Below are 72089 nucleotides of genomic sequence, written 5' to 3' on the forward strand. Positions count from 1 at the left end.
AGACCTCAGGGGTTGTGGTATATCCCAAGGAAGGTGAAAACCCGGGGAATTTGATCAATATTGGGTTTGTTCAAAACCTTTTAAAATAGGCTCAAACCACTTATACTTTGACTGTGTGATGTTTCTTAGACTCTAAAAATCATGTAGAATTCCTATGTGTCACAGTTTCATTAGTCTTTTAAAATACTGCATCACATAGCTGGCTCATCCCATAATTGTGGGAGGAAGGAATATCAAATGGGGATGGGGAAAGGAAGCCAAGAACATGGAAGAAAACTCCATAAGTCAGAGTGCTAAGTGCCTTTTAAAATGGTTGGTTATGAATGTAGCTTATGATTTACTAGAGGCCTGATGCACAAAATTTGTGCATGGGTCCCTAGGCCTGGCCAGTGATCAGGGCTGATCTGTGGGGTGACCAGCAGGGCAATCGGGGTGCCTCCACTGTCACCTGCCTTGGCCAGCCTAGCGCCGCACACTTGCTGCCACCCCTCGCCTCCCCCCACCCCCCGCCACCTCCAGTCATTTCCCTCTGCGAGAGGCAATAGGGGGTCCTGCGTGCTGGGGGCAGCTCCTGCATTGAGTGTCTGCCCCCTGGTGGTCAGTGTGCATCATAGCAACCAGTTGTTCCACTAGTCGTTCTGCCATTCAGTCAATTTGCATATTAGGTTTTTATTATATAGGATGGTTTTTAAGACTTTTAGATGCTGTCACTCTTACTACTCTCAAAGCAATTTTAAAACATCAACATGATGGAATGTTTTATTTCAGGTCAGTAAATAGTTCTGTTCACTTGTTTTGGTGGAGTGGAGATTGATACAAAAAAAGAAGGAATGTTTTGATTTGATAGAGTGGTATATGGTACTATGACCTTGGACCCTGCCTTATTCTATGATGATTGGTTGGCTGAAAAGTTCTAGGCATTACCAAAAACTGGGAAAGTTAATCAATTTCTAAAGAGGAAGTATTGGAATCTGGCCATCCAAAGACTGACAGCTGTGAACTTAACAACACCTTAATTAAAAAAAAATAAACAAACAGAAACAAAAAAAAACTTCATTATAAAATAGAACAAAACAAACAAACAAAACCTTGAGACTATATACAAACTCGAGACTGTATTTCATAGGCTTGGAGTGAAATGTAATGCAATGAACATTTAAGCCCCACAAGGAAGTAGACATAAATCATCTCTCTTTAACCTTTAAAGGCACCAGGAGTAAAAGAAAATTGTAGTTCAAGGTGTAAAATAGACGGCATCCTGTGTCCTAGGTCAGAGTAGTAAACATACTCTGAAGATGTAGCTTGTCTCACACTGTGAAACTGGTTTTATTGCAAAATCGAAAGAGGCTCACAAGGTAAGTCACCCAGCAGATCCCTGAGTCACTGGAGAGAAGAGACAGTGGGCAATTTGCAGAAGTAGGTGGCTCTATTCCGAAACAGTCACCCAATGTAACAGGACTTGTCAGTAAATATAGCTACTTCCTAGTTATCGTTTCTGTTTTTACTAAGAAATATAAATAAACTCCCTTGCCTCAGATATGATAAAGTATCTCAAAAATTAGAAAACATAACTCATAGCATTTCAATGACTATGAGACTGTGAGCATGATATATAGTGTCCCCTGTGTTTTCATTAAAGCAGCATGATAACTAATTCTTCAAGTACATAAAGGATGACACAGAAATAGAACACACCATGGAATTAAGTGTTGCATAAGTGCTAAACAATTAAATGACCTATTTTAAATTTAAACTTACAGTGCCACCAATTATATATATTTTAAATTTTAAGGGTTGGCTGACCCCATTTCCTCCTCCATTACCATAAATGTCTTATTTACTAGAAATTCAAAATTCATTTCAAATTTGACAAGATATTTTATGTCTTGAGAATAAAGATCCTATATTAATACAAAATATAATAATTATGATTGCAATTTAACCTCTGAATGATGAGCTTAATTTTAAGTGAACAAATGATATAAGAATTCACATGCCAGAGAGTTACAGAAAGAGAGACAATAGGACTCCAATGTATAAAACTCAGAAACACAAATATTCTGATTAGCCAAAGTACTTATTGGATGAGATAGCAATTAAAGATATAAAATGAAAAAATAAGTCTTTGTGTTATTTAAAGAAGTAATAACCTTATGCAATCAAGAAGTTGATACAGCCCTGGCTGGTTTGGCTCAGTGGATAGAGCATCGGCCTGTGGACTGAAGGGTCCCGGGTTCAATTCCAGTCAAGGGCACATGGCTGGATTGTGGGCTCCATTCCCAGTAAGGGGCGTGCAGGTGGCAACCGATCAATGTTTCTCTCTCATCATTGATGTTTCCCTCTCCCACTCCTTCTCCCTTCCTCTCTGAAATCAATAAAAATATATTTAAAAAAAAGAAGTTGATACAAGCCCAGCCAGTGTGGCTCAGTAGTTGAGCATTGACCTATGAACCAGGAGGTCACCGTTTGATTCCCGGTCAGGGCATATGCCTGGGTTGTAGGCTTGATCCCCAGTGTGGGTTGTGCAGGAGGCAGTCGATCAATGATTCTCTCTCACATTGATGTTTCTATCTCTCTCCCTCTCCTTTCTTCTCTTAAATCAATAAAAACAAAAGAAATTGATACAGGTTGTAGAAGAAAATAGAAAACTTTAATAAGGTATCTAAACTGTCTCATTTTTTTTTTTACATTAAAGACTACTGGTCTATATGCTAATGACTCTCAAAATCTTTATTTCTAGAACAACTTTTACTTTAAAATTCCAGAACCATATAACAAACTTCCTGCTGGATATCTCCACTTAGTTGTGTTACAGATGTGTCCCTAAACATAACTGATGCAGACCGGAACAGATAATCTCTCATCAGCCCTCTCCTAGTCCTACTTCTCTTCCAGTGTTCTGCATTTTGGTGCAAGGTGTGGACCCCAGGAAAAAAGAGTCATTTGATGTGAACCCTGACAAGGAGTTTACCTGCTGAAATGGACTCTCATGGTAAACCAAAGGCCCAAACTTTATGACTAATAAGAGGCTAGCAGCCATTTGCTGACAATGACTCCTCACATGCTCTGTATACAGGGATGAACCTCGGGCTGAACTCTCGGCTTCCCCAACTATGCCCACTTACTTACCCTGTAGTTAACCACTGCGGTGAAGCCCTGGTTTCATCTTTCAACCCATGGACCAAGATCTACCCTATCCACTCAGAACTATGCATATTATACCATCGTTTGCAACTATGCTGACCATCAGAACTGTACAATTTAGACCTACCAAAACTGTACAATTTAGAAATCTCACTAATATAAAATGGACTAAAATGGGAACTGTAGATGGAAAAATTCTCTATAAAAGTTGACCTCTCTTTTGTTGGTGGGACACAATTTATGCTGTTACCTGAATTTGTGTCTCCCTGGCTGTAGCTCTTTTTGCTCAAATATATACTTTTTTTCTTTATTACAGTCTAAAATTAATTTTGGTTGACAAAGCTATCAAAAATCCACCAAATATCCTACATGTGTGTTATCCCCCATTTGCCATTTCCCACATATCTTATATCCAATTGAGAATTCCTGCTATTTGTAGCTTCTAAACATCTCTGGAGTATTACCTCAGTCAGGGTCCAGTAACAAAAACCATACTAGGTAATTTTTTTTGTACTAGTTATTTTCACAAAGAATTTAATTTAAGGAATTGGTTAAGTGGCTACTGAAGGGCTGAATAGACAAAGAGGGAAAACCAAGGGAATACAGAGAATTGCTGGAGCAGCTGCCACCTCTGGGACTGGGGAACACAGAGCAGAGGTTGGGGTTATCAGAATCTAAGAGCTTGAGGAAGGACCCTGAAATTCTTGGGACCCAGGCCTTGAAGGGGGCCACTGTCTGTTTGCTGCTACTTCAGGAGGTCAACGGAGGGTTTGCATCAAGTTGCATTGTGGGAAGGAGACAGCTGCTGACAGTGCCTGCCTCTGAAGGATGTGATTAGGCTGGTTCCCGTAGTGTGGGAAAACAAAAACAAAAGCAAACCAATTGCTGCTTCTGGAGTCTAAGCTTATGCTGATAGGATCAGCACACATGTGGAAATGAGTAGGTTTCTTTCTCAGGCCTCAGCCTTGAGGTCTCCCTTGAGTGCTTCCTAATGGGAGAACCTAACAAGAGGCCAGTGGGGGGGGGTGAGGGGAGATCTAGCTTACAGACGACTGGTGTAGCATCACAGAACAAAATGTAGAAGTGTGTGTTTAAACCGGAAAGATAATAGCTGTCAAGTGATAAAAATAAAACTACTTAGTAATGAATTTGATGTCCTTTATTCAACGGAAAGCAATCCATGAGTTGGGGAGTACAATATTTCACAAGCAGTGGAGAGCTCTTCCCGAGGGGTAAGTTTGGGCAAGAGGGAGATTTGTAGTGTGTTAAAAGAGGAACCAAGGAAGCAGGTGTGGGCAGTGTAAGCCCTGAAAGTTCTTCTTTTTCTTTTTCTCTTTCTCTTTCTTTTTCTTTTTCTTCTTTTTCTTTTTCGGAACGCAAGTACCTGACTTAAGCTTTGATTGCCGAGGCTTCACTTCAAAGGGACGTTTACTTCAGAGAAGGCCATCTGGAATAACCACATCATCAGCCACATAAGGAGCCAGCCTGCCTCACCTCACTGAGGCTCCGATGTTTAAGGATCTTGTCTGAGTTCAATAACTGATGATTTGGGCAACTTGTTTTTTTTCTCTTCCTGCACTTAAAATTCCCACTGTTATGTTTTAAATTCACCAATAAAGAGTAAGCCTGCGAAACCTTAGGCCCCACACTCAACCCCTGTCTTTTGTTACAGAGCCCCGCCAAGAACCTAGAAGGATAGATGGAAAGATTTTTTTTCCTCCTCTGCAAACATATTTCATTCTAACACTATGAGTTTATCAAGTTCTCTTCCTTCACCTTTAATTGTACTGTTGGCCTAGGGCAGTGATGGCGAACCTATGACATGCATGTCAGAGGTGACCCGCGAACTCATTTTTTGGTTGATTTTTCTTTGTTAAATGGCGATTAAATATATAAAATAAATACCAAAAATATAAATCTTTGTTTTAGTATGGTTGCAAATATCAAAAAATTTCTATATGTGACATGGCACCAAAGTTAAGTTAGGGTTTTTCAAAATGCTGACATGCCGAGCTCAAAAGGTTCGCCATCACTGGCCTAGAGTCTAGGGCTAGGCCCTAACCTAGACTGTGGTTTCTCTACTGCAGCATTATTTTGGGCAGAATAACTCTGCTTCGAGAGGCTGTTCGCACCCTGCAGGATGTTTTGCAGAATCTTTGGCTTCTACTTTCTAGATGCAAGTAGCATGCCGCCGCTCTGGTTGTGGCAGTCAGAAATGTCTCCAGACATTGCCAAATATTTTTAATTTCAGTTAAAGAAGACATACTTTTTTACTATAAGTATATCCCATGCAATATTTCAGAAATTTCTCTAAAATTCAAATTTAACTGAACATCTTGTATTTTTATTTGCTGAATCTGGCAGCCCTATCTGGGGGTAAAATCTTCTCTGGGTAAGGACTCACTGGCCTAGAGTTAAATATAAGGGTTTTACCAATTGCCATGACTCAATTGTGTTTTGATTGGTTTGTTTTAAGAGTCAACTCTACATTGAAAGAGTTCACCTTTCATAATCATAATGAACATTGTGCTTTTAGAAACACATTGTAGGGGAGAAAAGATAACTTTTCCTATGCCCTTCGAGGTTCTTGATTGAGGTTCCCCATCCCATAATAAAAGAAAGATTAACAAGAGAAAAACAAACAGAAGTTGAATAACATGTATAACTCATGTATACATGGGAGATACCCAGGAAAACTGAGTAAAACTCCCTGAAGTGGCCAAAGTCACCACTTAAAATACCATTTTGAGCTAAAGAAAAAAAAAAGATGCTGGGGAGGGGCAGTTATGGAAGTTACCAGGAAAAGTACAGCAAATAAGGATCAAGTTTGTTATGCAGGGTCTATGGCTTCTCCACTGATAATGTTATTGGAGAATTTCATGGATTGCCTCGCTCTGTGGCTAGTGGGAGTGGGGTTCTTGGGGTGCCACTGAAATAAGCATTTCCTGGAGGCGCCCACCTGAAGATGAGATGTGGTGGAAAGCTTTATTTCAGTGGAATTACATCCATCCCTGGGTTTCTAAAGTCCCATTTCCCTTAAACCTGTCCTGGAAAAGGAACAGCTAGGGATTCAGCAGACCTAGAAGCAAAGCCAGCATCCAGAGTTTCTCTTCCATGGCAGAGTTGAGTTCAGTACAGCATCAGATTAGTTCCAGTTCATTAGTCCATTGTGTGTGGGGCCCAGTGCAGAGTGTAAGAGCTCCACAAGCCAGGAGTCAGGGGCAAGCAGCAAGAGAGGGAGAGGGGGAACTCCTTTGTTCAGGAGCTGATGTGTCTCAAATCTTCCCATGCTCGCAGTCACCATGCCTACTCTGATCCATGACCTGTTCCCAGGTGTGACCGAGAGACAAGCACTCTCCCTAAGTCACCCAGACCTCATTGAGCATACATTTATCTGACCCTCCCCTTGTTCCTTTCCAGTTAATGAATAACTGGGTTAAATACAACCATATCATAAGAGTTTCCAGAGATTTCGAGTCACCCTTCTCCTCCTGGTACGGACAGGAGACACCTTTACAAATGGAGATTTATTTTATAAATTTAAATATCCTTTCCAGCAGGTTAAATTTCACTCTATTTTCAGAGACTCTCTTGTGTGTCTACAATTTCTCAAAAATAACCAATTCAACGTAATCTTTATACCAAAAAGGCCGTTTTAGAATGGCATATTTTGCTAACCTTCAAGACGCAGCGAAGAGAGAGATGTCGAATCCAATTAGGTGATTGTGGTCCTGATAGGAAATTAAAGAAACCTGAGTTCCATCAGAAAGAGCTTGGAGAAGGAAGCTAGCAGCAACCTTAGCAGAGAGGTTGTGAGAGCAAAGAGTTCCGCCACACACGCTAGTTAAAGGAGGTTACAAAAGAAAATAAAAGGGGTTATGAAAGATTTGCATAAGCAAGTGATGGGCCTGATGGAAATACCAATGTTTCAGTCTATGGAAAAGACACTTAAATGTTTTAAGAAACTAAAGAAATTCAAAGAAAAGCAAGCCAATGAGGAAGTCAACTGCAATCTTAGAGGATATTGCAGACTTCTGTCTCCATCAGACTACCGAACTCTTAAACTCCTACCAGGTGGCCCCTAGTCCAAGTCCATAGTAAAGTAGGTAATTCTTTTATAACAATAATAGAAATGATTCACATGTGATCAGTGGAGGAGGAAGAATTTCCCTGAATAGGCTCAGGACTTGAATCCTGGTCCTTGATCTTGGCCACTAAAGAACCTTAACTAATTGGATCAACCACATCAATTTTCTTGGAATGACTGAACTGTTTCTTTCATGGATGTGTGTGGGTATTTTAAATCCCGGAAAGTTTAACACTTTGTGATGACTGAGAAGTTCAGAGAAAATGTGTGAGTATCTGATATTAATACAGAAAATGTTTACAATGTTTAAGGGATTTGGCATGTTACCATGTTTGACCAAGTGACCTGGTAATTCCATTTAAAATGTGTAATAGAGTAATTGATTTTAGACTTACAATTTTTAAATTAAATATTATAAAATAATTTGGCTAAATTTGTAAACAGCATTAAAATGTTTAAGACAACTTAATATTTATTATGTTAGTATAATTTACTAGATTTATAAGACCATTTAGTTAGTTGGGAAAATATTCCCTGTTAGGCTTAGAATTGAAGTGCTTAAAAACAAAACTTAAGTATAGTAATGCTATAAATGTCATTTAAACCTTTTGTAATAATTTAACTAGGATGTTAATGGATTGATTCTTCAAAGAGTTTAGTATTTTCCATTTGAGTTGAAACTTGACTCAAAGATCTCCTTGAAAGTGATTATGGACACATTTATGTATAGAAAATAATATATTTTTATAAAAATATAAAATAATAGTAATTCATGTATATCAAGTAAATAAAATATTATGTGTACAATAGCTTATAAATTGACCTTAATTTATTATTTTAAGTAGCCTATATTAATCAACATCAAGAAAAAATAAACTTCTCTGTACTTAAAGAGAGCAAATAAACCATAGCCAGAGTTTTGAAGATGATTTTTCATGAAAGTCAAGGCCTATGGCAGACATATGGTTCTAACCAACGAGTTTGCTGCTTTCTAGCCTTTCGCAATCGCCTCTGAAAACCAGATTTCAATGAGGAAATGTCCTAAACACAGTACCCCGTTTTGAACTCCGTGTCCTTCCTGCCAATGTGAGAAGCTTCCTTTCCTCCTCAATTTTGCTTCTTTCTTCCCACTTGCTACCCCTGGCAGAGCAGATGTGACTCAGAAACCGGTTTCTCAGGCTTGTAACTTTAGATGATGCACAGCGTGGGTCATTACCGGGTAACCAATGCCTTTATTTCATTGGGTTGGGCCCTCTAGAAGGTGGTGTTGCTGTCTGTGTCGCTGGAAATGCACTCACAGGTGTGGAAAGAAAGGGTTTGCCACTGACCTGGACTTCTGGGACCTTTCTCTCTGCCGGGAAGCATTTTGATGTTAATCAGGAAAACCTACGGAAGATTCGAGAAGCTGTGGGGGTGAAGTAAGTCTGTGAGAGACCAGCATGGGGATCCTATACTCTGAGGTAATCTTTCTGAAAATAAGACTCCAAAGGTGTTAAAAACTGCTCATGTTTTTCGAATGTAACTTCCTGTCCCTGTTAATCTGTCTCCTTTTCTTCTGTTGAACTTTCTGTGAGCGCATCAAGTCAAAACAAAGTCCTGTGTGTTCATCTTTCTGATATTTTTAATATTTTAGGGCAAATCGTTCTTGCCATTCTAAAATGGAATACAACACACATTTCGCGAATCCACATGTCTGCAGGGTAATTTGGACCTTGCAAAGTGGAGTTTGAGTTGTCCTATTGTGACGTCAAACATCCCGAGGAAAAGTGAAAATTGTACCTAACTGGATTTTCTAAACATACAAAAGATAGACTGGTTCTCTTATGGAAATGCATATACAGAGTACCGCCTTTCAGCTTGGTATTTGAAAGGAAATTCACCTCTAGTAATTGTTAATGAAGACTCTCTGTATAGAAGAGAAATAAAAAACAATACATTTTCAAATATACTTTTTTAGTTTTTTTCACAACTGATGGATACAAAAAATGCTTTTTCCTGTATTGAAAGTAGCCTATTAGAATCAAATTAATTTTTAACTACGTTTCAAAGGAGTGCAAGTGAGTAATGCTTCAACAAGTACAAGAGATGCGACGGCATTATTATTCACTATTTGCTCCCTAACACATCAACCGGTTAGTCTGCATTTCATTACAGGTGCTCAGCAGAACCTCATTGGGTGGTTCTTCTAGTACTAAAGGCAGTTTCTCCCCATTTGCAGTTACTTCTAATGCCAGGGGTGTGTGTGTGTGTGTGTGTGTGTGTGTGTGTGTGTGTGTGTGTTTACTTTTTTATAGTCAAGGTGTTCTTTGATTAGTTTATAATTCTAGGTAATGTCTTGCCCAGTGACTTTGGTCTGGTGAAAATGACAACACTTGAAACACTCAGGTAACTCTCATGCTTTAGATTGTCTAAATGTCAGCGAGAGAAAATTGTTTAAAATGCAGATTCAAGTGCCTCCTCCCCACAGAGTGTGTCTCCCTGTCTGTGGTAGTGTCAGAAACCTACTTTTAGAAGAGCATCCAGGTGGTACAAGTGATCAGTTTACTACCACAGTGATCTAGGCTAGTGCTTTTCAAATTTTAATGTGCACCGATCACCTCAAGATTTCGTTTTGAATGCACATTCTTATTCTGCCGCTCTGGGTGAGGCCAGTGGGACCTAAGATTATACATATCAGCTCACTGATGCTTTTGTTGGTCCACATACCACACTGTGCATAGCCAGTGCATAGTTAACTGTAGTCTAGGCCCTGGAAATAATTACATTTAAAAAAAGAACTCTGCTTGAGCAGTGCAGTTGTTTGTTGATTGTGTGTTGATTTGGCAAGTGGTTGAGTCATGCAAGGCAAGGCAGGGCAAGACATGTTGAATCACTTGTAAATATCAATGAGAATATGCCCAGAAGTGGAATACATGCTTCACTTTTCAGATCTATTGAGGACAAAGCAACTTGGAATTTACTATGATATTTTGAAACAAATACAACAACCACACACACACACACACACACACACACACACAGAGTGAGAGAGAGGGAAAACCCTAATTTACCTAGATGACCATAGGTAACTAATCAAAGCTCATAATTAATATTGAACCAAAAACAGTCTAAGGTAGAACTAAAATAAATGTTGCCATGCATCTCAGTTTGACAAGTGGAAGTGGATTTTAGGCTCTCCCATTTAATGTACACTGTCTACTTTAAAAACACAAAACACATGCCAACTCAGTCATTTCTAGGAAAAAATTGTTTACCTTTTTGGAAAATAATTTTTCAATTTTCAGGATTCCCCTTAATATCAACAACTCTTCCTCCTCCTCCTCCTCCTCCTCCTCCTCCTCTTCCTCCTCCTCCTCCTTCTCCCTTTTCCTGTTTTTAGGTAAAAGTAGCTATAAATGAGGGTAGGTAAAGGCACTTGCAAAACTATTTAGAGTAGCAGGTTTCAGAGTAAATGTCTAATCTCCCAGCATGACAGCTGTGGCAGGATGCTGTTCAGGGAATGGCTATGTTTGGATGTGTTTGCTCTGCTGTCTTGTTACTCTCCAGCAGCCCTGAACCCAAGAGATATTCCACTAGTGTGAAAGGTGCTCTCACTGAATTCCCACAGAGACTTTTCATTTAACTGATGGGTTTAGACATTCCTCATTTTCAGTTGACAGATTTCACGGTATCCCAGAGCAATGGATTTGAGAGCTCCACTGATTCTGCCAAAGATTCAGAAAATCCTCAGTATCCCAAGATACCAACTTCTCGATATCTGGATTAACATCATGCTGTTAAATGTCCAGAATTAGAATCTGACTTCGGTGATGGATGAAAAATGCTGAAGGGAAATGGGTTCTTTTAGATTGGAAAAAAACGTAGGTTGCTTGTTCCAGTTGCATTTGGGAGTTACATGTGAATGGAAAAAGGAAAATGAACAAGCTTAGCCTCTCCTTCTGGTATTCTGATCCAGAAGGTCTGGGGTGAATCCTCTGTGACACTCTCCCATCCATAATTTTAAGAAGGTTGCAAAGCTCTGGAGTAATCTCTCAAATATTTAAACATTACCTACTCATGTGCATGTGCCAGTCCCTCATTCACCCTGTACCAGTCACCCTGCATTTCCTATAAAGAATGTGAGCCATTAAATAAGAACAGGGCAAGAAACGTCCAGTCCTGCCCCATTCCCTGGTTCTGTACTGTCCTGACACATCTACTTTTATTTAAATTTGTAAAATTTAACTTTCCACTTGGAATGTGAGAAGCTCTTTGAGATTGGACACACAGGCTTATCATTTTTTTTAAAGCTGTAGGGGAGGAAAAATGCTTTTTTGCTTTACTCATCTTAGGTGCATTGGCTGGGGCCCTAAAATAGACTGACAGCAGAAAAACAAACAGGAGTTTATGAACACCTGCATCATGCATTCATACGAGATGAGTAACTCAACGTGTGGTTAGAACTTGGGCTCATATAGCATCTTAACAAAATAATAAATTTTTAGTGGCAAGACAAAGGAAACAGGCTGAGTTTCTGGGAGTGGCGAATTATGGGAAGGCAAATATTTAGGGAAGCTAATGGAAGATAAGGGCTACTTGGTAAATTTTATTATGTAGATGGCGCCTTCTCTGGGCTAACGAGAGTTACTTTTGTCTTCTTAAAGAGGGAAGGGGGAACACCTTCACAAATTTATGTCCTGCTTTTAGCTAAATGGGGGTAGAGTGGAGAGCTTTCCTTATGCCAGCTTCTTCTCAATTGCCTTTAGTTAAAAATAGTCTTTATGCTGAGAGTTGTATTTTGAATTGAATATTCTGCTACCCTTCAGAACCTTGAATTGCTAATAGTGATGATCTATATATATATGTATATCATAAATATGTTATATATTGATATATATACATGATGATAATATTTTTTAAATTGAAGTATAATTGACTTAGATTAATTTAAGGAATACAATGTAATGATTCAATAGTTGTATATATTGCAGAATCATCACCACAATAAGTCCAGTTAACATCCATCACCATACATAGTTACAATTTTTTTTCTTATGACAAGAACTTTCAAGATCCATCCTCCTATCATCTTTCAAATATACAATTCAGTGTTTTTTGTTTGTTTGTTTTTAAAAATATATATTTTATTGATTTTTTACAGAGAGGAAGGGAGAGAGATAGAGAGTTAGAAACATCGATGAGAGAGAAACATCGATCAGCTGCCTCCTGCACATCTCCTACTGGGCATGTGCCCACAACCCAGGTACATGCCCTTGACCGGAATCGAACCTGGGACCTTTCAGTCCGCAGGCCGACGCTCTATCCACTGAGCCAAACCAGTTTCGGCCAGTGTTTTTAACTATAGGCACCATGCTGTACATTACATACCAAGGACTTATGCATTTTATAACTAGAAACTTGTACCTTTGACCTCAGATAACCACCAATCTGTTCTCCATATTCATGTGCTCTAGTTCTTTGTTTTGTTTTCATATTCCATATATATGTGAGATCACACAGGATTTATCTTTTCCTGTCTGACTTATTGCACTTAGCATAATGCCCTCAATGTCCAGCCATGTTGTCATAAATGGCAAGATTCCCTTCTTATTATGGTTGACTATTATTCCAGTGTGTGTGTGTGTGTGTGTGTGTGTGTGTGTGTGTGTATGTACCAAATTTTTTTATCCATTCATCCACCAATTGGCATTTATACTGTTTCCAATGTATTTAAGAAAGAAGGAGAGCCAGGCCTGCCTGGCTCAGTGGTTTAGCATCGACCTATGAACCTGGAGGTCATGGTTCGATTCCCTGCCAGGAAACATGCCTGGGTTGTGGGCTTGATCCCCAGTGTGGGGCCTGCAGGAAGCAGCCAATCAGTAATTCTCTCTCATCATTGATGTTGCTGTCTCTCTCTCCCTTTCCCTTCCTCTTTGAAATCAATAAAAATATATTTAAAAAAAGACAGAGAGAATGAGGGAGCATCCCAGAGTTGGGCCTAACATCTGCAATACAGGATATGCTTGGAGCTCAGTGAGAGAACGTGGCTTAGAATAACCAACCCCAGCTGTGTAAGCTGGACTTTTAAACAGGGTTGATTCATTTAAACCCTTATCACACATATTTATGTTGATATTATTTACAATATGTTGGTAAGTTTACAAACATGTAATGAGGACGTTATATACCTGGCATTTCTAAACACTTCCTATGTATTAACACAGTTCATACAACAACCATATAAGTTGGTCACTATTATTGTCCTTATTTTACAAATAAAAAAAATGAGGCAAAGATAGTTTAAGTAGCTTGCCCAGAGTTATGCAGCTAAAAAGTACTTACTGGCTGGACATCAGGGGCTGGGATATAAGAACTATGTTTGTATATTCAGGAGAATTCTGCTTACATCACTGATGAGCACACTAAGTTCTTTTTCTACTTGTTATCTCAAGAGGGGTGTCATACTCCCAAAAGGAGTTGTTCTTAACCACTCTGCCATTCTTCTGGTATTCCTCTCTACTAGGATATATTACTGTTCTTTTCCCTTAGTGAAAAGAATGGGGTAAACTAAATCCAAGTTCCAATGAAGTATATTCTACTCTTACTCTGCATATGTGCTGCTAAGTGTTGAAAATCATATCATAATAATGTATCCTTTTAAACTTTGAGAAGGTCTAATGATATGGTTATTATGATCAGAGGGATATACAACACCCAACATGCATATGAATACGTGAAACACACATAACATACATGTATATGCTCATGCACACATACACCCTTAATATTAATCTTTAGGAATGGGTCTATTTTTTCAGATGCTACTATAAGAAAAAGAAACATAGTTCAAAGAAGGGAGGTATTGTTTTGAAATATACAGTGTCTAGAGAGTGCAATTTAAGTTGACCAGGGCTTATTGGGGGAGCTGGTAGAGTTGAGGAGAACTCAGGGAAGACAGATAGAGATGTGACTAATGGGAAGGCTATTGAATTGGAAATCACGAAAACCTAGAATTTAGTTCTAACTGTGCCAGGAAGTCTGTGGGACTTTGGGGAAATCATTTAACCTCTCTAAGTTATAGTTCCAATAGTTCTAATATGAGAGCTGGCTGAGATCCTGTTCTAATAGTTCTAACACAAGAGAGCTGAGTGAGATAATGTTCAACATGATGTTCATTCTATGTTTTAGGAAAAGGGAAGGCAAACTAATTGGAAAAAGGATTGCCTCCCTTCACAGTCTCACCAGCTCTTTTTCTATCTACATCTAGCAAATTTTTGGCATTCTATATTCAAAAAGAGCACCCAGGGACTTCCACCCCAATTGGTGTTTTAAGTCTTCCCTTGTATATTATAAGTGATTTTACAAATTATAATGTGGTAGTAAGTCACATTTCAAAAAGGAAATAGCTTTAATGTATAAAAGACCTATACCACAGGCTCAGCCCACTGTAGCTTCTTAATGTGTTTCTACAACCTGATGCTTCAAACAATTTTTTATTTTTATGCATCTCATGAAAACACTTTCATTATGATTGTCCTAAATATCCCTCATCATGCTAAAGAGCCTTTTCCACCTTTGTCACAATTTTCTCTCCTAAATTATTAACCCATTCATCTATGTAAACATAATTGCTACTTACAGAGTTGTCTTTGTTTATTTATTTACTAGTAGCTCTGCGCAAGAATTCGTGCACCGTGCGTGAGTAGCTCACTGCTGCTTGCCTCAGCTGGCCACCCCGCCCACTGCTGCTGCTAGCTTTTTGCTGCTCCTAGCTCACTGCCCCGCCCTCCTATAGCTCTCTGCCGCTTGTGGATTGGTCGTGATGTTACGGCATCCTGGCTAATTTGCATATTCCACTATTATTATATTAGATGATAAGTACATATTAGTATAAAGAATGAAGATGAAACCTCAGCCTTTCTGGCAAAAATATGACCAAATGTAAAGTTCTCTCTACTCCAAATCTCTGTTCTTCTTCTCTGGCTTTGGCCTTAGATCCAGAGTTGTCATTCTGTTTAGTAAGGCACATGCATCCATTTTTGTTCTTTAGACCATCACCTCTTCACTCTCTTCCAGCAATTATCTACTCTTTCATAACCACCCCTGCCCATCATCACTGGGTCCTTGTGTTTTAATAATTATTAGTGTGGCTAACATTAATTGAGGGTTTATTGTGAGTCGGATCTGAGTGAAGTACTTCATCTACACAATCACCTTTAAAACTTTCTGAGCCTTTCTGGCAAAAATATGACCAAATGTAAAGTTCTCTCTACTCCAAATCTCTGTTCTTCTTCTCTGGCTTTGGCCTTAGATCCAGAGTTGTCATTCTGTTTAGTAAGGCACATGCATCCATTTTTGTTCTTTAGACCATCACCTCTTCACTCTCTTCCAGCAATTATCTACTCTTTCATAACCACCCCTGCCCATCATCACTGGGTCCTTGTGTTTTAATAATTATTAGTGTGGCTAACATTAATTGAGGGTTTATTGTGAGTCGGATCTGAGTGAAGTACTTCATCTACACAATCACCTTTAAAACTTTCTGTAACCTGATAAAGAAGATATAACTATTAAATGCAGAAGGGAACTGAACATAGGAAGTTTAAGTAAGTTGTCCAAATACCTGTTACATGGTCAAATTGAGATTGGAACTCAGAAATTTGCTTCTAGAGCCTGTACTTATAACCAGTAGACAACACCACTTTGCCTACAAATGTGCAGAATGATGGCCATATTCTGCTACTCCTGACCACTTGCAAGTTCCCTCTTAGCTTTCACTGCCAAATTTACCACAAATTCCTCTCCAATCACATCTTCTAATTCTTCATAGACCATGTATGCAGGCCTTTGTATTCTGTCTTCTGCCTTCTCACTCAATAAAAATTGATCTCTGAATGGTCATTAATGGTCAAATCCAGCAATCTTTTCTTATACTTCATTCTCTTGACTTTTTCTTCCTTCTTGAAACATTTTCATCTGGGCCATATATTTTTCTGCTTTCTTCTGCAACCTCTCTAACCACCACTTCTTTACCTCTTGGCAAATATTGCTAATTCTAGGTCAGTTTGGAGAAAGAATCTGGATCTATAACCAAGAAGTCTTGGACACCAGCAGGCCAGGGCAGAAGAAGACTGATAAGTCTTCTGGGACTGTAGGCTGTAGCTTAATTTTGGGTGCAAATGCAACCAAAAAAGTCTCAAACACAAAGTCTTATAGCCAGATGACATTCTGAAGGCTGTTTTTAAATTGCTGAGGTAATTAGAGCCAGAATGCATGAATTCTGGAGTCATTCCCTTGATTTGCTTACTGTCATTGTCAACTATGGGCTGTGTGACTGCAGCAGGAAAGACAAACTACCTCAGTTTCACCTGTACAATATGGGTATAACAATAATACTTAGCCTATAGAGTTGTTGTGAGGGTTAAATGAAATAAACGAGGTGCTCAATAACCTCCTGCACTCCCCCTACTGGGGATCGAGCCCACAACCCAAGCATGTGTCCTTGACCAGAAATGAACCCGGGCCAGCACTCTAACCACTGAACAAAACCCGCTAAGGCAAAAGCTCATTATAATTTATTCATTTACTTATTTACTCATCAAATATATATTGAATGCCCACTTTTTGTTAGGCATATGCTGGGTGCTGAGGATACAAAGTTGTACAAATACAGACACAATACCTCTCTTGTGGAGTTTACAGTCTTGGAGAGATAGCTGTTAATAACACACGTCGTTATTTACTTGGGTCAAGGATACGGATAGAGAGTGGTGGAGATGAAGTTGGAAAGACAGGACTTGTGAGATTTGAAGAGTCGAGTGTGCCAGCTTGGGGTCAGCATCCTAATCTGGTTGGTTACCACTGAAGGCTTCCAGCAGGGAAGTGATAAGAAACTGCTGTTTTTGAAGGATGGGTTAGAGCTGAATGTGTGAGGCTAAGAAGTAAGGCCAATTAATGACCATGTTTGCAATAGACCTGGTGAGAATTATGATCTGAACTAGTGCTTGGGCAGTGAGGATGGGCGGGAGGGTTCCAATTGTGTTTAAAGATAGAATTATCATGGTAAGTTTCTAAATTCTCACTGGTTTCCTCTACAGCCCGAGTTCCTCCAAGTTTTAAGAACTTTAGAGGCCAACAGAATTCATACTATTCCTTCAACCCAAAGGGACAGCCCCCCCTTCTCTTTCCCATTCCTAGCTTGCCAACCAGCACTTTTTAAATTTTATTTTATTTTTAAAAATTTCTTTATTGATTAAGTTATTACATATGTGTCCTTATCCCCAGATTACACCCCCTCCCACTCATGCCCTCACCCCCCTGTTGTCTGTGTCCACTGGTTAGGCCTATATGCTTGCATATAAGTCCTTTGGTTTATTTCTCCCCCTTACCCCACCCTCTCCTACCTTCCCTCTGAGGTTTTATGGTCTGACAGATGCTTCTCTGTCTCTGGATCAACCAGCACTTTTCTACTGGGTTTTCTGTCTTTTGTCAGTGCTTTTATGACACTGAACTGCCCCCTAGCGGAGACTGAGAATTTATAACAGCATAGAATCTTTTCAGCGGTTTTACAATCCATGCAACAAATCACTTGTATGTCTAACTAAGCCAGGCATATACTTTACTTTTCAAAAACAGAAACTCTGTGTCTAGGATACAAGGAGCCTAGGAAATATTGAAAGATAAGAATAGGTTAATATTTTAAGTAATATCTCTCACATGGGATTGAGAAAGCACTCAGAGACATCCAGCGACTGAGGAAAACCATCCGCCTTCTCCTTTTCCTGCTTTAGTTAAGTCTCAGTATGGATTTTGAGGAGCCCAAGTAGAGGAGGCTTTACCTGATGCCCTGTGGGAATGTGTACCCAGTATTGTCAAGTCTTTCCATTTTGGGGGCTACAGAAGTTTTTACATTTCTATGTGTCATGCAATTTAGGAAATCTTATGAAGTTCTTTAGAGACTCAACGTTTGTTCTAGATTTAACACTGGGCATAACTGAGACCAAAAATCTCATCGACAAAGCAATATATTATGATTTGGAAACACTTGAATTTTAAGTTACGAGGTAGTGATTTTTTCCCTTATTTTTGTGGTTTAATTATACTTACATTTCAAAATCTGCTTTTGTTTATCTCTCCTCAGCCTATCTGCCAGGCAGCCTATCAGAACGACTTTGGTCAAGTGTGGCGGTGGGTGAGGGAGGACAGCAAGTACATCAACGTTCAAGATGGCTTCAATGGAGACACTCCCCTGATCTGCGCCTGCAGGCGAGGGCACCTGAGAATCGTTTCCTTCCTTTTAAGGAGAAATGCTGATGTGAACCTCACAAACCAGGTGAGGCCATGACACAGCAGTGGAAAGTAGTTGACCATGATACTTACTCTTAGCATGGATGGGAGCAGTGAATGTCATTTTCTGATGCTTATAGCTCCTGACACCAACAATTTCTTTTTTACCTTACTTTAGAGCAGTGGCTCCCAATGTAGGGCACATGCCCCACAGGGGGGCAATTTGATTTTTAAGGGGGGCAGTTCTAGAATGAGTTGTTAACAGTGATTTTTTTGCATTTCTTATGATTTGAGGAGCCTCATGTGCAGTATATAAATATATGTTGTGACATATTTATGCATTTTAGTTCTCTATTATGTTTTGAAACTTTATTTTCTATTTTTTCATATCACTTCATATTGTTATTATTATTATCATTTTAACAATTTCTTAGTGATTTCTGCCTCAGTACTTCAACTGTCCTCTCGTTCTTTAATTTTTCTCTTTCATGGATGCCCTGTTCTTTGGAAGCTTGTTTAAACCAAGTTAATGGTCTTTTAGGCTTCCTCCATGGGAATAGGAGTTCACTTTTTGAATAATAAGAATTATATGTCACAGAGAGGACATCAGGATTTCAGAGATGTTTAGGTGGGGCATGGCCAAAGAAACGTTGGGAACCACTGCTTTAGAGAGACTGACACATACTGAGGATATTTTATTAGGCTAGAAAGCAAAATAAAATTCAACCATCAGGCATATTTTGTGGTTAATTATGTCCTTAGAACTTCTGAAAAGGAAGAGAATCGCTCACTCACATGTCTGGCTAGAGCTTCCTTTCTTTTCTCTCTCCTCCCCATGTTTTTCCTTGCCCCTCCTTCTATCCCAGCTCCACCTCCTCACTATTAAAGCGGTAATGGGAAAAATTTCTAGGGGGGGGGCCAGGGGGGGATATTGATCTGTTGGTCAATATTTCATTAGTTTTGTTGGGTTTTTACCTTCTATGTCAATGTACTGATCTCCAGAAGATCCTATAGTTTGCATACAGAACAGAAGAATGCTAGTGAAAAATTTGCCAAAGACAAATAAGCTCATGAGCCAGAGGTTACTGGGAGCCACATAGAAAGGCATGGAAGATGCAATATTAGCTGACGTGGAGTCTTCAGTGAAGGAAGAGTAGAATGTGTGTCTATAGCTGTATCCTTTGAGAGCCTCTGGAGCTATCAGTGTCTGCATTATAGTAAAGGCAGCCTTTAACGTCCACTGAGTAAACATAAAAAGTCATTGTTTGTAGTAATTATGAATGCCCTATATCCACTCATGTATATTCAATGAGGGAAAACAGCCTGTAGGGCCCCACTTGCCCCTTCTAAGTCACTTTAAAGATCAGCCATTTGGAGTAATAATGCATTATCAGAAAAAGAAATCATTACTGGACTTGCTTGTTTGTGCTTACTATTTTTTTTGTTTTGTTTGTTTGGTTTGGCTTCAAAGTCATGCCTGTGCTAAATCTAACCGATCTGCAGCTTAGTAGAGTATGACATGATCTCCCAGCTGAAGAACCAGGTGTGTGGAGTGGTGAGAGGGGGTGGTGAAGACAGATGTCAATGAGTCACATCCTCTCTCAGGAGATTTACTATTAGGAAGCTGAGGGAGGGAGAGGTTTGCCAACTCAGGGACAGGGCTGAGGAGGCACCTTTATTTCCATTTCACACAGAACCTGAGCCAGCTTCAGGGATCCTCTTGTTTATAAATATTATGGAAAGGACTTTAGTGGATACCTTCAATTAGTAGAGATTTTATCAGAGTAAGTGTTTGGTTTGCATTTTCTATTTTTAAAATACTTTCATGAGTTTTAAGTGTTTAATCTTTTTCATTTCTCCCAAATGCTAATTTTTGTACATTAACAATTTGAACCAGTGCTTTCTCGTTTCTTGATCTATATGAGTTATTTTCAAAAGTACCAAATAAAAGCCTTAAAAAATTACAAAAAGCTCGGCTGGTAATTTAGATTCATATGCTTAATAGAGACATCGATTCTATGGAAAGCAAATTAAAGTGTAAAGATAGATACAGATACAGATACAGATACAGATACAGATACAGACATAGATGTATTATGGCCTGTGAAATGGACCCAGATTAGAAATGAAAATCAAGTGTTGGTCAGGAAGAAAGTTTAAATCATTATCATTTTACTGGAGCACAATGTAATAGCACAATATGAAAAGCACTAATACCTTTTATGCCAGGAATCACATTTTTAGAAACTTATACTAAAGATAAATTTAGAAATGTTGACAAATCTTTGTGAATGAGGATGTTCAAGTAGTCTTATTTTTATAAAAATCAAAAGTTAAAGACTCAAATGCCCAAGGGTAGGGTTTAGCTAAATAAATCAGAGTAGTTCTATTCAATTAAAAGCCAAACAGCCTTTACAGTCATGTTTGAAAACATTAAATGGCACGGGAAGATGCACATATTCTAAATGTTAATTGAAAAAAAAGCACATAAAATGTTGCAGATGCTGTATGAACCTACATTTTAAAAAATCCACCTGTATGCATTTTAAAAGATGGGAAGGAAATACAGCAGACTGTCAACAATTAACTCTGGGCTGTTTGGTAATGGGTGATTTTAATTCATTCTATTATTATCTTCCTGCCTCGTTTACAAAACTTTTACAGAGGACATACATACTTTTATATTAGGAAAACAAAAAGTCTTATTTAAAAACAGTGCCTCCCCCAAGTGGAAGTTAACCTCTCTTTTTCTCTCTGGCTTTCCCTCTCTTCTCATTGATTGGGTTGATTTTCAATCACAACCGCCTGTTCTGCATTGTACTGATGTGGCCATGTTTCTATCTCCCTTGGTTGATTATGAGGCCTGAGGCTGTACATTCCTCACAATCCCTAGAAACTTAGGTTTATCACCTGATAATATTTATGTACTTGAAGAATTAAATCGAGCTATTTCCATTCTTCTAGCACTGCCTGTATGCATGTAGAAACAGAAAAATTGCCATGTGGTTAAGATTTGTTCATTAACAAACCACAAAATGAATCACTATATGTTTACTATTGGTGATTAGGATTTCCATATTGAATTTAGTCTTATGTTTATATCTGAATGTATTTTCTCCAAAAAACTAAAATGAGTATGAAAATCCATATTTTGCTGATTTATAAAATGTACATTTCACCTGTTCTCTTTCTATGGCCCTCCCCCAGCTTCTTCTTTAGACTGTGCTCTGTCCAATGTTTTAATCAATGGAAACCTCGGTTTATTCATCAGATATACTCAACAGAAAGAAGATGGCCTAGATACCATAAGAACGAAAAGCACAAACTAATTTTTGATAGGGTAATCTGAAAACAGGAAATTTGAAGTGAAATATTTATTCATGAAGAGGTTTTTTTCTTAATTTTTAGAAAGAGAGAACCTGCTTGCATTATGCCGTGAAGAAAAAATTCACCTTCTTTGATTATCTACTCATTATCCTCCTAATGCCTGTCCTGCTCATTGGATATTTCCTCATGGTGAGTACACTTGTGAGAGCAAAGGGTCCATGAGTAGGAGATCAGTAGCATGACCATCAAGGTTTGCTGGGCCAGTGAGAGGTAAAGGAATAGTAACAGAATAAGCTCTTGGCTTGTATTCTATAAGTGACATTTCCAACGTACATACGATGCTGTGATTAAAGAATAAAGCAAGAGGGAAGGTAGCCAAATCAATCAATCAATAGTACATGGGCACATAAGGGGTATTGGGATTAAAATGAAGCCTATTAATTGAAATAATCCAGACATAAGACAAAGAAAAAGTTTGTAAACAAACTTCTTGTACTTGCCATTTGTCACAGGTCTCCAAGACAAAGCAGAATGAGACTCTTGTCCGAATGCTCCTTGATGCTGGCGTGGACATTAATGCTGCAGACTGTGTAAGTTCGTACTTTTAGTCACTGTGAAATAATATCCAAAGTGGTATTTGTAGGTATGTACTTGTCATATATAAAGTTGCTCGCTTTATTTTCCTTGACACTTTTGCATTTCTTTTTTCACTGCCAATTAGGTGATCTTGAGGTTGTTTATATACGGCCACTAAACTCGCGGGAATAACATCTTTATTGAATACAGAACATTAAAAAAAAAACTGCTCCACCATTTGTGAGGAGTTAAGGAAGATGAAGGCTCTGATAACAAAATTCTTCCTTGGTAGTTAAGGGGCTGGAGTCAGAATGCCTTCGGGTAAACCCAGGCTTGCCACTTTTTACCTGTGTGCATTTTGGCAAGTTATAAACTTCCTCGTCTTTCTGTTTCCTACTCTGTAACGTGAGCATATTGATAAGTTACAGGGCTGATTCATGTAAAGCACTTAGCGGAGTGCCTGACACATGGCACGTGCTCAATGAACGTTAGCAGCTGCTACTGAAGCCAAGATCCCAATCAGGAAAGAGAGTCCCCACCTGTGAATTAAAGACAACTAAGGGCAAGGGTCAAGGAAACATCCAAATGTTGGTAAGAGCAGTGATAACAACAGGAGCAGCCTCAGCTAACTTCCCCCTAATATAAGGTTTTGCTTTCACCTTCTACAACTGCAACCTTGAACTCATCTTTCTCCCTTACATGATCAGAAGTGTTTCAAAAATTTATTTGTAAGGAGTTTTATTTGCTTATATTGATTAAATGACATTTTTTATTTCTAGTTCTTTACTGAAAAAGTAGGCCAGTCAAAAGTGGATTTAAAAATAACCAATATTCTGTTTATGATCCCTAATTTCTGTTGTACACATCTATATATACTACCATTCTATGTTCTGTGATAGATAAAATGTCCCTATCCCTGTTTCTATTAATCATTTACATAATTTTAGTTTGGGTTATATTGGTATCATGTTTAAATGGAGGTAGTTCTCATTCTCGCTCTTTCTGTTTCTCTCTCTCTCTCTCTCTCTCTCTCTCTCTCTCTGTGTGTGTGTGTGTGAGAGAGAGAGAGAAAGTTGATGAAATGTATGCTTTTCCTTTTATTTCAAATATAATTTTTTTATTAATTTGGATGGACTACTACTGTGAATCATCATTTTCTTAGATAACTTTGAAATATATTAAGATGTCATTGAAATTAAGTAAAAGGTAATTAAAAATGTTTAAAATTTTGCTCGTGAACAAAATTTCTCTAAGGTATTTTTCTAGTTATCTATGCCTGTCTCTAATCTCTAGATAATTACATTCCCTGTGCATGCTCATACATATATGCACATACATGCACATATTTTACCACCATTAAAAAAAGCTACCTGTATATTAAGATCCAAGTTCCAACTCCAAGTAATGCAGTGTATGTCTTTTAGACTTTCTTTATTTCACATGGAAAAATTCAGAGCCAGGTCTTGCATTCTTCATGCCATCACTTAATAAAAAAATAAGATCACAGTATTATTTCCTATGATCTTAGAGGAGTTTCTAGGGAAAAGATACAAAGTGAATCCTGATAATCTTGATAGTCAAGGATATTATTTCTTCACTTACCAAAACCATGGTTGTTTGGATTTGAAAGGCAAAAATTTTAACACAAACGTCCCAGCTATACATTTCTTTTAATCTGTAGTTAGTGTTTTAAATTAGTGCCAACGAGGTAGATCCATTATTTTATAATCCTATATAATGAAAGACTAATATGCAAATTGTCCCCTCGACCAGGAGTTTGACCAGGGGCAGGGCCAGCTGGCCAACCTCCCATGTCCTTCCCCCCACCCCCAACCTGGCCCAATCAGCCTGATCAGGGTGGGCCAGCCAGACCCCACCCATACACGAATTTGTGCACTGGGCCTCTAGTACATAATATAAGCTACAACCAACCAAGTATGGGAGATTTTTATGTCAAATTGCACTGGTCTTGCAGGTGAGCTGTAGAAATATGAGCAAGGGCCACAGACTGGGGGATTTTTTAAAATAAAAAACCATAGAGGATGATATCTGCAAAGTGGCCCACATGGAGACTCTAAGGGAAGAGATGGTCACATGATCACAATGCTGATTGGCCAGACGTACAGAAATTATCCCAAGAAATTCAGCATTCGCCTTTTATAAGTTGCATTTTTTTAGTTTGAACAGAAAATGAGAAAGGAAGGTATTGATGGCTTATAGAACATTAATAATGTACATATTGAGGCAGAAAAGACTTTAAGAACAAGAAATACCATTGCACATAGATGGTTGCAGACTGTTTTGCTTATTGTTTACTATGAAACATGAAGAGCGCTTGCTGAGCTTGCTAAGAAGCCTCATGCTACGGTCTGTAGAGTCGGATGGGTGAGCTGCAGTGTTGGTCCTTTGTGTTTCAGTACGGCTGCACGGCGTTACATTATGCCTGTGAAATGAAAAACCAGACCCTCATCCCTCTGCTCCTTCAAGCCCATGCAGACCCCGCGGTAAGAAATAAGGTAAGAAACTGTGGCCCCATGGCCCGAAGTTCCCCCAGCTCATGATCTTCTAACTTTGGCCTTGTGTGGAATTAAGTTAATTGCTTCTGATGTAAACAACAAAATTAATCATCCTATTAAAAAATTAAGTTATCCTATTACTGTTAGATCTGAATAACATTTAAAGTCTTTGCCAAGCCTGAGAGTCCATCAGTCTAAACTGTTGGCTGGACTCTTAAGAAACTATCATTTCTTTTCTCCTCAGAATGGTGAGAGCTCCCTGGATATTGCACGAAGATTAAAATTTTCCCAGATTGAATTAATGCTAAGGAAAGCATCCTAACCCTGTGGCCTCAGATGGAGAAGTAGAAACAGTTAAAGGACTGGATCCTGTCTGCATCTTGGACTATTGGTCTGCGGGCCACTCAACTGGATGCAGCCATTTTATGGCGATGATGACGGTTGCCATGGATAATGTTTTTGAAGAGCTCTGTAGTCATGCTTTTGCTCAATGCACTTCACCATGGCCCCAATCCTTCCAGGGGAAACACTAAAGCTGTTGAATTCTCCACTTCAGGCAAAATGTGATGTTTCAAAATCAGTCCCTCCTGAAGTAGAGGATCCGTGTTATCTCGGACAGTGATCTCTTCTCAGTTGTGTGCTCTGATGGAGGCTGTCCTGTCCCAGGAGACACTGTTCCTCTCAGGCCCCTTTAAGCAGTGAGAGGGGCGAAAGTGTGTATATTTGTATAGAATGGTGTATGTATGTGTGTGGGTTTAGAGGTTCACATGTGGATGTTCCTTTGGCAAAACAACTTCAGCAAAAACATTTATCAGTTGTCAGTGGTGGCAGTTTTTCACCACCGAAATTGGCAAATGCTAAAATCAAGCCTTTTATTTTTTTCTTTCTCGAGAACCAGTTTACCAACACACTGCTAAACATTTTGCTATCAGTTTACAAATAAAGGCTATCTTGATTTTGACCAAGACTATAAACTATCAAGATTGTTTAGCCTGGCCAGCGTGGCTCAGTAATTCCTGGTTAGGGCACATGCCCAGGTTACTGGTCCAATCCCCAGTAGGGGGTGTGCAGAAGGCAGCCAATCAATGATTCTCATCATCGATGCTTCTATCTCTCTCTCCCTCTCCCTTTCTCTCTGAAATCAATAAAAATATATTTTTTAAAAAAGATGTTTGTTTAAAAAGATCTTTGATTCTCTTGTGAATGCAAGGCAGCTACTAAACTTGCCAGTTCTCTTTATTTTTATTGATAGAATTTAAAATATTACTATAGTTTATCTAGATAAAGTGTTTCTATACAAAAAATAGAGCTATCAGTCAGAGAAAGGTAAATATCACATGATCTCACTCATTTGTGGAATATAATGAACAACATAAACTGATGAACAAAAACAGAACCAGAGTCACAGAAGCATTGAACAGACTGTCCAACTTATGAGGGAACGTGGGAGGTAAGAGGTCACAAAGGACTTGTATGCATGCATATGAGCATAACCAATGGACACAGATGGGGGTGGGGGGTGAGGGCATGTGCTGGGGTGTGGGGGTGGCTGGAGAGTGGTCAATGGGGAAAAAAGGAGACTCATGTAATACTTTAAACAATAAAGAATTTAAATTAAAAAAGAAATAGAGCTATATTATTAGATAGTATCTGGATTAGACTTTTGGATGAGAAATAGGATATCAAAATATCCAACTCTTTTGTCAATGAGGCAGAGTGAAAAGAAATGTATTTTTTAGAAATTAATGATTTATTGAATCATGAATGTCTTTAGATATAAACTAAGCCACACAGTATGTGGTAACAAATATGTCTAAGAATGAAAGATTTGCCATCCTTGAAGAGAACAAAGTTCTAATAAATATCAAATCCAGGCATATTTACTGAACTATGTATAGGGCCTTAAGGCACATATTGGGTGAGAAAAGTAGTACTATGTAGATATGGATTCTAAAGCCCTTAAATGTATCTTAATAAATTATTTAAGATCCATTCACTGAGTGAGCAGGTGATTCTAGAATATTTTTAAAACATGAACTTCGCACATCAGTATACCTTTGACACACACACCAGTATACCTTCAATTCAGAAGTTTTCAAAATTGTGCTATGGGGCCCATTCGGTGTGGTTCAGTGGTTGAGCATCAACCTATGAACCAGGAGATCATGGTTGAATTCCTGGTCAGAACACATGCCCGGGTTGCAGTTAGATCCCCAGTAGGAGGCAGCTAATTAATGATTCTCTTTCATCATTGATGTTTCTATCTCTCCCTCTCCCTTCCTCTCTGAAACGAATGAAAATATATTTTTTTTTAAATTGAGCTATTGGTTCCAGAGTTTTGCAAAATTGTACAATTACTCATATACTTTATATCTGTCATATTTTAAACTGTGTGAAAAGCGAACAATTTTTAAAAGAAATAACCAGATTTTTTTAATGAGCAGGTAAACTGTCTAACAGTAACTTTGTCAAGATCAAAGGATAATATACATGACAATTTGTTTTATTATGTTGCTGACATCACAAAGTTTTTTTCCCAGCTTTTCATTTCTGGAGGCAGAAAGCTGGGTCATACATTTCTAATCAAAAGGTCTTCTGCAACCCCAAACAAGCTTGGACTCAAATTTAGGCACTCAAATACACATACATGCTTTATGCAGTGTGTACTGCATTTATTGGAAAACTCATAAAAATTCTACAAAAGTATGACATCTGCGACTCAACTATACAACTTGACCCTTTTGAAGAAGCTTAAAATATATTTTATCCACACTGTACATTGACTTTTTTGTTTTAGTTTGTTTGTTTGTTTGTTTGTTTATTTATTTATTGTTAAAGTAGCTTGGCTTTCTGAGGTAGTGTTATGTCTCTATGGCAATAAGACGAAAATGTCTAATTTATTTTGTGAAAGTCAACAATAATCCAGAGATTCAAGACCTCTCTCTCATCCCAATTTTTCAGTTTACTTTATTCTGAAAATATGGCTTATAGAAAAATAAGTACATGTTTTAAGGAAGTTTACCTGAGTGACATAGAGAATGTTTTGATAATTTCTAGCTCTCGAATAAAACCTGCCCTTCAAGATGGTAGATTATATAATAGCACATGAAACCTATGTTCAGCCAATGAGCAGTCTAATTAACTAAAAAAAAAAAAGTTAATGTCAGTTTTATTGCCAAATACAGGAAACCTGAAGGAATATATAGTCAACTTCCTCCCTCCTCCCCCTCTCCTCTTCCCTTCTACTGATAGGATAGGTTTTCAATTCCTGAAATCCATCCTCTGTCCATGGACCCCAGCCCCATTGTCCACAAGGTTTTCCCTCTGACTTGTCAGTATCAGATGTTTCACAGTCTGAGCCTGCACATTCCCTGGGAAAGGCTGGCCTCCTCCTCTTGCATCATATATATGATTTCATTGTACAGACGATGAGGAGCATCCAACCCCCAGATGAAATCTATGTGCGCCCATTCAGGAATGTTCTTATGGTAGATGAGGTTGTTCATTTCGGAGAGCAGTGTTTTCACATCATCTGGATTTGAAAGCCAGTCCTGACCTCCAGTCCACATTGCTGTAGGGACCGTCATGTCTCCAACTTTGTACCTTACAGGAGTTGGCTAGAAAAAGAAAAGTTGTTAGCTGTAGATCACATTTGAACTTCCAAACTCATAATTTACATTCCAAATAAACCTTCTAAATATGTGTTGTGATGAAAAAAAAATGCACAGGCATTGGAGCCAAGCAAATATGCATTTAGAGTTTCTGTTTCAGCACCTACTTGAAGGTAAACTTACTGAACCTCGGTTTCTTTATCTGTGAAATGGGGATATCTGTAACCACTTACTCGGTTAATGAGAAAACATGTAAATTGCCTAGCACTTTAAGCATCACTTTTTAATTATTTTTCTTCCTATTAATAAATATTTTAAGCATAATTTACCTTTAAAAGATAACTTCACAAATGTTTCATGAGGCCAGAGTTAGAGATATTCTACAGAGAAAGTCAAGAGAAGGGAACCTACTGAGGACTCTGCTCTGGGGCTGCACAGATATTTTCTATGATTATAGAAAGCCTGTAAGCAGGCCCAGCCCTAGCTGGTTTAACTCAGTGGATAAAGTGTCAGCCTATGGACTGTAGGGTCCCAGGTTTGATTCCTGTCAAGGGCATATTCTCAGGTTGTGGGCTCGATCCCTAATAGGAGGCGTATAGGAGGCAGCCGATCAATGATTCTCTCTCATCATTGATGTTTCTATCTCTCTCCCCCTCTACCTTCCTCTCTGAAATCATTTAAAAAAATATTATTTTAAAAAGCAGGCCCTGCTTGACTATCTCCAAAAACATGGGAAGTCAATGGCACTGGAACATAGGTAGTTTGAACCAAGGGAAGGTATAAATTAGATCCCTGCTCTAGTGCCCCATCACCCAAAGAAGGGTTTCTAGGAGTCTTAACCCTTGAGAACTTCTCTTATTCAAGCAGTGCTACGAAATCAGATTGGCTGTCTCAGCCCTTGAGGTTAATCAGCACCCAGAACTTTCCACAGGAATGTTGGGGCCCATTTCTTACTTGGAAAATCCACCCTGGGGCTGAGGTTCCAATCCAGGCCGTCCTTGTGCCATTTTGTGACTTTCTAAACATTTGGAGTTATAGCCTGCGATGCTGTAATGTATAATAACAAATATATATTTGGTTTTCATCCCCATTTCTGGCACAGAGCTCCTAAAACCCTTAGTTAAGGATCCTGAGATGACATCATACTTGATTGGGGTAGCCCTCAAATGGCAAGTGTTCTCTGAAGAAAAGGTCAGGAGACAGAGAGGAGAAAACCATGTGAAGATGTAGGCAGAGGTTGAGAGAATGGAGTGATGCATCTACAAACCAAGGAACACCATGAACTAAAGGCAACCACCAGAAGCTAGGAGGGAGGCATGAGGCATGGGGCAGCTTCACTGGGTCTCCAAAGAACCAACCCTGTCCAAACCCTGACTTTAGATTTCTGACTCCAGAACTGGGAAAGAATACATTTCTATTGTTTTAGTCACCACCACAGCCCAGGCCCAAAAAACCCTTGGAATTTACTAAGGGATGAGAGCCATATAGGTATCTTTCATTATGTTAGTGAGGGGACTTGGAACCAGAGGAAGGCTCTTAGCCAGTGGAATCAATCATGTTACTACAGGGCTGGGACTTCCAGTTTCACACCTCTTGGGTTCAATCGCTAATGACTAATGTTTTAATCCAGTGGTTCTCAACCTTCTGGCCCTTTAAATACAGTTCCTCATATTGTGACCCCAACCATAAAATTATTTTCGTTGCTACTTCATAACTGTAATGTTGCTACTGTTATGAATCATAATGTAAATATCTGATATGCAGGATGGTCTTAGGCAACCCCTGTGAAAGGGTTGTTTGACCGCCAAAGGGTTGACCTATGTAATGAAGCCTCCATAAAAACTCAGCAAGGACAGGGTTTAGAAAGTTTCCAGCTTGGTCAACAAGTGGAAATGTGGGGAGAACTGTGCGCTTGGAGAGGGCATAGAAGCTCTGTGCCCCTTCCCGTATACCTTGCCCTATGCATCTTTTCCAACTGGATGATCTAGTAAGTAAAATGTTTTTCTGAGTTCTGTAAGTCAATCTAGCAAATTAATTGAGCCAGAGGGAGTTGTCATGGAAACCTCTGATTTATAGCCAGTTGGTCAGAAGTCCAGGTTGGCATCGGAAGTGGGAGGGAGGCAGTCTTGTAGGCTCTTAAGCCATAGCATCTGATGCTATCCCAGCACTGGGTAGAACTGTAGGACATCTTGCTGGTGTTCAGGGAATTGCTTGCTGGTATGGGAAAACTTCCCAAACACAAACATCAGAATTTGATCATCAGAAACACCTTTTATAGCCTAACTTAGATATGAAAGGTTGGAATATTCTATGGAGCCAGTAATATATGTTTTAAAATCATATTACAGGTGAGAAGACTGAATTGAATTCAGGTCCAGTGCTAAGGTTCTGTGATTCTGAGACACCTTTGTGTGTGCGTGTTGTATCTTCCTTCCCACCATCAGACTGTTTTCTGGCACCTACTGTGCACAAGTGATTTTCCTAGAACTCATGACATTAAATGTGAAAACTTAAAACTACTTTGGAACTGGAATGCTTCCTCTAAAGACATGCTTTAGGAAACGGTGAAGATGGAGCTAAAATAAAAAAAAGGAGCAGACCTTTCATAGAGTTTGCTATTCATGGGCATTGCACAGTCTGTCCAATTTCCTAGCCTTTTATATCTAGATTGATGTACAGAAATGGATATTACATATGCTATGGTACTCAAAGATTTGCCTGTATCTATTCAGCTCCCTCCAGCTTTAAATTTGTAGGGTCAATGTTTGTTTATATTCATACACAAGCTACTACTAATCTTCAGTGAAGATTTTATGCTCAGAAGAGTATAAAGTCTACTTCTGATTCTACACAACATTTGTTTTTAATTTTATTCTACAGCATTGACTACACATTTCTTAGATAATGTGATAGCATTTTAAACATATTTTTTACTGCCTGGCTGGCTTGGCTCAGTGGTTGAACGTCAACCTATGAACCAGGAAGTCACCGTTCGATTCCTGGTCAGGGCACATGCCCGGGGTTATGGTCTCAATCCCCAGTGTGGGATGTGCAGGAGGTAGCCAATCAATGATTCTCTCTCATCATCTCTCTCTCTCTCTCTATCTCTGAAATCAATAAAAATATTTTTAAAATAGAAAAAAATGTTTTTACTTGCAAATTACAGAATCATTATATGTGTGAACCTATGACACGCATGTCAGAGGTGACACGCGAACTCACTTTTTTGGTTGATTTTTCTTTGTTAAATGGCATTTAAATATATAAAATAAATATCAAAAATATAAATCTTTGTTTTACTATGGTTGCAAATATCAAAAAATGTCTATATGTGACACGGCACCAGAGTTAAGTTAGGGTTTTCAAAATGCTGACACGCCGAGCTCAAAAGGTTCGCCATCACTGATCTAGTCCAATGTTTAAAGATAAAAAACCTGAGGTCTGAAGAATCAAAGTGGCCTAGCCATGATCACACAAGTTTATAGTGTAAAGGCAAGACTAACCCAGTAATCCTCATTCACCAATTAACACTCTTTTTCTTTATGTAGCAAGGCTTTTAAATTGAGTTATAAGATTGTATTATATTGTGAAATGGTTATCACAGTAAGTTTAGTTAACATCCATCACAACACATAGTTACAAATTTTTTTGCTTCTAATAAGAATTTTTAAGATCGACTCTCAGCAACTTTCAAATACACAACACAGTATTATCATCTAGAGTCACCATGCTGTACATTATACCTTCTGACTTATTTATATTATAACTGAAGTTTGTACCTTTTGATCCCTTTCACTCATTTCCCACCCAACCCCTCACCCCTGTCTCTGGCAACCACAGATGAATGGTCTTTGTATTGTACTATACAAACAACCTCACTCCTGCCTTCTTCATTGGTGATTTCTGGGTTTCTTATCAAGAAAGGCTTCTTGTAGTAGTAGCCACCAGAGACCACATTCTTCCCTTCTCTAAACCCACTCCACCTCGCTCCTACGAAGCCCAGGGCCCCCTTCATGGAAGCAGCCTCTCAAAGAAGGTCTCCTACTCCATTGTGAAGGCAGCAGGCCTTGTGACCACGCTGTGAACGTCCCCATTTTCAAATGGAGTCAAACCCCGACTATTATTTTCCACTCGCATACTCATATTTTATTTCTATCTCTACAGTAAACTGCCATTAGACCTACCCGGTCGTGCACTTCAAAAAGGTGGTATTGGTTTTCTTACCTGATTGCCTTTCTCCAGATTTTTAGTCTCGCTCCCCCAGTCAAAAGCCCGGAGTTCCCCAGAATTCGCTGCCTAAAAGGAAACAAAAATGTACATGGCGTTCAAATGTATCGCTGGAAAAGAGTGGGAGGAGGGGTGGAAATGTGCTCCCCAGTCTGCAGTTGTGGGGGAAGCAGAGAGCAGAGACCGCGGCTTCTGTTCAGCTTTAGGATAATCTTCAGGGAAGTACAAAGGCAAGAGGAAGACCCTTTCGGGAGAAAATGCATGTACTGCAGACATACTTGGTCACCATGTCATACAACTCCAGGGGGTGCATCCCCATACATAGGTGGTATCTGACAACTCTGTAGGCTACAGGGGAAAGCTCTCCCTGGTGACTGTGAGAAGGTGACGACACTTAATACAATTCAGAATTCTTTAGTTTTAATTACAAAATATTTCTCTTCTCTCTCTCTCTCTCTCTCTCTCTCTCTCTCTCTCTCCTCTCTCTCTCTCTCTCTCAAATATAACAACTGTACAAGAACAATTTCACTAGACTCTAAGTTGCTACAAAAACAGAAAGCAGATAGGGCCAATATTTATGATATATAGATGCCATCACTATTCATAAAACTCTTTGCTTGAGTTAACAGCCCCCCCCCCTTTTAAAAACAAAGTGGTATTTTTAATACATGAGAATCCAAGGTTAGTTATGCTCTAGCTCTGTCCTTATATCCATCCTTATTTCCACAATCAATCAGGGTCACTCCATTGTATCATCTACAATGAGCAATATTAGTAGGTTCAGTGCTTCTTCACTGGTAAAAGGATAATTCGCATTCACATTATCCTTGAATCCATTATGAATGTCTTACTCCAGCTCTGTCTTCTTTAGTTCATGTGACTGGTGATCAAGACTTGCCCTCCTGTGTTGCAGGTTAGTCTTTCCCTCCTGTGAGGCCTCTTTGGGTGGTTGGTCCTGCCTTCCAGTTTTGTTACTACTTGACCGGGCTGCTGGAGGAGCCTCCAATTATCTTCTCCAGCCTCATTTTGAGGTGGTGAGAGACAGAGAAAGATCTCAGTGGGACCATCTGCCCTCACAGTTTTAAGGTCCACTAAAGACATCCGTGGCCCAATCCTTCCCTCCCATCTCCTGAAAAGCTTCAATGTTCTAGATTACATTTCATCTCATAAGAAATATAAAATAACCCCTGGTTTGTCAAAAGGGCACTCTTTCCCACAGATACTTACTTAGGGAAAAGGACAAATTCAACATCATTCCTACCTGGCTCCAGTGCAGAATATTTTGCACAGATGTCCCAGCAGGAGAATGAGCGACGTACACATTTGCTCGGCTCTGTAACAAAGCATGAGTGGTTTGTGGGACATGAAAAAACTCATGAGATATGCACTTTGTCCAGATCAAATCTCCAGGTGTCAGACTAAGAAATGGGACCATCATTAAATTATCAGCCCTTATCTATGAAACAGTAATATGCACATAAATAAACATGCCACTAAATGTATTCCTGAGCACCTATATTTTTCATCCGAGGATGGCTTCTCGGTAGATATCTGAACTCATTTTTTTTTTTAATCTTACTACAGTAATTAAGGATGAAGACTCTAGAACAAGCCTATATTCAAATCCTAGCTCTGCCATTTAATTTTTAGGTGGATATGGGAATAATTTAATCCACTAAATCTCAGGACACTAATCTGCATAGTGGGAAATTGATAATATCTGTCTCATAGGATTGTTAGCCTGGCACATAATAAATGTTTATTAAATGGTAGCTATTAATCGTATTATTTTAAACAAAGAATAAAAAGACTTCAGGAATTAAAGATGTGTTCTTCCAGCTGCCAGCTGGTAGCCCGCTACTGTGGGGCCTCCTTGGGGGGTTGTCCCAGGTGCAGAGAGCTGTATTGCCCAATGCATCACCCATTGGTATCATCTGCATTAAATGACTGGCTGATATGGGGGTATAAACACTCAGCCCTCTCACCGCACATGGGAGAGCTCTGAAGGGTCATCCCATCTTCACAAATCCCTGTAGGATCATTGGAGGTTCCCATTAAGGCAGTGGTTCTCAACCTTCTGGCCCTTTAAATACAGTTCCTCATGTTGTGACCCAATCATAAAATTATTTTCGTTGCTACTTCAGAACTGTAATGTTGCTACTGTTATGAATCGTAATGTAAATATCTGATATGCAGGATGGTCTTAGGCGACCCCCGTGAAAGGTTGTTCGACCGCCAAAGGGGTCGCGACCCACAGGTTGAGAACCGCTGCATTAAGGGGATATCACAGCTTTTTTTTAAAAAAATTTTTTCTTCCATCTACCCAATCCTGTTTCACTCCCTTCTCTAGGTGTTATTCCAAGCACATAACCCAAAATCACTCTACCTACTAATCTCTATCTCAGAGTATGCTTCTTGGGAACCCACACTGTGCCACCTTCCTACTCGTAGCTTTACCTAAGCCAAATTGGAACTCCCAGACATCTTATCAAAGGACCAGAAGGACCCAAGTAGAAAAGAAGAGGTAGATGCTGCATGGCGATTCTCTCTTTTGACTACTGGGTTCTAATCACTATTTTTCATCTGCTAATTCAATGCATAAAGCTGCTTTCGTATCACTTCCATCTATAATCTGTGAAGTTTATGTCTAGCAATGTCCTTCTGTTAACCTGACCTCAACCCATGTTAAAGCATGTCCCACATATTAGTGTATTTGGAGAAAACTGGATTACTAAGATTACATTTCTCTAAGTCTTTACTGGCAATAACTTCTAGCTTTGCTTTGGGAAACTGAGAATGTACTAGGTTCTCACTTACCATGTTCATGTTTTGTGTGTTAAAGCCTCCCAGAAGTAAAATGATGCTGCTGCAAATCTGATCAATAATCATCTGACCACAAAGGTAAATATAAAACTGGCGGAGGAATCTGGTCTGGTACAGGAATTCTTTCCTGCCAAACAATCCCTGTAAAAATAGGAAACAAAAGAGTAGTCATTACATCATAGTAAAAAATAAGTGCGTCTAATTGAAAAGTGTAAATCTTACCTTATCAGGTGGGAAGACTCTTCTACATAGACAAGAAATTTTCTGAGGAGTCACGTACCTTGATCATCATATCTGGCAGCAACAAAAATTTGGTCCCAGGGCTTCTCGCATGTTTAATGGTGGCTATGGGTGCTAAAGCAAAATACAGTTTTATTTTCTGAGCCAGCTCTGGCATGGTGGAAAATGCAATAAAGCCTGCAAGAGAAGGAATATGTCAGCATGGATACGGAATATCCTCGAACTCATAAAATGCTTACTTACTTTTGTCAAGATATTTCAGTAATTACTTGTGATTGTGTCTTAACTCGCCCATGAAATTATAAGTTCATTGAGGGGGGAAAATGACAGCAGGAAAAACGCCTTCGTGTTCCTTCTGACATCTAGCTTATTTGATATCCAGTAGTAGGATCTCATTGAATTGGTGAATTTAATTATTCAGTATAATAATGTGGACTTTGTGAGAGAGAGACAGGGGTAACTATATTCTTGACACTTTGCTTATGATGTTCATGGTTCTTACTTCATTTAATTCAAATCTCTACAGTGAAAAAAAATAAGAAAAACTTCCTTGTTTATTGATAACAAGCATGTTCTGTAAAATACCATAATGGGTATAGCAAGGTTTTGCTGGGGTTTTTGTGATTCCCTAATTGTTCTGGAACCCAAATTATAAAGTAATGTAGTAGACTGTCTAGGGAACTGGATTCCAACTCTTATTTTTGCCATTGACTTGGTATGGAACACTAGTTAAGTCAGTCTGTGCCTCAGTTTCTATACCTATAAAATAGAGCCAAATTTCCCAAATTACCACTGTACAGGGCTAATCTCTGTGGAACTTTTGGGAGAAAAAGGCTGTTATATAAATTCAGGCCATGGTCACTATATTGGAAATACTGTGTGTCTATTTCAATAGAGCATGCACAGGCTCTGTCTCGGTTGATGCTTGCAGGCTGTGGGGAAGGAGGTTGGGTAGAAAAAACAACATAAAATCACATGACTTCTGTCTGGTTCCCAGGAGGTGAGTGAGTATTAAGAAAGACTGGTTCCTTCCCTTCTTTTCTCTTTACATGATTTGTTTTGCCAGCCACGTGCAAAGGCAGGCAGAAGAGTGACTTGGTATTAGCTCTGGCTCTCCCAACTGTACCATCAGTAGGACTGGGTTGAAAATACTTTCGAATACATTCCTATATTCCAGCTTAATTCTGACTATATGGACTTCATTCTCAAATGTCAAGATTTGGGAACTTTAGATAACTTCTCCCATCAATTCCTCTCTTTATGTAAAGCAAGTTCGAGTTTTCCGCATTAATAGCTCCGCGGTTGACTAATAGAATCATCCTAGGCTTGTTTGGCCACTTCCTTCTTCTCAGAGTAACATTTAACGTCATCATTAGCACCTTTGTCTTCAAGTCAAGTTGAACAGTTTACTATAGGGAAAATGTTTTAAGACCTCTGGAAATGAGAGTAGGAGCAGGCATAACATTCTACCTTTCTGTGAAGTACATGGTGAGACACGGCATCCTTAGGATCAGTTAATGTTGAAAAATCCAGAAAGTACAATGTGAAAGTCAGTCTCTTTTTATTCACTGGAGTGTCAGTTAAAATGAACCAATGGCATGTGTGCCCTGAGTTTCCACTGAGTGTTCACCTCTCTCAGAATCCCTTGCACGGGTGATGCCTGGCTGCCTCTGGAGTGCCTTTGGCTCAGAGCCCTTCTCAGCCCCCTCTCGAGAGCCTTCTGATGGCACACACTCTGCCTCTGCTGATCTTCCTTCATTGTAACCAAGGCCAAGCACATTTTTTTCCTGTTGACTTTGGTCTAATAAAGGGTCAGGATAGCCAGCCTCCACTCCCATCTCCCCAAGTAGGTGATATGTATCCTCTGGGGCCATGAGTTTCGGTTTCTCACAAAGTCATCAAAACCAAAAGGACATTAGCACGGAATTGCAGAGAAGAGGAAAAAAAAGAGAGAGAGAGAAAGACTTGAGTAAACTCCCTGCAGCAGTTCTTTGTATAGTATGATGACAGTGCTTAGTGTCTATTGATTGTCTGTTATGTGCCAGACACTGAAGATTATGTTTCATTCGTTCAATGCATTTACTGAGTGCATACTATGGGCCAGGAACTGCTCTCACAGCCTTGCTTCACAGAGCTTATATCAGTCATATTGAACAGTCCATCACCTCTAACACCCCTAAGAGGGAGCTATTATCCCCATTTTATAGATAAGGAAACTGAGGCCAGAGGGATTAAATCATTTGCTCAGTGACATTTACCTAAGAGGTGGTAGAGCCAACATTTGAATACATATTTGTCTGACTCCAAAGCCTTTGCTCTACCTACTCTACCTGAAGCCTCCCTCAATTTCATACCCATTTCCTGTTGCTCTTAGAGTCGCTGAAGAGAATAAGGCCAGATGAGTGAAGTGTGAGAAGACTGATCCCAGGCACAGCTGTACAGCATATGCTCACATTTCCTCTGAGTATACAAACCTGGTTTCCTTTGAACCTACCCATAGTGGTGCCCTGTGAATAGCCGACATAATAGATCTTTTCCTGGCCCGTTTTCTGCAAAATAAAGTTTATGACTGCAGGAAGGTCAAACCTAGCCATCTCATCATAACTACAAGAGGAAAAGACAAAGTTATATGAAAAGTTATAATCAGAAACAAACAAAAACAGCCCCCGGAGTTTATAAACAAACCCTTGAGTTGTCAGACCCAAGACGGTTACTGTGTCCCTCACAACACTCAGTTTGGACTTGTTTCAAACCTGTGATGCCTGGGTGCCTCAGAAATCACAGGTTGTCAGCAAACTGCTATTTTCTACAGATGTTACAGAGCAATAATCATCTTCAATGAATATTTACTGGGCACAAGACCTGCCTCCCTAGTAGAGGTGTCCTGTTGTTCTGTTAGTAGAATAGCAGATGGTCATGCAGATTCACTTATATGAAAAGTATTAAAGATGCTATGGGTCCCTTCTCTGATGAAATAGATAAAAAGCAGGTTGAATGTCCATAGGTAATTTAAATACAAATACTAAAAGTCTTTTGTAAGAAATGTGTTAGTTGACTTGATAGTCCCGGAGGCTTAATAGTTTCCTTATATCTTTAATGTCTGATCTCATCTCCTCCTGGGGGTACCAGTCCTTGTCATAACTCACAGAAGAGTTAGTCCCAGGACATCCATCTATAAGGAAATGGACATGCACTTCTCTCATTCCAGTCTCGATCACCTGACACCACCCACCATTCTCACCACATTCACCAGACCCAATCTTCTTAAGGAACGTAATTTTCCCCACTACTTTCCCAAAAGAATCACTAGTCAATTAAGACAATTGAGGGCTATCCTATTAGGGTATGGATGAGCCAACCAAAGTAAATTTTCCAAATGCTAGAAGTTGTGATTTTTTTACCCAGTTCTTCTAAAGACATCCACATCCACCTCCTCTCGAGACTCTCATATACCTGAAGGCCCAGAACTCATCCTGGTCTATGGAGAGGGTCTTGTGTTTCCGGGACCAGGTGTTTCCCCTGCTGTTCCCCAGCCACACGTCGAAACCAGCATCGGCCAGGATGAAGCCCAGGCTGTTGTTGGGCAGGTTGGAAATCCAGTTGCTGGCATCGCCAAGCAGGCCATGCTGCAGTAACACCACAGGCCTGGAACCTACAAAAAAAGAGAATTTCATCCGGGGGAAATGTTCTCTACCCTTTTGGTTATCCCCTACTGTGCAAAGGCTTTCAAGTTAGACAAACCTGTGTTTAATTGTTGATTCAGCTGCTTGCTGGCTTGATTATCTTGGTCAGTTACTTAACCTTTATGTGTCTTGATTTCCTCATCAGAAAAGTAGAATTTTTGTTATGATGAAATGAAATCGGGCACAAGGAGCAGATGGCACAATGCATGGCACAGAGAAAGAATCAAAGCGCATCTCCCACTGTTGTTTTGTTTGTTTTTAATCCTCACCCAAGGATATTTTTCCATTGATTTTTAGAGAGTGGAAGAGAGAGGGAAACACAGAGAGAAATATTGATGTGAGAGAACCACATTGATTGGTTGCCTCCTGCATGAGCCCCGACCAGGGCCTGGGCCAGAGAGGAGACTGCAACGAGGTATGTGCCCTTGACTGGAATTGAACCTGGGACCCTTCGATCCGCAGGCCAATGCTTTCCCATTGTTGTTTTTGTAAAGTTATTATTACTAGACTTGTCTGGGCACCTGAGAGGATACTGAAGTGCTCCAGGAGCTGGTATAATATAATGATTAAGATAATTATATATAATAATCATAGCGATTATAAATTAATAAGAATAAAAAATTACATTGTTATGTATTTATACTATGCATACATTATAATATGTTACTATACTATGTAATGTATAATATAACAAATGTATAATTATATATAATTACATATGTATATATTAATGTTATAATAAAATAATTATATAAATACTAGATATAATTATTGATATTATTATATTAATTATACACACATATAAATATACACATATATAAATATATTATATATCCTAATGTATTAATATTATACTGTATGTAAGTATATGTTATTTATAATTATTTATATTCTAATATTAATATATACAAATATATGCTTATTCTATATATGTAATGGTTTAATGATTATGGGTGCTTCATGTCTGAAAAACCCACAAGCCAGCGTGAAGGATCTCCCAATGTTTAAATATGGGAAAATTTGAGCATCAAAATAAATGATTGTAATAAATTATATCCTATTATATAAATTGAGAATGCATGACTCAATATTGATATCAATGAAATGAATAAAGAATTAGGGGAGAAGTAAAAGCTCTTATTTACAATATAATTTAAATAAATATAGAAAGATTGATGGCATTATCAAATCATCAATGGATGCTAAAATTAGTGAATAAAGTTTGAAGAGATACAGGATATTTACATATCCTGAAAGTATCTCCTCACAAATATTTATTAATTACAAAGGGAAGAATGCTAACTCTATAATAGACAAATTTGGCAGACACCATCTTAAGAAAGTGATCAAAGCTAATATCACCAAATAGAACTGAACACTTAACTTATACTACTCAAAAACATTAACTCAAAATGAATTAAAGACTGAAATGTAAGACCTGACACCTAGAAAAAACATAGGGAAAAGCACCTTGACATTGGTCTTGGCAATATTTTTGGGGATATAACTCTAAAGCACAGGCAACAGAAGCAAAAATAAGCAATTGCCACTACATCAAACTAAAAAGTTTCTCACAGCAAATGAAACAATCAACAGAATGAAAAAGCAACCCATGAAACAGAAGAAAATGTTTACAAACCATGTGTCTGATAAGGGATTAATATCCAAAAAGTATAAGGAATCATACAACTCAATAGCAAAATTCATTTTCAAAATGGGCAAAGGTTCTGAATGAACATTTTACCAAAGACATACAAATGGCCAATTGGTACAAGAAAAGGATCTTAATATCACTAATCATCAGGAAAATTAAAATCAAAACCACTATGAGATAGCACCTCACACTTGGCTTTTATCAAAAAGAAGGGATAACCAATGTTAGTGAGTATGTGGAGAAAAATGAATCTTTTTACACTATGAGTGGGAAAGTAAATTGGTACATCCATTAGGAAAAACAATATGGAGGCTGCTCAAAAAAAATAAAAAATGGAACTACCATATGATCCAGCCATCCCACTTCTAGATATATATCCAAGGCAAACAAAATTAGTATTTTGAAAAGGTATATAGACTCCCATGTTCATTGCAGCACTATTTACAATAGCTAACATATGGAAACAACTTAAATGTCTGTCGAATGATGAATGGATAAAGAAAATATGGATAAAGATGTGATATATATCTCCTATGTAATAAAAGCCTAATATGCAAATTGACCAAACGGTGGAAGGACCGGTGTAACGACTGGTTGCTATGACACACACTGACCACCAGGGAGCAGATGCTCAATGCAGGAGCTGCCCCCAGCCCGCAGGCCTCAGGCCAGCCAAGGTGGGTGCTAGCAGGGGCCCCCTGATCACCCCGCTGGTTGCCCCGCAGATCGGCCCTGATCGCTGGCCAGGCCTACGGACACTATCTGTGCACAAATTTTGTGCACCGGGCCTCTAGTATATATATAAAAGCCTAAGCAACCAGAACGCTGGAACAACCGGAACGACCAGTCGCTATGATGCACACTGACCACCAGGGGGCAGATGCTCAATGCAGGAGCTGCCCCCTGGTGGTCAGTGAACTCCCACAGCCAACCTCCTGCGCCAGCCAACCTCCTGTGGTCCCTCCCTCCCCTCCACCAGCCAGCCCCCATCGGTCCCTCCCCACCACTGTCCCCCATCGGCCTCTCTCCTCCCTGGACAGCTGACCCGATTGCCCCGATAGGGACTGGGCACGGCGGCCCCAATTGGCTCCAATGGCCAGCCAGGCCAAGGAACCCCACTCCTGCACGAATTAGTGCACCCGTGGGGTCTCTCGGCCTGGCCTGCGGGATTGGGCTGAAACCAGCTCTCCAACATCCCCTGAGGGGTCCTGGATTGTGAGAGGGCACAGGTCATGCTGAGGGACACCACTGGTGCATGATCGGGGCTGAGGAAGGATGCAGGAGGTTGGCCAGCTGTGGAGGGACCGTGGGAGGGCTCCAGGGTGTGTCTGGCCCGTCTCACTCAGTCCCGATCAGCTGGACCCCAGCACCAAGCTAATCTACCAGTTGGAGCATCTGCCCCGTGGTGGTCATTGCACATCATAGCACCTGGTTGACCGGTCGACTGTCTGCCCTCTGGTGGTCAGTGCACGTCATAGTGAGCAGTTGAGCAGCCTTAGCATATCATTAGCATATTATGCTTTGATTGGTTGAACGGATGACTGGTCGACCGGACACTTAGCATATTAGGCTTTTATTATCTAGGATATATATATATATAAAACACTGACTTCACATTTCAATTAAGCAATAAAAAGTGTGGATTCTGCTTTTTCTCAGGGCTACAGCCAACCCTCTATTTTCTTAGAGTGTGTAAATAAAGCCTGTGTTTTCATTTTTAATATAATCTTTCTTTACAGCTTAGAGAAATCTGTTTTGAGTGAGAAAAGACCACTTGGTGCCAGCCGTGAGAACCCACAGGTGTCCACAGTAAATCTACAAATTTCTGTTTGAAGAGAGAGAGAGCACAGAAATGAGGGGAAGAAGCTCAATAAAACCAGGGAAAGACAAAAAAATTTAAGCTAATATTGTCAATATAGGAATAAGCCATTATCATGTGCTTGATATTCTGATGCAGTGGGACAGACACAACTTCATTTCTGTGGTATTTCTGCCAAAATGTATAACCTGAATCTCATTATGAAGATATATCAGACAAGCCAAATTGAAGAACATTGTATAAAATAGCTGTTCAAAACTCTTCAAAAATGTCAAGGTCAAAAATACCAAAGAAAACCTGAGGAATTTTTTCAGCTTAGAAAGGAGACAAATAGACAACCAAATAAAGTGGATGATACTGGGTTGGGGGAGGGGAGGATAGAAATGACTTTGGCACAATTGACAAAATTTGAACATGGACTATGGATTAGATACTAATATCAATCAGTGTTAGTTTCCTCATTTTAATAAATGCATGAGTGAAGGGGATCAGGATATTTTCCTTACTCCCTCCAAATATGCCACTTTGGAATAGGGATTATTTTGTGCTGAAGGCATTTGAGTTATTGAAATTCCTTGTCTGCCTAAAAACAGAGGCTCTCAAAAGAACTCAATTGTCATAAATTCCCTGCCCTGAAGCAACTCTAGTCTTCTCTTTTTAGGAAAGGAGAAGTTAGCACTAGAACTGGACAAACATTATCGTATGCTATCTTATCTGCCATCTATTTTCCCAAGGGCCATTTAGCTTTCCAAAAAGTCATTTGCTTTTCCACAAGTGCTCTTTATCCCTCTCCCTTTTCCCTACTGAGTTAGGTATATAGACCACAAAAATCTAAGCACCCTTTTGAGTTACTCATCTCTGAGTGCTCCCATACGTATGTGGGATACCCCTGCTAATAAACTTCCTATTACTCCCTAAATATTTCTTAATATTGGGGGAGGGAAAAATAACTTTTTCTCCTACTCATTTTCGGTTCTATTAGCCTAATGGAAGACTGATGAACAAGAGAAAAATTTCCATTAGGCTAAGAGAACCGAAAATGAGTAGGAGAAAAAGTTATTTTTCCCTCCCCCAATATTAAGAAATATTCAGGGAGTAATAGGCATGATGTCTCAAATTTAATGTCAAAGATATTTGATAGAATGGAAGTACGTAGTGGCAAAATGTAATTCACAATTGGTAAATCAGGGTAAAGGGTATATGGTAGTTCCTTGTACAATTTTTGAAAACTTTCTGTAAATTTGAAATTATATTAAAATACAATTTATAAGAATATCAGTAGGAGATAAAGGATCAATGCATTAGAATCCTAACACGTTAAATAAATTAAGATAAACATTATTTTTTACATTAGAAAGTTATACTGAAAGATAATCAAATGTTGCATCTTTAAAGGGCAAACACCATGCTCTTGATGGGGCTTATAAGAATTAGATCAGATTGTGAGTGTAATATCCACACCATAGTACCTGTTTTAGAGGAAGACAAGAGAAGCTTTGCTGCTGTTGTTATGAGTGCTATACTTTTCAAAGGCAGTTATTCTCAGAGGTTCAGTGTCCTAGTTAACATAACAACAATACAACGCCTACCTCACTGTGCTGAGGGTTCATTGAGATACTGTGCATTGAGCAGTCAGCATGCCACCTCACCTCATCAGATGGTAGATCCTGTTATTATTTAACTGATTCCAAGTGCAGTCTCTCTATAGACAGAGGCCTTTTACAACAAACTTTATGAATTCCATTTGCCTCATTTTATTCCTCTGGGGAAAGAACATGAGGGCCCAGTACAGGACCAGGAGAATGAAACTGAGTTCTTTTAAGTTTTCCTTTTATGTCTGGTCATTGAGCTCATCCTCTAGCCCTCAAGGAGGTGACCTCAATATGATGAAATTAAACCAAGGAGGATCAATGCTGTCCTTTGAAATCTTTAGGACATTTCCCAAGGCTGGGGCCAGGTTGGCCCTACCTGGCAGAAGTTTGTACTCGTGGTTCATCTAGTGAGAGAACTGACTTATAAATGATCGGCATCATTTCAATCATTCCCTGGAGTCATGAATTTTCATTTAAATTATAGCCAATAGGCGAGTGCATAAGAACTACTCTTTAAAAAGCTATCACTTTTTTAGGATGGCCCAGCCTATTTTCTTTTTTGATGTAAATATTTGAAGCCAACAATGAAGGAAGGTGTTTAAAAGGCTTTTGTCACAAGCTTATGGACACCTTTCGGTTGTTTTCAGTATGAATTTCATTGGCCCTCTTTTTGAAGAGATGTTGAGAAATCTTGCTTTCCTTTAAGGCAGGGAGATTTCCTCCTTTTAGAGGCCAATGGAAGCTGCAGGAACAACATCAGCCACTAGAGGGGAGTATTCTGCACCAACTGGACCACAAAGGCTGATACTTTGAACACCAAGCTCTTCCTTGGGCCATGAGAGAACAATGTAAATGAACACGAGGCAAGAAAACAAGTTGCCATGAATAGGAGCTGCAGGTGTCTCCCCTGAGCTTAGGAACTGCCACAGGCACTTGATGGCTTGGCACAGCCGTGCCTTGCTTACCCTCAAGGATTTGTGGGGTTAGGGAAAAGTTATCTGTGTCTCCAGGTTATTCATTTATTTATATATCAACTTATTCATTCCATAGATACTTATTGGCATCTACAATGTGGTTAGCATTCTTTTAGGCACTGGTGATAGTCTTAAACAAAATAAAGTTCCTGCTCCCGATGAGTTTATATTCTGGTTGGGGGGAGATAGATAAATAAGCAAATATCTGCATATCCGGCGGTGTTAAGTGCTATAAGAAAATTTAAGCAGGACAAGGGGTTAGCCCTCAATCGGTGGCAAGAGATTGCTATATTGACTAGGGTGGTCAGGTGACCAGGGTCTGAAAGAAGGGCCAGTGCAAACTACCGATATCTGATGAAATAGGGTTCCACAGGGAGAACTGTAAATTCAAAGGCACTGAGCTGAGAACATGCTGGACATATGCACTATGTTTATTTGGGATAATCGGAGATGGGGTGGTGGTGATGGAGATTATGGGGAAACTAAAGTCATATTTTGGCCTAAACAATGGCCCTGGCTGGTACCAATAACCCGGACTCCCTTTTACACACATATTACAAGGGAATCATTACTGTAGGGAACACTGCCATGCTGGGGTGACATAGGGTAAACCATACCTGTCTTCTTAGGTTGCACTAGGCCTTGAGGAATTCTGTTAACAGAAAGGATATACCCATCTTCTGTTGTGACTTCATACTCCGCACAGGGATAGCCTTGATGTTGGATGATTTCACTCTACAGAAAAAGCACAATTTCTTTTGAGTTCGGTTCTGTAAGGCCATATTCTCACTTACCGCAGAGTAAAAAGTTGATTTCTTGATGCTGGAAGGCATAAACATAAAACTCCTTTACTTTAGCTAATCATGTTATCTCAGAAATATTGGCCAGTGCTCTGCAGTTCTTTCTGGACCAGAACACTGATTCCAAAACCTGGGTGTGCATCAGAATCATCTGGGGCACTTAACCATGCAGGTTCCCGGGCTGGCTTTGGGTTAGGGATCAGATAATTCTAATGCAGTCAGTGAGGCACTTGTCTTATGAGAACACCTGGGCCATGCATTTCCTCAGTTTCTTTTCATCTTTAAAACCACAGACTGGGGAAAAAAATGGTTTTAACCTGAAATCTGAAAGATAAATAGGAGATAAGGGTGGGAGTGATGTTTAATTACTATAGTTGCCAATGCTCATTTAGTATCTACTATATGCCAGGTAATTCAGTTAGTATTATACATATGTGATCTTTTTACATTTCTTGCAATAATTCCATGGAGTATAAATCATTGGCATACCTAATTTACAAGTGAATAAACTGAAAAATAGGACTAGGTTAAATAAACTTCTTAAAATCATATAGCTAGTTTGTGTTTTAGTGTTAGGGCCAGGATTAAAACTCAAGCAATGGGACTGTAGGCTCTTTCTCTTAACTATGATGCCCGTTTGCCTTATATACTACAGTGGGCATTTGGTACCTGACTTTCTCCTTTTTTATTCCTTTTAAAGTAGCAGCTCTTAGAAATAATTCCCTACTTCTCTAGATGATGGCAATGGGCAAGAGCAGTGAGAATACTTTAGATCTCTGCAGCTTCCTATTTAGAAAAACTTTCCTAAATTGCTTAGGTTAGGCAATGTTTTCTTTTTTGATTTCATTATTCATGTAATTAGTAATGTGTCTCCCTTCCCTACTTGGATTGTAAGCTTCATGAAGTAAAGGCTTTGGTATTCTTAGATCTCTCTGTAACCTCAGTGTATAGCACAGTATTAAGGGCCTAATAGGTGTTCAGTTAACACTAAGAAAATACATAAATAAAATCAAATTTATACCAAAATATAAGATAGATTATAGCCATGTAAATCAGTATAGAGTCAAACCTATTCAGACTCTGAACCGCATTAATCTATCTCATTTACTTTATACCGGCAATCATTTGAATTTCCTATTTTACTTTGCCTCTCTATGCATAACTGCTCAATGTCAGAACTTTAGTCTTAGGGCTCCTGCAGCTCCAACAGTGTGCAGGTGCTGTGCACACACAGTGGGTGAGGCTCAGGGAGATCGCCTTGCCTATAGCTAAACGGATTACTTCCACCCAGTAACCCAGAGGAATTTTTGTGGGACCTTCTCAGAGCCAGAAGATGGCTTCTAAGGACCCACGCCAATTTGCTAACTCTCTGGACAAACCACCAAAAGACAGCCAATCTTTGGAATGATCAAAAGAAACCTGATATTTGGCATCATGTAGAGTCAAAAGATTTCTAGGACCTGCCAGAGTTATAGAATCCATTCAAAGGAGGCTTCTGTAAAAAGGGTCTTAAATCTGTATTTAAACATGTTCAATCTACGAGAAATGTATGGATTGTGAATACTACACGCAATCATCTCACTCACCGGGAAGTAGCTTCTACTGCTCACCCAGGAGGGTTTACTGCATGCTGGTTACAATTATGTGTTTGGGAAGGCCTGCTTATAAATTATAGCTCTACCATCTACTGATAATGTGGCCTAATTTAAATTGTTTAACTTCCTCAATCTCAGTTCCTTGATTTGAAAAATAGGGATGTTCATATCTACTGGAAGGGCAGTGAAGATTAAGTGAAATTAGCATTTCTGCAGGTTTTATTACAATATCTTCTATGGGATAAGTTATCATATGGCAGACTTTGTTAAAACTCAACTAAGAATTTGAAAGTAGGCAAAAAAAAATCATTTGGGATACCACATCATTTATGAATTTTACTCACAGGAGGCCTTCTCTAGCAATCATTAGGGTTCGTTTATTTATTGTCTGTCAACAGGATAACAATGGAGTTATTTCCGGACCAGAACACTGATTCCAAAACCTGGTGTGCAGGTTTTGAAGGGTGAAGGATGCAACCAGAAGTGGGTGCCCTAATAGTAAGAAGTGAGGGATAATACTTTTATAATACAGTATTACAGTTGCCAATGCTCATTTAGTACTAATGAAAGTAGAAAAAGAATTTAAAACACAGACAAAATGAAAATAATGGAGGGTCTGGGCTTGGCCTAAGATACTGCAACGATTTCTCTGCTCATAGAATGAATCTAAGAATTCAAGGGAAAGTCAAATTGTGTTTTAAGACCAAAAGGACTAAGTCATCCACCCAAGTTTATTGAATTTGTTTGAAGAGAACCCAGTCTACTCACACCCAGTTTAGCAGTTTATTTTTTTTAATTTTTTTTTTTTTCAGTTTAGCAGTTTAGCACTTTACAGTACAATATGCTAATTTATGATTCCTCTGTTAGCAAAAATCACCACCATGTATAAATATAGCGCATAATGCAGATAATACACAGATGTGAACATTAACATGTAAGGCACTCTATCCCCCCTAAAACATAATGGAAAACCCAAACTTACAATGTTCATGAACGCTTCGGGGTCCACATCTTTGGTCGGCATACGTACTGAATTCACATTTCTTTGGAACACATACACCACCAGCATCAGAAGCCACATCTCAGTTCTGTGTGAAACAACCATTCTCTTGACAAGATTTTTGACATGGTCCAACATCTGCCTTTACGCTTTCCTGGCAATAAACAACTAATTCTAAAGTCAGAAGGATCTGTAGGTTTAAAAACACATATTTTCCAGCTGTAATTCCTTCCCAAAATTCTGGAGCAAATTAAATAAGCTCAGTTGATAGGAATGAAAGAACACAGAGCTGGAATGGAAACATTGTGTAGGATGTCCCAATACCATCTGGCTCCTCCCACTCCCTCACACTATTTGCAGTCACCAATCCCTTAATTTGAAGGCGTGTAGAACTTTCTTTGACGCAACCTGGAGTTATGTGCATAGGATACAGCCCATAACATCCCCGTTCTTCACTGTCAGGTAATAAGGACCATAGGGAGCATCTTTTTCTTTTTTCTTAGTTTTTCTTCCTTCGATAGGTAGAAAGATACAGTCTACAGAAAATAGTATAAGTTCCTATAGTCACATTCTAAGGCTTTAATAATTACTATCCTTTGATTGAAGATCACTGTAGTAATAAATATTTTTATTTAATATGTCAAAAAATTTTAGGACATTTTCTATTTTTAGTGATGGGTGAGAACATTGATTGGAAGAAAATGAATCTTACATGTTAAGGCCGTTTCTATCTAGCTCAACTAAATAGACATGTACAACATTTTTATTTTAAGTTGTAATCACTAGTTAATTGCTGAGAGATTAATTCGAAACTCTCAGCAATAACTAAAATGAATCGCAACCTAGTCATTTTCACTGTGTGGCAATGTGATCAATTCCTTAGACTACTAATATTTAAGCAGGCCAGGAGAATAGAATTTTGTCATTTTAAGTAAAGAATGCGTTAAAATTTAAGAACTATCACTTAAAGTAAAATATTTATTTACTTTTACAGCAACTCTTTGGGACTGAGCTAACAGCAGTCACACTAATTTGTAGACTTTTAGAATGTGGTTGGCAAAGGAGCCAAAGCTGGAACAGGAATGATGAGTCCATGAGAAAGTATCTGCCCACAGTCTCAGCCTCACCCACTCTGGGCTGGCAGAACCTGTATGAGGTAAGCTGCAGCTCTCATCTAGAATAATTTCAACATTGCCACCTTGTTGATCTGATGCATGCTAAGGAGGAGTGAGTTGACCTAATTAGAGAAGCAGAGGGAGCATTTGTCTAACACTCAAGAGACACATGTCCTGGTACCCACTGAGCACACCCTGAAATTCTGTATCCAACATGCAATTGTAGAAAAGAGCTTTGGTGCCTACCGTTGACATTTTAGGATTTTAAAATGTTATATAGCCAGGAGGAAAGAAAATCTCATTTGGCTCTTTCATTTCTTAGAAATGTGAAGACATGTTAAATGACTTGCCCAGCATTACCTTACTAGGTAGTGGCAAGGCCAGAAATAAAATTCAGGCATTTTAATCAACTGTTTATTATTATTCCACACGGGAAAAAAATAATGTGTCAATATCCTCTGCCCTGTGCAAGAACAAAACCCCACATACTATCAAAAGCAATTGCATAAATCTCTGTGAATTATCTCTTTAAAAGTTTTCTTCTGAATTTAAAATTTAAAATAATTTTTGACATCAAAATTAAAACTAAACTACAGAACAACCATCACTCAGAACCACCTGAAATCTAGCTGAATGAAAATCCTATAACTAGGGATTTAAAGATGAAGGCACATTGAGACTAGTAGGGGTAGAGAAAGGAATGGGCTGATTCTATACCCACATATGGCAGATAAAAATTAGGAGGGATATCTCACTGGTAGAGGTCACCCCTGAGGAGTGAGGGATCCCTGCCCCACACTAGACCTCTTCAGCCCAGGATTCCAGAGCCAGGAAGAGAAGTCCCCACAGCTTCTGTCTGTAAAACCCAGCTGGGACTGAGACTGAGGGAGACAGAGGGCTGCTGGAGTCCCAGGCAGTTCCTATTAAAGGACCAGGGCACAGACTTACTCAGACTCACTCTCTCTGAGCTCCATTGCTGGGCAGAGGCTTGAAAGGAACATATGGGGAGCAACTGAATTGTCTGGGATCAGGGTGAGAGCTGGGGTCAGCTTCCTGCCAGAAAAAAAGTGCTGGCAGAGGCCATTGTTCCTTTTCTGAGACACCCTCCCTCCACCTCCCCACAGAGCCAACAGGTGAGTACCACACTGAGGTTCCATCAATCTGGTTTACACTGTTTGCCCAGCCCTGGTGATTCCCTGAGTCCTCTCCCCACCCAACTTGTAGGCTCAAGCAAACTGTTTGCAATGGCTTTTCCATATGAATGGTCTCTCTTGCCTCATGCTTTGGACTTTCCTAAAATCTCTCAAACAAGCAGCATCTGGCCTCTGTGTACCCCCCTACCTCTTGCAAAGTGAACCCAGGCCAGACATTAGCAGCAGTTCACCTTGATTTGCCTTTCCTGGGAATCTCCAAGCCCAGTAAAAGTAGCAGCTATCTGCATATCACTCTGTAGCTTGTGCCAGATGGCCCCAGACAGAGCAGAGGCAGGGGCTGACCTTACACCTCCCAGAAGGCCCCACAGCCAGTCCACCCAGTGGACAGCTTCAGATGACACCAGATTATAACCCTACCACCTCCATGAGTGACACACTTAAGGGGCAGACTTGGCAAGCACCAAAGCCCCACTGAAGTAAATCCTGATCTGTACAGTTAGCTCCTGCACAATAGCTCCTCTGCTGTAGTTGCAGCAGGTCCTCACAGTTGATTGGCCTGGAAGTCAATCTCTCTCAGTGCTACAAAAAGCAATCAAGACTCAACTACAACAGGGCAATGCATACAGTCCAAGAGGGGTGAACATGGAGTGCTGTGCTTGGGTGAATGGAAAGGCTGTGCCACTGGACCCTACAGGACATCTACTACCCTAGGCCACTCTACCACATCCGAGAGATGTATCAGCTCTACCTAATACACAGAAACAAACATAAGGAAGCAGCCAAAATGCAGAGACAAAGAAAAAGATCCTAAATGAAAGAACAGGAGAAATCTCTAGAAAAAGAACTAAATGAAATGAAGGCAAATAAACTGCCAGATACAGAATTCAAAACAATGGTTATAAGGATGTTTAAGCAACTTAGTGAGAACTTCAAGGAACTTAGTAGGAACTTCAACAGCATGAAAAAGGACAGAAACCATAAAAAAGAACCAGTCAGAATTGAGGGATACACCAACTGAAATGAAGACTAATTAATTTACAGGGAATCGACAGTATAGTAGATGAAGCTGAAAATCAAATCAGCAATTGGGAATATAAGCAAGCAAAAACACCCATTAGAACAGAAAAAAGTAAAATGATTCCCCCCAAAAATGAAGATAGTATAGGAAGCCTCTGGGACAATTTCAAGTGTTTCAACATTTGCAGCATGGAGGTGCTGGCTGAAAGGAGAAGAAAGAAAGCAAAAACATATTTGAAAAAATAATGACAGAAAACTTTCCTAATGTGGTGAAGGAAATAGACATACAAATCCAGGAGGTTCAGAGAGTCCCAAACAAGATGAACCCAAAGAGGCCCACACCAGGACTCATCATAATTAAAGTCCCAAAGGTTAAAAACAAAGAGAGAATCTTAAAAGCAGCAAGAGAAAAGCAGTTACCTACAAGGGAGTTCCCATCAGACTGTCAGCTGATTTCTCAACAGAAACTTTGCAGGCCAGAGGGAGTGGCAAGAAATATTCTAAGTGATGAAAAGCAAGAACCAACAACCAAAGGTGTCATTTAGAATCAAAGGACAGATGAAGAGTTTCCCAGACACAAAAAGAAAAGCTAAAGGAGTTACCTAAAACAGTATTACATGAAATGTAATACCACTGAACCACTATTACATGAAATGTTAAAGAATTTCTTTAAGAAGAAGAAGAAAAAAGATGAAAAATATGAGCAATAAAATGGCAATAAATACAAATCTATCAAGAATTGAAACTAAAAAACAAAATAAATGAGCAAGTAGAACAAAATAGACTCAGATAGAAAGAACAGTTGGACAGTTGCCAGATGGGATTGGGGAGATGGGTGAAAAAGCTAATTTTTCTTCAGAGATCTTTCTTTCTTTCTTTCTTTCTTTCTTTCTTTCTTTCTTTCTTTCTTTCTTTCTTTCTTTCTTTCTTTCTTTCTCAGATAGAAAGAACAGTTAGTTGTACAGTTGCCAGATGGAATTGGGGAGATGGGTGAAAAAGCTAATTTTTCTTTCTTTCTTTCTTTCTTTCTTTTTTTTTTAAATAATCCTCACCCAAGGATATTTTTCCATTGATTTTTAGAGAGAGTGGAAGAAAGAGGGAAAGACAGAGAGAAATATCGATGTGAGAGAAACACATTGATTTACTGCATCCTGCACATGCCTTGACCAGGGCCTGGGCCAGGGAGGAGCTTGCAGCCAAGGTACATGCCCTTGACTGGAATTGAACTTGGGACCTTTCGGTCTTCAGGCCAATGCTCCATCCACTGAGCCAAACCAGCTAGGGCTCTTCAGAGATTTCTATCAAGGATCTCTGTGACCTTTTAAAATGTTTTATTGTTGTTATTGTTATCATCTCCAAAAAGAGGATCAAAAATACTCCAACATCTTGAAACTAACAAAATGGGTCTTGCCTAATGTGTATTATAAAAAATTAATAATATATAAAAATTACATAACAACAATAGGTCAAATAGGAGAGATGTTGAGAAAACGCTTTCTAAAAAAATGAACAGAAAATCAGCCTTACCTATAAATGCACTGTGTGTAAAAACTATAATAATTGCAACAGTTAAAACCAACAAAATAGGACAGAACAAATACACAAACAAACAAACAACCAGTAACACAAGAGAGAAAAAAGAAAGTAAAACAAAAAACCCTGAAACTGGGAGAGAATTCCTATTTTCTCTTTCAGTTGCCAGTTAAATGGGCTCTCAAGTTAGTGCTGCTTTTCCCCAATGTTGAACTGAATTTTATGAAAACAATTCTTTCAGGTTTTATAAACAGAAGCTTTGAGCCCAGTAGGAGCTGTACCAAGAACTCGTTTTGAAAGTCCAACTCAATGCTCTTGTCAGATTCACTCTACGATGAAATGACCAGATGCTCAAACTTATGCCCTAGTTCTCTCAACAGTTTTCTCACAGGACACTCCAGGCTTCAGGCAAATGGATTATGGTTTATCTACCCTCCCAATTTCTCAGAATTGAGAAATGTGATTCTCACTTTGATCCCATCAATTTCTCTCAGCTACTTTGATCAACATGTGATGGTTCTTCTTTAAAGAAAAATATGTTATTTTATTTTAGAGTAAAGTTATTAAAATCTAAAATAAGTTTAGTCAAACTTAAAATTTTAGAAGTTTAGGGAAATATTTTAAACATGATTACAAAACAAGATAACAGAATGTACCTATGTTTATGCTTAGGCAAGAGGGAAAATAAAATAACAATTGAACAATATTGAGATTGATGGGATTATAGAAGTCATAATTTTTTTAGGTGAGTTAATTTCTAAAACATAAATATTCATATCCTAAACTTGTCATGGAAATTCTAGAAAATTCAAGAATATACCATACTATTTCATTGACTTCAGATGTTTCTAAAAATTTATCCATTATAGTATAAACACTATAAAAATGGAAATGGTTAAAGCAAACAAAACAGAACAAAACAAACATTTAAAAACAAACAAACAGTAACACGAGTTAAAAAATAAAAGTAAAGAAAAAACCCCTGAAACTTAGAGAGAATTCAATTTGGTTATCCAATTTGTTGAAATATAATTGTCCATAGTAGTTTCTTATATTTCTACAGTATCAGTTGTAATGTTTCCTATTTAATTTCTGATTTTATTTGAGCCATCTTTCTTTTTTTCCTTAGTCTAGCTAAAGTTTCATTAATTTTGTATATATTTTCAAAAAATGAGTTCTGTCCTGGCTCAGTTGGATGGCGTATGGTTCTGTGCACCAATAGGTTTAATAGCTTGTTAGTTTGTGGCTTGATTCCTAGAGCACACACCTAGGTTATGAGTTCAATCCCCAGTGGGGGCACCTATGGGAGGCAACGGATCAATGTTTTTCTTTCACATCAATGTCTCTCTCTCTCTCTCTTTCTCTCTCTGTCTCTTCCTCTCTCTCTGAAATCAATAAACAGCCCGTTGTGGTGGCTCAGTGGTTGAATGTTGACCTATGAACCAGAAGGTCATGGTTCGATTTCTGGTCAGGGCACATGCCTGAGTTGCGGGCTTAATCCCCAGTGTGGGACATGCAGGAGGCAGCCAATCAGTGATTCTCTCTCATCATTGATGTTTCTATCTCTCTCTCCCTCTCCTTCCTCTCCAAAATAAATAAAAAATATTTTTTTAAAAATGAGTTCTTAGTTTCATTGATCTTTTCTATTCAATTCATCATAAAGAAGTGTTAAAATGTTATGGACTTAAGGCTCTATTTGGTTTCGGGGCTTTCTGATTTGTTTAGATAGATTTCTTTACCCCAGGTTATAAAAATATATCCTTTATTTTCTTAAATTTTCCATTTAGAACTCTGGGCCATTTAAAATTTATTTTTTGGTATGGGTAGATATTGAATCTGGGTTATTTTTTCTAAGCGTTATTTAATTTTGCCAGTATCACTTATTATATAGTCTTTTCTGACTCCACTGCTATGAATGCTATCTTTCCTCTTGCATCTTATGTTACAAAATCCTGAAGCCCATGAGAGCTTACATGATTTTCCTCGAGCATGCTTCTCAAATGCGAGTGACAGTCTCCCAGGGAACTTCTGGCATTTTTGGTTGTCACCACTAAGGAGTGCTACTGAACTCTAGTGGCAGAAGCCAGGGATGCTGCTAAACATCCTACATACAATACATGGTTACAGACTCCCCCCAAAAGAGTTCACTGACCCAAAATGTCAATAGTGCTGAAGTTGAGAAATCTTGGCCTAGAATCATCACAGTATATGAATATATGTCTGAAAAACAAAGGCTCCTTAGAAAAGGTATATGAACCACTTTTTTTTAAGTCAGTATTTAAAATCATTGAGTTTTTGTTAACTGTTGATAAATCCTTCAAAAGTTGTTTCGCATATGAGCTTGTCATCATTGATTTAGTAGCTGTCTGTTTTCCAGGTGAGAAAAATGCGACTCATTGGCATTTCTATGAGATGCTCCCTGTTCTCCACAAATGCAATATTTTATTCTCATCAGCTGTAGAACACATTCATCCTCTGGACAGCAAATGCATATCCTGATTGTGTTTTTTTCTTTTCAAAGCACTGACTTTAATAAGACCAGGGAGCGATGAGGTTTTCCACCTTGACTTTACCTCTCCTATTTAAGAAAAACAGACCGAGAATCATCTGATGGATGATGCTGATTTTAGTTCACACCCTGAACATCTGAGGCAGAGTCTCCAGGTTTGGGGCCCAGGACTTAGTATTTTTATCAGGTGAACCACATGGTTCTAAGGAGGAGCGGGATTTGGGGGCTGCTGTGAGCTGCACTCAGACACCCTGCCTGCAGGGAGAGAATCCCTGTGAGGCAAATTGCTCCATCTCCTTCCTCAGAGAGGAATTCGGTCCCAGATAGTGAAATAAAACTTTATTTTAGGGTTAAAGTTTTCCCTGTATCCACCAGCATAAAAAATGTAGTAAGATGATGATTTATAATAACTACAACCTCTATGAGGCTTTAAAATTGCATAAGGAGAAACTAGGGATTGAAGAGACAAACATTCAGGTTACTCATTTCTAATTGCTAATGATGGTTTATGTTAGCTCAGTTTTCTTTCATCTCAAAGTGGACCTAAACATGCACTTTGTTTTATTAAGTTTCATAAAAATGGGCTACATTTAACAACAAATACAGCAAAGCCTAGAGAATAAGATCACATGGATTTGGTCTGAATGATGCCAAGTGGAAAATGCCATGAATCACCTAATGCTACTCATGGAGGCATTTTGCAAATACTCTGATAAGTAGAACGTTCTATGGTTTATTGAGGAGTTTAGCATCCAGGCCTCTCAATCCAGAGATAACAGAGGCATGAGAACAGCAGTAAAGGGCCTGAACTTCCATAATTGCTTCCATGGCAGCAAAATAATTTTCTTAAGTACCCTTAATAGTTAGAAAACAAAATGGTTATTTTGGAGTCTTTCTATCTTGGCATTCCCAGTGTTTCAGCTTTCCATAGATCCATTACAGTTATCATCAAAATATTTTCCCAAAGGATGTGCCAAAAAAGAAAGAAAATTTGAAGTGAATTGATAAAATAAAATATTTGCAAATCATGAAGGAAGATATTTGTGATGAAAGAATTAGCCTCCCCGCCCCCCCAAAAAAATCAAAGAGCTGGTTAGACATAGTTCCTAATGGAGTGCGTTTTGGTAAAAGAAAGGGAGGAGCAGAAATCAGAGTGTCTGTCTCTGAGGCCCCTCCTGACCCTAGGGAATTAGTGACATTTGTATGCAGTCTGTCCTCTGGGTGATGTGAAACATGGCAGGAAATGGGATGGTGGCTAAAGGAAGGGTTTGTTTCCATGTGCACATTACCCCAAAATGGAAGATTAGGCCAGCAAAGTTGCCTCTGTCTCCAAAAAGCCCTGGATTGGGTATTATTGACTCTCAACTCCTTCCGAAGCCCAACTGGTTCAAGGTTTCTGGAGCAAGGGGTCTGGGCTAGTGATTGCAGGCTTAGGGCAATTTGAGAAATGGCATTAGGAAAAGGAGGGTCTTAGCATTTTTTCAACCTGTTGTAAACCAGCAGAATAAGAAATATAAATATTGAACATAAAATGATCGAAGATTTGTGAATGAATTTATGCAGATAAATAAGCCTCATAGAAATCAGAGGTAGGATAAATTTATCCAGGAAGGTAGATAAGTAATTTAGGAGCTACTTAAGTCAGTTCCTTTGTTCCCAAACATCTTTCTTCCATTAATTATGAAAATATTTTTTTTTTGTTTTGTCATAAGGCCTGATGCTTCAGTAATAAAAAATAACAACTTGGTTAATAAGGTAGGCAAATGACATTGAAAGAGCACTGGAGTAAGAGTGAGGGCCTGGGGTCCTTTGGTAGCAACTTGTATGACCGTAGGGTGGTCACTTTCCCCATCTAGGCTTTGGAATCTATCAAATTCAGTTGGAACTAGATGGATAGTTTCCAAACAGTGTTTTGTGGAAGCCTGGTTTCTTCAGAAGGACTTCAAAGCATCTGCCAATGTATGGATTAAATTTTGTTTTCAAATGAAATTTTACCTATTTAACTAACTTTGTTTCACATGTAATCTCAAATGTATAATGTTATACATCAAATTTCACAACATCAGTGACTATATCCATTAACTCATGCTAGAACCTTAGAGTAAAACTTCCTTTGCTATCCTGTATAATTGAACAGAACTGAAATGGTTCAAAACCAATTATGACTTCAACTGCTTTTCTGTGCAGATTTTATCATATCCTAGAGCCAAAAATATATAGAGAGAGCACTAATGTGTAAGCCAAGACATACAAACAGAGTACTATGGCTTATAATCATTTCTAAGTCTGGGGATAACTAAAGTAACTTTATAATGGGTGAAGGTTATAAATTTGGATGTTATATGATACATACATACTAGCCATCTACTACTGATTTATCTTATCTTTTTGTAGCTTTGTGTAATTTATTTTGGCAAATATTTTTTTGCTTCTAAAAAATGTCTTTAAATCACTAGGCAAGATGGTTTCTATAATCTCTCTTTCCTCTGACATTACATCTGGGTCCCTTAAAAAAATTAGAAAATATCTACTTATGCTGTTACCCTTTAAGATTTTGAAAATTTCAATGAACATGTTAGTGAAATGGCTGGGGTTTACTTTAGTCCTGGAGCACTTAAGGGGAGAGTAAGGCTAGGGTGGATTCAATTTAGGGTTTAGGGTCAGAGAGCAGCATAAAGCACCAAAAATCCTTATGAAGGGAGAGGGGAGTTAAACCATGGGAGGGGTCACCAAAGACATGAAAGTGGCGAGACTGGAATTTCCCTGGCTAGTAGGGTGCAGAAGTGCATGATTTTTCAACTCTGTTTTGGGAAGTGATCAAATTTATCGGAGGATAGCATATTGAGGCTAACAAAGACCTGGCAGGTAAGCTGATTTTACAGATAAAACAGGCAAAATACTAATTCAAAAAGACCTATGCACCCCTACGTTCATTATAGCATTATTTGCAATGGCCAAGATACGGAAGCAACCTAAGTGTCCATTGTTTGATGATTAGATAAAAAGCTGTGGTATGTATACAATGGAATATTATTTAGCCATAAAAAATGAAATCTTGCCATTTACAACATGCATGAACCTACAGGGTATTATGCTGAGTGAAATAAGTCAGACAGAGAAAGACAAACAACATATGATTTCACTTACATGTGAATCTAAAAAAGAAAATAAATGAACAAACAAAAGAGAAACAAACTGTAAGTACAAAGAATAATTTTATGGTTGTTAGATGGGAGGGGTTTGGGGATGGGTGAAAAAGGGGAAGGATTGAGAATCACAAATTGGTAGTCACAGAATAGTCATGGGGATATAAAGTACAGCATAGGGAATACAGTCAATAATCCTATATAATAAAGAGCTAATATGCTAATTAGACCAAACAACAGAACGACCACCCAGATGACCTTCCAGACGAAGCCGGGGCTGCGAGGGCCAAGCCCCTTGCACGAATTTCATGCATCAGGCCTCTAGTATTCTAATAACTATGTATGGTGTCAGATGGGCACTATATTTATCTGGGTGATCATTTCATAAGTTATATAAATGTCTAATGACTATGTTGTACACCTGAAACTAATATAAACTGGTCTGTCAATGGTAATAAAAATAAAAACAGATCTAGAAGAAAGAAACAACTTGCCCAAATGTTTAAGATCAGTTTCAGCATGATGAGGGCTAAGGCAAACAGGGGCAGTGTGGAATGGAAAGAAAATGTAGACTCAAGAGGGAGGCCTTTCTATCACCTCATTAGTATTCAAGGGACATCTTAGCAATAACCACTGTCCCCCTCTAAAAGAATTAAATGGCAAGTGTCCTGTATTCAGAATTTGATTCCCCTTCCTATGCATTCTTGTTTTTGGGATTCTCTTTATTTCCAGAACATAGCAGCAGGTACCTACCTAGTGCTGTCATTAATATTGACATATGACATACTAGAGGCCCAGTGCACAAAATTTGTGCACGGAGGAGGGGGGTCCCTCAGCCCAGCCTGCACCCTCTCCAATCCGGGACCCCTTGGGGGATGTCTGACTGGCGGTTTAGGCCCGATCTCTGGCAGTTGTACATCCCTCTCACAATCAGGGACTACTGGCTCCTAACTGCTCGCCTACCTGCCTGCCTGCCTGATCACTGATTGCCCCTAACCCCTCTGCCTCGGCCCCGCACCCAGGACCCAGGCTTCTCTCCTCTGGCCGGCTGCAGGTGCCCAGGACCGCAGGTGGCTTCTCCTGTGCTGGCCGCAGGCGCCTGGGCCCGGCTTTGTCAGGAAGGATGTCCAGAAGGTCGTCTGGAATATGTCTGGTCTGATTAGCATATTACCCTTTTATTAGTATAGATTATTTCTAGAAGATCCTCCTCAAGGCTTTCTGCCCTGAACTGTTTATTCAATTGTCTGCAATAAGCCTGGTATATCTTTCCAACAGGGAACATGCAGCCTTTTATTACTCATATTAACACACACCAAATAAAATAGATCAAAACAACAAAAATCCAGAAACTTTATAAACAATGTCCTTAAAGACATAGAAGAAAAACTTTTCCCCCTATTCTTTCAAATCTGTAATATTAACTAATAAAAGCTGGAATTATTCAGGATCATAAAAGACTCTAGCTGTCATTGTTTCTTTAACAAATTATTCTGGGGCAATTAAAGGGGCAAGCATGAGGATGTGCCGGTTTAGTTATGGAGTCTGGAAATACCACAAAGCTTCAAGTCACAGGTGACACCTAGCATCAAGTCCACCTACAAGGGACAATAGGGAACAGAGGAATCTGACAGACCTGGGCTCAAATCCCAACTATGCTTCTCACCAGCTGTGGGGTCTTGGATACTTTTCTGATTTTTCCTTTTCTTACCTATATGTTGTTATTATTATTAATAAACAACACCTTCCTTGCAACATTGTTGTGAATCTAATATATGTGTGAGGTGCACAGCATCGTGCCTGGCACCCAGGAGCTACCTAATATGTTGTTGCTGTATTGTCATCATGCTGATTACTACGGCTATCATCAGTTTGTAAGCTGGAAGTGGAGAAGGCTGAAAATAAAGCGAATTCTCTGGAAATGTTCTACCTCATAATTTAGTTAGACTCGTAAGGTATGCAGGCGATTCTGGCAACAGATTACACTTGTTAGGAGTTACCAATTTGCAGGTGAGGTTTAGTGAAAGCTGCCTAGCCCAAAGCTCAGTCAGCCACTCTGGCTGTCATGGGTTTTTCCATGACAACACTTAGCAAGTGAGTTATTTGGAGTTTTCTGCCTAACAAGCTGTGTAGACAACCAAAGCAGAAATTTTCTTAGGTTACACAATGTGGTGGTCTTTATTGATTAAACCATCAAATCTATCGTTGACCGAGTGTGTACCATGAGACTTTTACTGAAGTAGGCAAAGTCTGAAACAGACCTTTCACACTTGGCCATAATGAGGAATGTTCACTTGCTACAGCTTTCTGCAGCCTGAAAAGGTTGACACCACAAGAGTTGATACATTCATCTAAATACCCCTCAGAAAAAAATTTCCTTACTTTTTCCCCCCTTTAAGAAGTTAATCTGATTCCAGACCATCTCTTTATGCCTCTTCTTTCTCCAACAGATGAGCAAATCAAGGGGAAGGCAGGCATATTCTCTTGCTTATCACATGAAATATGAAATAAAAAGATTCTTCTCGCTTTTTTCCAAAAAAAGTTACCACTTATTTCTCTCATTTTTTATTCACTCAAGTTTGCAATTAATTCCCTTTAAAAATGTCCTTTTTTTTTCAGTCCTAACTGGGTTGGCTCAAGTGGATGGAGCGTCGTCCTGCGGACTGAAGTGTCCCAGGTTCGATTCCGGTCAAGGGCATGTACCTTGGTTGCGGGCACATCCCCAGTAGGGGGTGTGCAGGAGATAGCTGATCGATGTTTCTCTCTCATTGATGTTTCTAACTCTCTATCCCTCTCCCTTCCTCTCTGTAAAAAAATCAATAAAATATATATTTTAAAAATGTCCTTTTTTTTCAATGTAAACTCTCTGATGGAAAATTTGGCAATATGTATAAAAAATAAATATAAATTCAGAAATTTATTCCTAGGAGCCATCTGTGGTGAACAAAAGGACCAGAGTGAAAAATTGAAAATGACATGAACAACCATGTGAATGAAGTGGTTTGATAAATTCTAGTTCATTCTTACAACAGAGCACTATTCACTCATTATAAATATATTGTAGACATTTGTTGTAGGTAATGCAACAGTATTCCTAATATATTTTAATGGGGAAAATGAAGGTTACTAAATAGCGTTTATTGAATATTTTAAAGTTATAAACCGACATAAACAGAAATGGACCAGAGAGAAATCTATTAAAATATTAACCAAGTAGTTTTCTTTTAGTGGTGATGATATTGCTCATCATTTTCTTTGTTAGTTTCTCTATTTTCTAAATGGAACAAAAATAAAATAAATCTTTTTTAATGTAAGAAAATATTCCCAAGCTCATTTTAATTTAAAGGAAAGGCACTGGAATTTAAGAGCAGAAAGAACCATAGCTGTGACCTACCTCAGCACAGAGTCCATTTGAGGAAGGAGGGCTGATTCAGGAATGGTGTCTCAGCTCGGATGCCACAGTATAAAGGGAGTCAAGGTAGAGGAGGAAGCAGGACACTGGCCACACAGAGCTTCCCCTATAATCAACCATCATCTTAGCAACCAGCTTCACTGCCTCAGGCCTAAATCCTTCTGCAGTTGCGTTAGTCTATGGTACACCATTTTCCATGATGACCTTGTGAGTTTCTTGGCAGTGTTTCCCCAAGTGTAGGCTATGTACCACAGGGGCTATGATATATTTTAGCCGATACACAAGTATGGTATTAAATAGCATTGAATCACATAGTATGAGAGTTAGTCCCTGTATCAGTTTGCTATGGCTGCTGTAACAAATTACCAGAAACTTAGTGGCTTAAAAATCATGTAAGTTTATTCTCTTACAGTTCTGAAGATCAGAAATCTAAGATCAAGGCGCAGGGCTGCATTCCTTATGGAAACTTCTGGGAGAATCTGTTTCCTTCCCTTTTCCAGATTCCAGAGGCGGCCAGAATTCCTTGACTCAGTGCATCACTCCAGCTTCTTGTTGTTTCACTGTCATATTTTCTGACTTTGCCTTTCCTGCCTCCCTCTTATGGGGACCCCTGTAAGTCCTTTGATCCCACTCAGATAACCCAGGATAAACTTCTCACCTCAAGTTTCTTAACTACCTTAACTTTGTCACATCTGCAACATCTCTTTCGTCATATAAGGGGTAGGGTTAGTTTCTTGAATTAGGACATGGACATCTTTGGGGGCCATGATACATCCTACCAAAGACTCACTGTCAAATTTCTTTCAATCTTCTGAGCGCAAGGAGGAAGCCAAACTCGGGTTTATGTCTTTGTTTCTAGCACTTGCCAATCTCCCTTTCAAATCAAGAGGGCACGTTTACCAAAAAGAAGGCAGTTCTAAAACTCAGTGGCCTGGACTAGTCATGGCATCTAGAAATTTTATTATCAATGATTTGCTTTTCATTGTGACAGTTTATGTTTATCTTCAAGTTGGGGTAAATAATACCTTTTCCTCCCATTTATAGTAGCTCCAAAAAGGTTTTTTAAAATATAAATAAGCAAATTGAGTCTGAGACTTGTAAAAGCAGTATCATAGGTGGCATGCAGGTATGGCACAGGTGAATGACTAGTTTGGGAGAACACCAACCTACTTACAATTAGGCAAGAATGGGGATGTTTAGGGATAATTCTGCTTCATGCTTAGCACTACATGAGGCTTGCCTTGAGGAATTTTCCTTTCTGTCTCTTGTTTGGTTCTGTAGGTGGGTGAATCAGCAAGACAGGGAGAAAGATCTTCCTCCTTGTTCATGAAGCATGCAAATCACCAGTGGAAAATCTGTGGGATACCATTGATTGGGGGATGTTCTCCTTGAGACTCCTTGACAAGGAAACATTCAGCAACATCAACAAGGTGGAGGATACTGGAGTAGACCTCACTGCTGATTATTCTTTTTCCCAAAGCCTCCTGGCGTTGAGAGCAAGCTTTAATGGAAAAGTGGATGTATTGTAGTTAGGAATATGTCTTCATCAAATCTAGGATTTTACTGTACATCCGTTCAGGAGCATCAAGGCCCCAGATGAAATCAACGTGGTTCCAATCTGGCAATAGCTGGAAGTAACGGAGATTCCTGATTTGGGGGAGTACCCTGGCCGCATCCTGGATTGTTACAAGGACATCATTTCCACCAACCCAAATAGCAGTAGGCACTGTCATGGCAGTCAAGTCATACAGTGGGGGACGACTCTATGGGGGAGAAAGAAAGGACATTCATGAGAGGAAGCTCCTCACAGAAAGAACTGAATTCAAATAAGTAGAGAGGCTACCAAGTCAATATCCACCAAGTCAATTGTTCAGTCAGGCACTGAGGGAAATAGGAAGGAAACATGCAATGCTTCTTATCTTCAGGAGTTTGAAGACACAGGCAAGATAACCAAACACACATTTGTATGCAAAATAAGGTATGTTAAATGCTATAAAACACTCTGTAAAGACAATCAAAGTGAAGACAAAGAAGAAGTTATTTCCAGTTGGAGGCTTCATATACAAAGAAGTCATTTGAGATGACTCTTGAGTGATGGTTGGAATTTGACAGATAGGAAGGAGGATGGGAGGGCTTCCTAGGAGGCAGGAAGAGCCTGTATGCCATGGTCAGAATGGCAAGCTGTCCAGTGTATACCCAGAGAAGAAAACATTTGAAAGAATATTGTAGGATATAAGATTGGAGACAGACAGTCAAGGTCTAAATGCCAGGCTAGGGTATTTGGACATGTTTCAGAAGTTTGGGGGACAAAGCAGGTTCATTTCTCAGAGCTCTGTCTTAAGAGGCCTGTATGAACATGAGTTTGTGAAATGACTTGAAGAAAGGATAGTTCCTGAAAAAATCTAGTCAAGCAATATGGATGGTCCACAGAAGGAGATAATTAAAGTTATGGAGATGGCTAACTTCTCCAAGGAAGAGAGATACTAGTGTAGAGATGTTAAGAATCTTGGGAAATGCTGACAGTTGGACTGTGGTGGGAAACAGAGAGTAGCCAGTGTAGAGGACAAAGAGAGCAAACAAAAAGGGAAAGAAAAAAATCAGAGATCATTGCGTTACAAAGTCCAAGTTAGGGGAGTAAGTTGCAAGGAAACTATAGTAACTGTTTGTTTTTCATGAGGTACAGGAGCTCATTGAAGAGAATAAAAGGAGTAAGAGTGAAGAAGGGATAAAAAGAAATGAGGGTCAAGGGCACATGCAGGTGAACTTGGAAAATAAGAGGATCTTCATTTTCTGAGAGAGAAAAGAAGGCTAGAATCAAGGGGACAGAGACATTTTCAGGTGGTAAGAGGGAGGTTAAGAAATTTTATTCATGCAACCAATAAATATCGAGGGCTCAGTAAACGCCAGGTACTCTGCTAGGTGAGAAAACATTGGTGAACAAAAGAGAAGGTAATCCCTATCCTCATGGAGCTTGCATGGGTTAATCCTCTTATTCCCGAAAAAATATAGAGTAGGCACAGAGATTGTGCTGGAAGCTTAAGAAGAGGGCAAACTGATAAAATTAGAATGTAATAAAAATTGACTTCAAATTGAAATGGAATTTTTGGACTGGAACCTGGATTCCGCCGGAATTGAAGATTGAATCCACAGACAGAAAGTGATTTGGCAAAGGTGGAGATTTATTGAAGAACAAGTACAGACTCCCACATGGGGAGAGGGAAAGAGTCCCACAGAATGGACTCCCAGGTAGGGAGGGGGAAAGGGTCCCAATGAGTTCTTTTTCCCTATGGCTTACAAAGGCTGCAGATCCTGATGCCTTGATATCCCCTCTGATTGGCCACTATTCCCTTAGACTGGTTACTATACTAACCCCTGGGCTCTAAGGTTGAGCCTCACATGGGACATGTGAGGTTCTCCCTCCCTCCTTCCTTATTGTTTTCCTCTTCCCCCCTGGGCTCTCTTCTTCTGCTTCTGGATGAAGGGCTTCCTTCTCTTTATTTTATAAATATAGACCTTTTGCTGTTCCCAGCTCCCTCATTCTATGGAAATATACCGGTTGCAGCTTTTCAGCTTTCCTATTCTATGGAAATATACCTTCTGCTGCTCTGCAACCCCGTGCTTCCAAAATTTCTAAAATCTCCTAAACCTGTCTTATTTACCCCTAAAATTCCTGTTTCAAAATGATCTAAAATCACACACAAATAAAAGAGGATCAGCCTGGATAAATTCTAAGGACATTTACACTATCACATACTTAGCACATTGTACACTTCAATCTTAAAATTTCATTTGCTGATTTTACCTTAATAAAGCTGAAAAAAAGAACTTGATTATAATGGTTTTAACTGTGATATATTTTGTTCCATTTTCTTTTAAAAGTAAACAGTATAACCCAGCTGGCATGACTCAGTGGTTGAGCATCAACCTATAAACCAGGAGGTCACGGTTAGATTCCCGATCAGGGCACATGCTCTGGTTGTAGGTCTGATCCCCAGAGGGGTGCATGCAAGAGGCACCCAATCAATGATTCTCTTTCATAACTGATGTTTTTTTCTCTCCCTCCCTCTCTGAAATCAATAAAAATAGATATTTAAAAAGTAAACAATATATAACCTGCTTAATAAAAATAATGGATGACAGCAGAAGTATGTAAAATCCAAAATAGAGCCTCCTTTACCCCATCATGTCCATTTACTTCACCCTTTCTTTCCTCCCCTCTCTGAGGATAATAACTTTAACATTTGTTAGGTGGGTGTTTTTTTTCTGACCCTTTTCTAAGCATTTGTGAATACACATAGTTTGAGTGGTAGGAGAAAAGTTTTTGGGTAATGGAAATGTTCTATAGTATCTTGATTGTGTTGTGGTTACACAAATGAATATATTTGTCAAAGTTCATTGAATTGCACATGTAAAATCAGTGAATTTTATTGTATGTAAACAACTCCATAATCAAGCAGTTAAAAATAATAAAAATATGCAGAGCTCTTATAGTTGTCTTAAAAGCTAGGAGAATCATTTCTCTAACAATTCAATATATTATTGAGAAATAACTGGTCTGATTGACCGTTTTGATGCTCAGAAACAGCCTAATTAATGTGGGTTTGCATTAAGAATAGCTTTAAATATGTCAGTCTTGGAAAACATTGAAAAATTTTAATTTAATGGGTTTAGTTCAAACAGAGAAGCCCAGCTCCTGACTTTGAGAAAAGAAATGATGGCAACAACATTGGTTAAAGCACAGGAGGGCCAAAGGAATCTATAGATTTGGATGTGTAACGTTAGAAGGAGGAAGATGCCTTAAGACAAGTCTTCATGGTGGGTAATACTTTTTTAATGTTCATGTTGTATCCAAATTCTTGGTGTTAGTATCAAGAAATGTGTATTCATTTACTCTGTAAATTTGTGTAGATTTTTGTAAAACAATTTTCACTATTATGCAGCCATTAAGATTATGTTAAAAAACACCTCAGTAACATTGGTTATGTCTTGCTATAACCATACTAAAAGAAATGCTAAAAGCTGTGTAAGACCAGTAATGCTGAGAAGACTGGAATGAATGCAACAAAATATTGATATGTCTAGTTATCTCTGGGTGGAGGGATTATAAATTATTTAATTTCCTTAGCATATGCTTCTTTTTTCCCCTAGATTTTTCACAACGAATACATATCAAAATCACAAAATTTTCAAAAAGCTCTATCTATCCATGTGAATACCACCAATTGCCAGGCAGGATTCTTCTCACTCTCAAATAACTTATTTTTACAATGTCTCAAAACCACCCTTCTGGAGTCATTCTGAATAACTCACCTGATTGTAGTGACGCATGTTCTCAGCTTCACTTCCCCAGTCATAAGCTCTGAATTCATCAGATCGGTAAAGCTGAAATAAATGTGTTTTTTTTAGTAATATAATATTCAGAATCATTAATGTTAACAGCAAATCTTAGAAAAACACTGTACACTAGAAAGAAAATAAGGCTTCCCGACCAGTAAAAGATGGAAATACATTTTTACTGTGAAAAACAAGGTAGAGAGAGAGAGAAAGAGAGAGAGGAGAGAGAGAGAAAGTGTGAAAAACAAGGTAGAGAGAGAGAGAGAGAGAGAGAGAGAGAGAAGTGATCTCCCGTGGTTTGTAGGATAAGCTAATGGAAAACCAAAACTCATTAGGGAGAAGTCATATTCCTCTCCCTGGGGAAGGCTCAGATTCCTGAGGTTTTCCCAGCTTACCTATTGCTTTAGCTCAGGGCCTCTCTTACAAGCTCTGATTTAAGATGGGAATTATTTCTGTTACCTACTTGTTCTGCACCATATTTTGTCATTTCTCTTAAAACCCAGGGAAATCAGACCATTTAAGATGTGACAAGGACAAAATGGAAGCCAGCTGGTAAAGTTCTTAGAGGAGGCCTGTTAACTCTGTCCTTTCACATATAATGAAAATAGGAATGAGAATGGTTTTCCCTGACAAAGTCACTACCTGCTTTATATGGAGGATGTTCTGTATTGACGATCCGGTGGGAGAGTGTGACATGTACACGTCCATTCGACTCTGAAGGGAAATAAATCACATGTTACAGCAAGAATCACCCACAGAAATAAACTATGCCTTTCAAAAACAGAAAACAATTCAGCTAAAACTTAGTGAACAAATACTGGGGGTTTTGAAAATATCTATGTGAATCATCTAGATAAGTCTGAAATTTTGTCAGACACTTGAACATGAATGAACTCTGGGCTGACCAGTGGCATGGGTTGCTTGAGATCAAACCTGCATCAGCTCTGAAACTATAAGATAATTTGTTTACTTTGAAGTAAAAGAAGCAAGAATGGACATCATGGAGGAAAGGTGCAATGTGCAAGTGTGCCTAGACACACTATTGCAGATCAGTAGATCAAAAATACCTAAACTTCAGGATCTAACTCTGTTAATTATAATCTTTGTGATTTTGGGCAAGTTATTTAACATCTCTGAGTTTCTGTGTTGTCATCTATTAAATGAAGATAATGAAGATCATGCTACCAATTTGGTGGGCTCTTGTGAAGATAAAATAAAATATTATAAAAGAAAAGCTAATAAACAATCATTTCTATGTGCACTGTACTTTGATCTTTGTAAACAGTATAGAGATGACATTATAGAGATACAATAGTAATCATAATTTTATATCTGAGAATATCATAAAACTAATCTAGGGAACTATTAGAAATCTTTACTATTGAATAAGTAGGCTTTGAATAATTGATCCTCATGGTTTTTGGTCTAACACAGCTTAGCTTCTTAACAAATAGGAGTAGGGTGGGTTGATAGACAAGCGTTTGGGACTAGCTTTACTAGTCTCATGTGGTTGCCATTTGGAATATGACAGAGATAACTATCCAACCACACTCCTCTGCAGATGCCAACTCCTCCTCCTCCTCCTTGAATTCTCAGTAACAGGAAACAAAGCGTTGATGAAACAGGACTGCTGCTTCTTCATAGAAAAGGGATTCCTTCTCCATTCTGTTCTGTCTTTTAAGTTCTAAGTTAACTGATGAGTTTTATTTGAGGCCAGAGTCATCCAACATGTGAGGGCACACACAAAATAAGTTCAATGCTTATATGTGCTTCACATCTTTTTGATAATTTTATTTTTTAAATTTTTATTAAATTTATTGAAGTGACATTGAGTAATAGGGTCAAATAGGTTTCAAATGTACATTTCTATGATACATGACCTGTATGTTGCATTGTGTGCCCACCACCCAAAGTCAAATAATCTTCTGTCACCATATATTTGACCCCCTTTGCTGTCCCTCCTTCCCCCTTCCCTCTGGTAACCATCATGCTGTTGTCTGTCTGTGTCTACGACTCTCAGTTTTATTCTAGGATTTTATTTTTAATGCACTATATTGTAAGATCAAACTCACGGTTGTACTTACTGGCTGATTATGAACATGTGAAACTACTACCTATTGTGGAACATTCATTTTCCTAAACTTGATCAGGGATGGAAGGTTGAAGCTGCCTATTTATTCTTTTTCCCAGTCTTCACATTCATAGTCTATTGAATTCCTAATCTATGCATAGCAAGCAAACCTCTCCATGTAAGAGCTTAGAATAGCATATTAATTTATGCAGAGTAATAGACACATCAAACTAAATCAAATAAAAGCTGGAATTTCTCAAAAAAACATCCAATGGTCCCATAATCCTTATACATACCATATTCAGATTGTTCCTGATGAATCCTGCCCATAAGTCCATTACTTCACGACATAGCACCAATAATATTTTATTGTTGCACATTGTGGCAAAAGGTGGCTTCTCTGACTTATCTGCTAAAAAGACACCTTTGGTACCAAACAATTTCTGTAAAAATAATAAAAAAATGATTCTTTTCAAGAATTGTTTCAAACTTTTTGACATTCTCATCATCCCAGAAATAAGGATTCTTGAGGATCAATTTGTATTTGCTCTTGCAGTCAAGGAAACCAAGTCATTCAGGCAAAGGAACTATGACACTTATGAATCCATCTGCACCCAGGGAAGATCACCAGACGTAATTTATAAGGAGATTGCAGTGAGGACCCTTAACCTCAAATTCGCTTCTTCATGGTGAAGCTTCTCTGTATTCTGTCATTGTAGTCTGGAAACCAGTAATTGACTTCATCTTTAATATCTCATTCATTGGCAAGAAAGGCAGAATATTTCTCCTTAAGGTTAAATATTGCCTTGAATAAGAAGGAAAAGTAGGATTTTCCCTATTACCCATGTGCACATTGTTTTTCTAGGAGTGTCCCAGATTAGCTAGTGCTTATGCTGAAAAGTAGAGAATGGTGTACCAAAGAGAGGGTACCACTGGACAGAAAGGGAGGTGGCATGTTAGAGCTTGGGAAAGTAAGATTGGGTGGGGAATCTCTGATGAGAGGACTGGAGCTTCTCTGGGCAACAGATATTATCAAGTGCCAGGCGAGGTCAGGGAATGCGACCTACAGTGGCAGGAACCTTGACAGTAGGGGATATGAAACAGATAAGCCAGGGACAATATTTGCCTCAGACCCAATCTTTGTAGGCAAAGCAATATATATGTAAAACTGGTGATAGAGGTGTCTCTCTGATTTTAACTAATTTGTCTGCTCAATCTGTTCAAATATAGGAAACATCCAACACTGATATCAATACACTTTGCAGTAGAACTATCAACCACACAAAAGGGAAGTTACATTACTTGAGCTCAAGTAGATAATACAATCAAACTATTATCAAACCAATCATTAGGCCCTATGGAAATTCTTCCTTGTCTTAGCTCAACAAACAATGGTTTTCCCTATCTATTTCTCCACCATGAACCAGGGCCTCCTCTTATATATGAATTACTGTGATACCCTAATTGGTCTTGACCTCACTTTGGCCAAAATTGATTTTATCCTTTACCCCAAATTTAAGGTGCAATCTTGGTAAAATACTATGTTCATTGTGCCAATGACCTTTTTAAAGAAACAAAAGGCAAATAGAAAAATAATTTAAATTGATAAAATTCCAAAACCACAATTAGCAATCAAACTGCTTTTCCAATCCTTGGAAAATAACCAATAAATATTCAAAGAAATAATTGAGTTGTAAGACAATTAGGCTTTATAATCATAGTTTTAGTAAATTACAACAAGTTGCCATATGGGAAGGATTATTTTATTCATGTTTAACATCAAAGTCAGGATATCAGTGACCATACGAAACTAGAAAACTGTCTTCCATTTGGACATTGCAAGTTCATTGACCAGCCCAGTGGAATAA

The 72089-nt window shown here is 38.9% G+C and overlaps 3 protein-coding genes across 9 annotated transcripts in view; 1 reads left to right on the plus strand and 2 right to left on the minus strand.

The window, feature by feature from the left end:
* Positions 1-8375: 8375 nt before the first annotated feature.
* Positions 8376-25877, plus strand: ANKRD22 (ankyrin repeat domain 22). 3 transcript variants are annotated; one of them, XM_006096627.3, is made up of 6 exons: positions 8376-8691; positions 18351-18542; positions 21905-22012; positions 22336-22413; positions 24817-24915; positions 25160-25877. In XM_006096627.3, exons 1-6 carry the CDS (start codon positions 8671-8673, stop codon positions 25235-25237), a joined length of 576 nt encoding a protein of 191 aa, XP_006096689.1. In that variant the 5' UTR covers positions 8376-8670; the 3' UTR covers positions 25238-25877. The 3 variants fall into 3 exon arrangements, with proteins under 3 accessions (XP_006096689.1, XP_023616273.1, XP_023616274.1); XM_023760505.1 differs by lacking the exon at positions 24817-24915; XM_023760506.1 differs by lacking the exon at positions 21905-22012.
* A 1684-nt stretch (positions 25878-27561) lies between these two features.
* On the minus strand, positions 27562-49236 carry LIPM (lipase family member M). Of its 3 annotated transcripts, XR_002831171.1 has the most exons (10): positions 48916-49236; positions 46156-46273; positions 39270-39468; positions 38311-38420; positions 35857-35993; positions 35571-35717; positions 34015-34086; positions 32751-32822; positions 29481-29573; positions 28401-28532 (listed from the first exon to the last, which is right to left on the minus strand). XR_002831171.1 is itself a non-coding variant. In XM_014462537.2 (9 exons), the coding sequence occupies exons 1-9, from the start codon at positions 49069-49071 to the stop codon at positions 28263-28265; spliced, it is 1218 nt and encodes a 405-aa protein (XP_014318023.1). In that variant the 5' UTR covers positions 49072-49232; the 3' UTR covers positions 27562-28262. The 3 variants fall into 3 exon arrangements, 2 of the variants coding, with proteins under 2 accessions (XP_014318023.1, XP_006096690.2); XM_014462537.2 differs by lacking the exon at positions 29481-29573 and having other exon boundaries at positions 27562-28532; positions 35857-35930; positions 48916-49232; XM_006096628.3 differs by lacking the exon at positions 29481-29573 and having other exon boundaries at positions 27562-28532; positions 48916-49232.
* Positions 49237-63193: 13957 nt separating this feature from the next.
* The window catches only part of LIPN (lipase family member N), an 18328-nt gene continuing 9432 nt past the window's right edge, over positions 63194-72089 (minus strand). For all 3 annotated transcript variants that reach the window (XM_006096629.3, XM_023760517.1, XM_014462538.2), the window contains 4 exons: positions 70518-70664; positions 68793-68864; positions 68127-68198; positions 63194-64579 (listed from right to left, as the gene is read on the minus strand). In XM_006096629.3, the coding sequence (XP_006096691.1) occupies positions 64346-64579; positions 68127-68198; positions 68793-68864; positions 70518-70664 (525 nt within the window). In that variant the 3' untranslated portion in view covers positions 63194-64345. The remainder of the gene's footprint in view (positions 64580-68126; positions 68199-68792; positions 68865-70517; positions 70665-72089) is intronic.

This window comes from Myotis lucifugus, unplaced genomic scaffold (genome assembly GCF_000147115.1).
Source record: "Myotis lucifugus unplaced genomic scaffold, Myoluc2.0 scaffold_184, whole genome shotgun sequence".
Taxonomy (NCBI): domain Eukaryota; kingdom Metazoa; phylum Chordata; class Mammalia; order Chiroptera; family Vespertilionidae; genus Myotis; species Myotis lucifugus.

Excerpts from the sequence above, each read along its gene's own strand:
- ANKRD22 (XM_006096627.3), top strand. The coding sequence starts at position 8,671 with ATGGGGATCCTATACTCTGAG. Across the intron at positions 18,543-21,904 it reads ATGTGAACCTCACAAACCAG|AAAGAGAGAACCTGCTTGCA; the intron begins GTGAGGCCATGA and ends CTTAATTTTTAG. Across the intron at positions 22,414-24,816 it reads ACATTAATGCTGCAGACTGT|TACGGCTGCACGGCGTTACA; the intron begins GTAAGTTCGTAC and ends TTTGTGTTTCAG.
- LIPM (XM_006096628.3), bottom strand. The coding sequence starts at position 49,071 with ATGTTGGACCATGTCAAAAATCTTGTCAAGAGAATGGTTGTTTCACAC. Across the intron at positions 35,994-38,310 it reads TTCACAGGGCACCACTATGG|GCTTTATTGCATTTTCCACC; the intron begins GTAGGTTCAAAG and ends CTTCTCTTGCAG. Across the intron at positions 35,718-35,856 it reads TGCCAGATATGATGATCAAG|GGATTGTTTGGCAGGAAAGA; the intron begins GTACGTGACTCC and ends CTATTTTTACAG.